At 43.5% G+C, this 70,940-nt stretch overlaps 4 protein-coding genes across 7 annotated transcripts; 3 read left to right on the top strand and 1 right to left on the bottom strand.

The window, feature by feature from the left end:
* Positions 1–29,436: 29,436 nt before the first annotated feature.
* On the bottom strand, positions 29,437–34,644 carry LOC122032138 (CTP synthase 1-like). 2 transcript variants are annotated; one of them, XM_042591398.1, is made up of 21 exons: positions 34,470–34,644; positions 33,662–33,741; positions 33,415–33,501; positions 33,257–33,307; positions 33,062–33,179; positions 32,832–32,888; positions 32,670–32,734; positions 32,478–32,561; positions 32,333–32,383; positions 32,182–32,244; positions 32,050–32,096; positions 31,886–31,955; positions 31,739–31,801; positions 30,942–31,031; positions 30,825–30,863; positions 30,531–30,758; positions 30,373–30,458; positions 30,235–30,283; positions 30,087–30,167; positions 29,918–30,011; positions 29,437–29,832 (listed from the first exon to the last, which is right to left on the bottom strand). In XM_042591398.1, exons 1-21 carry the CDS (start codon positions 34,585–34,587, stop codon positions 29,609–29,611), a joined length of 1,845 nt encoding a protein of 614 aa, XP_042447332.1. In that variant the 5' UTR covers positions 34,588–34,644; the 3' UTR covers positions 29,437–29,608. The 2 variants fall into 2 exon arrangements, with proteins under 2 accessions (XP_042447332.1, XP_042447331.1); XM_042591397.1 differs by having other exon boundaries at positions 30,531–30,863.
* Positions 34,645–52,112: 17,468 nt separating this feature from the next.
* On the top strand, positions 52,113–54,764 carry LOC122031021. Its single transcript, XM_042590069.1, has 4 exons — positions 52,113–52,310; positions 52,433–52,891; positions 53,163–54,347; positions 54,442–54,764. The coding sequence occupies exons 2-3, from the start codon at positions 52,608–52,610 to the stop codon at positions 54,034–54,036; spliced, it is 1,158 nt and encodes a 385-aa protein (XP_042446003.1). The 5' UTR covers positions 52,113–52,310; positions 52,433–52,607; the 3' UTR covers positions 54,037–54,347; positions 54,442–54,764.
* An 89-nt stretch (positions 54,765–54,853) lies between these two features.
* Positions 54,854–56,708, top strand: LOC122031022 (protein trichome birefringence-like 38). Its single transcript, XM_042590070.1, has 4 exons — positions 54,854–55,367; positions 55,459–55,630; positions 55,893–56,227; positions 56,291–56,708. Exons 1-4 carry the CDS (start codon positions 55,048–55,050, stop codon positions 56,580–56,582), a joined length of 1,119 nt encoding a protein of 372 aa, XP_042446004.1. The 5' UTR covers positions 54,854–55,047; the 3' UTR covers positions 56,583–56,708.
* A 226-nt stretch (positions 56,709–56,934) lies between these two features.
* Positions 56,935–61,019, top strand: LOC122031020 (ankyrin repeat domain-containing protein 11-like). 3 transcript variants are annotated; one of them, XM_042590067.1, is made up of 6 exons: positions 56,935–57,974; positions 58,917–59,024; positions 59,219–59,328; positions 59,551–59,922; positions 60,558–60,667; positions 60,739–61,019. In XM_042590067.1, exons 1-4 carry the CDS (start codon positions 57,053–57,055, stop codon positions 59,599–59,601), a joined length of 1,191 nt encoding a protein of 396 aa, XP_042446001.1. In that variant the 5' UTR covers positions 56,935–57,052; the 3' UTR covers positions 59,602–59,922; positions 60,558–60,667; positions 60,739–61,019. The 3 variants fall into 3 exon arrangements, with proteins under 3 accessions (XP_042446001.1, XP_042446002.1, XP_042446000.1); XM_042590068.1 differs by having other exon boundaries at positions 59,227–59,328; positions 59,551–60,667; XM_042590066.1 differs by having other exon boundaries at positions 59,551–60,667.
* Positions 61,020–70,940: the final 9,921 nt, after the last annotated feature.

Genomic DNA, 70,940 nt, shown 5'->3' with positions numbered 1-70,940 from the left:
TTCTTTTAAATTCATTTAAAACTTAGACACCTAACTTAAAAACTTAAATTTCGTTAACTTTAACTTTAAACTTAATTATGTAATTAATAAGTAGAACTTAACTATTTAAGTTTAACTTTATTTGAGAACTAAGCTTGATTTGATTAGAACCTAGGTTTAACCTTAGTAAAAATATTAAAATTACTCCAAGTCATTTTTCTTAATCAACCTTTAAAATATGAATTATTTTTATAAAAGTTTGACTTAAATTGAACCTTACTTAACCTTGTTTAATAACGAGTTTAGCTTCAAATTACCACCAACTTTAAACTAAGTCAATCCAACTTAAAAGGAACTAAATGAAAAGTTAAATTACAACTAACACCTTCATCAATTAATAAAAAATTTAGATTATAGCAAAATTTAATCAATAAATTATTAATATTGATCAATTATTGAATTAATAACAACTTATCTTACTTAACATTACACTAAAGGTTAATTTATTTCAACTTAATCTAACATTAATTACGGTTAGTCAAATTTAAATGAACAATTTTATAAAGATAATTATACAATCGTCTAAAACACTTAGGTACAAAAATATGTTACGGTTGTAAAATTTTATATTAAGGGGAAGTAATAAATAAGGAGGATTAATAAATTAAAGGGGGAGGTTTATTTTTTAATTATCTCCTGAAGTATTTTTTATTCTTCTCTTTAAAATCTCTCTAGAAAATTCTACCTCAATTTAAAAAATAAATATATATCTACTTTGAATATTTTTAGCAAATATTTTCAAATTTTATGTCAGGTTTAGGGGGAGGAATTAATTAAAAATTTTCCTTTATATAAAATATTTTAAATTTTGTTTGAAAAATGTTCTCTTAAAAATTTCTTAAACCTACTTTTGAAAACTAACTCTTATAAAACTAAGTTGTTTTTAAGAATTGGGTTTTACTTTTTATTGAAAATTGATTCTGAAAATTAGATTTAACTTAGTTTTGAAAATTGTGGAAATTAGATTTCTCAAAACTTAAGTTTACAAACTAAGCTTCTCAAAATCACTTTCCTTAATTTTGAAAATCAATTTTCAATATCAACTTGCTTAAAATTGTGAAAATTCTTTCAAAATTGTTTGTTTTAAATCACAAACTTTTTATCCTTTTTACTTAGTCTTTGAAAACTCAACTTTTCAAGTATTTTAAACCATGGTTTTGAAAATAGTACTTTTGAACTTTAAAATTTTGATTTTTGAAAATTAGATTTAATTATTTTTACTTTATCAAAATTAGTTCTACCAAACTCCTTTGAAAACTAAAAGTAAAGTTCAAAGTCAATGTTTACAAACTGAAATTTGATTTGTGTTAAAAGTCAATGTTTACAAACTCAAGTGTTAAAAATTATGAAAGTTAGATTTTTTCAAACTTAAATCACTGTCAAAACTTAAGCTTTAAATTAAATCGTTTACAAACTTAGTGTTGAAAAAATAAATTTTTCAAACTTAGTTTTGGAATTCTGGTTTTTGAAAACTTGTGTTTGAAAATGAAAACTTAACTAGCTTTCTAAAAGCTAAAAGCTAAATGCCTTAAACGAATTTTCAAAAGCTTAAACTCCCCCAAGTCAACTTGACTATTTTTTTTTTTTTTTGCTGTTAATTTTATCAATATCTTTGAATTTTTTTAACCAAACTTTTTTATTACTCTACACTATGCTTGTTTACCCCTGCTTATTTTTTTATGAATGCCAAAGGGGGAGAAGGGTTAGGTGGTTAAGTTAGCTAAACCAATTTGAAAACACGAACTGACTTTAAAACCACACAAATGCATGTTGTTTCGTACATATGCTTTCACTAACTTAACCAGGTTGTCATTCCATCAAAAAGGGGGAGATTGTTGGTGCGGGTAGCACTAACGGTCTAACCCAGGTTTTGATGAATGACAAATACGTTAAGTTAGTTGTGTTGTTGTCTGACACTTTGATCAAGTGTGCAGGAAAAGTCCAGCTAGGTCGACGACCGACCGGATAGTGGCGAGAAGTCCAAGCGGTCGACGGCCGACCGGACGCTTGGCGAGAAGTCCAGCTAGGTCGACGGGCTGACCGGATAGTGGCGAGAAGTCCAAGCGGTCGACGGGCTGACGCTTGGCGAGAAGTCCAGACGGTCGACGGGCTGACCGGACGTCCGGGGTAAGTGAGGTAAGTCACCGGAGGGGAGTGACTGAGGACGCGTTCCCCGGAAGGGGACATTAGGCGTCGATCCGGCTTAGATCCATTTCGGATATCTAAGTCGAGATCGTGACTAGATTCCGGCCTCGGAAAGACGGAATCTAAGTCATACTCTTGATGCTAATTTTTATTATTATAAAATGTGCTAACAAACTATTTTGCAATTTGCCTCGGACTAACACTGTTTTGCAGGTAGGGAACAGTGAGGGTCCGGGCGCCCGGAAGGCCGGGCGCCTGGAAGGGATCCAGGCGTCCGGAGGCAAATTTTATCCCCAGGACGACGTTGACACTTGGAGCATGCTGGTTGGGAGTGTTACGTCACACTCAGCGCCGGAAGGGATCCAGGCGCCCGGAGCAGCATATAAAAGAAGCCCCAGGCAGGAGCTTCAATAAATCAGTCTTCTGAGAACTCTGAGTCCAATCACTCTGCTGCTCTGCGCTCCAACAACGTTCACAAAGCTCCGACGACCCACTCCGGCTCTCTTTTTAATTCATTGTTTGTCGGTTAGCTTTGTTTTCTTTCTTTTCATTAGCAATATTTGTACGTAAATTGTAATTATCCGAATTGCTAGTGAATTGCCCAACGAAGGTACTCAAGGAGTACGGGCCTTCGAGTAGGAGTCGTCACAGGCTCCGAACGAAGTAAAAAATCAACCGTGTTCATTTCTTTACTTCCTTACTTTTCCGCTGCGTTTTAACTCGAGATTTTCGAATCGATATTCACCCCCCCCTCTATCGAATCCAACGGTCTTACAGCTATAACATGAAAAAACATTATAGTTGTAGTAGCTAAAAAACTATAGTTGTTATTGTTGAACCCCGTGGTAGTTTTGATGTGATCAACCAAGTTGGTTAGGTCATGTTTTGTGTTTGATCCCTATGTCTGAGTGTGCAGGAGCTTAGGAGCACAGGAAGTCGGGCGGAAGACGCAGCTAGCGAGAAGGACGACACGGGAAAGGAGCCGACGGGCTCGGTGCGTCCGAAGGACGAGAGAGCTACGGAAGAGTACACCGATGGGCGAGAAGAACATGTGCGGCGTTCGAGGGGTGTTAAGTCAGGGAAGAAGGCTACTCGAGGAAGGCCGGAAATTGAGTTCGGGTGAGCCCTATTTCAGTTGGCCGAAATCACCCAATTGCATGGAGCTACGGAAGTCAAAGCAAGGTGAAAGGATGCTGGAAATAGAGCTTATGGCGCCTCAAGCCAGTACTGGAGGCGCCTCCACCTTAGAGGCGCCTCCAAGGCAGATGGAGGCGCCTCAAGCTTGAAGGCGCCTTCAGTCTTGATGAAGGTGCCTTCAACTGGTCAAAAGTGACCGTTTGCGCTGCAGATAAAGTTTTATCCGCCCACTCGATGGAGGCGCCTTGGACCCCCCTGTTGGAGGCGTCTCGGACCCTCGAGATCAGATTTCCAGAGGCTATTTAAAAGCTCTTGGAACTAGAAATTCAACATCAATTGAGTATTCAACTCTGTAAGCAATTCCTAGCAATAGTTTTGAGCTGTTAGAGTGTAAAAGGTTTTTCCGCCTTCAGTAAAGGAGATCTTTTCTAGTGTGTTTTTCATCGCTCTGGATTAACAACCTCCTTGGTTGTAACCAGGTTAACTGTTGAGTCTCTTTTCATTTCTGTTGATTTAATTGTTATTATTTTACTATTGTATTTTTGAGTTGAAAGATCCGAGGAGGGTTATTTTTATTTTTCAGGCAATTCACCCCCTCTTGCCGGCCTTCGCTGCACCTACAATTGGTATCAGAGCCAGACTACCTCAGAAGGACTGACCGTCGACTGAAGCACAACGATCAAGACGATGGCCGGAGCGAATATTCATCCCTCGAAGTTCGACGGAGACTTCGCAACGTGGAAACATCGGATGGAGGTATCTTTCAAAACAGAATTTGACATTTGTTTAATTATGAAATATGGCTATGCAGTTCCAAAAGATAAAGAAGAAAACACGTGGAGCATGAAGGAGCAAGCCGATTTTATCGCCAACGGAAAGGCAGAATTCCACCTGCTTAGCGTGCTGCCACCACAAGAGGTAAGTCAAATCGGAAGCTACGACTTCGCAAAAGACCTCTGGGAAAAATTCTTGGAGCTTCACGAAGGTACCTCGGAAGCTAAGCTAGCGAGGCACGACATCTTCCGGACCCAATTAACAAACCTCTGGATGAACCAAGGCGAGAAGATAGCGCAACTCCAAGCAAGGATCAAAGAGTTGATCACGCAACTAACCAACCTTGGAGAAGAAGTAACGAACCGAGACTCTATCCGGCACGCGCTCAACGCCTTCCCCAGAACTCCAGAGTGGGTCTCCTTAGTAGATGTGTATTACATCTCTAAGGACTTCGAGGTAAGTACTTTATAAAGTTTGTTTTCTACATTTGAACTTCACAATCTCGGATTGCATAGCCCATTAAAGTGGAGAAAACAAGTCAGAACATTGTCTTGAAGGCAAGAACAAACGATTCTGACTCCAAAGCCTCGATCGACGAATCTGATACTGAATTAATGGTAAGATGATTTAATAAGTTTTTTAAATCTAACAATTTAGATCGCAGAAGCATGAGCGAAAAAGGAGAACGATTCGTTGCTACAACTGCAACGAAGAAGGGTACATCAAGGATGACTGCCCGAAATTAAAGAGCAAGCAGAAAGAAAAGGAAAAGGTCAAGTACAAGAAGCCTGGATCCTCCAAGCACAAGAACCTGAAGGACACTTGGTCAGATTCGTCGTCTTCCGAATCAGACATCGAAGCATTCTCGGGGTTAATGCTAATGGATAACCATCAGATTGAAGAAGAGTCAAGCTCAGAAATGAGCATAGATGAAGGGGGAGGAACATCAAAAGAGGAAAGCTGCAGTGAAAGGGGAGCCTCACCAAATCAGGTAAGTAAGGTACGTAATCTAACCCCGACTCAGTCTTTTCGCTTTATTAAGTCTCTTTCTAAAGACTTATTCAAATTAGAAAAAGAAAATACTGAATTGAAATTGAACCTAGCAAAAGCATGTCCACTAGAAATATATGATAATCTAAAATTAGAAAATGAAAAATTAAAAGTTGAAATTGAGAAATTGAAAGATAATGCATGCTTAAATAAATTTCCAAAATCAAAATTAAGAATTTATGGAAAATTGAACTGGTATATAAGAAAACATCAGGGACAACTTAGAAGAATACCTAAAGGATATGTATCCCATAAGTTTTTGACTAACCCTGTAGGAAGGAACCTTTATTGGGTTCCAAAATTTTTGCTAGTTTAAAATTTTCTTTTAGTTAAAAACTTACAATGAGAAAATTAAACATTGAGTTTCTTTATGGAAGCTTTGTCTAAGGAAGTGGTTGTTACTCCAATAACCGAGAAGGCCCAGTGTCTCGCCATGACCTGGAAGCCGAAATATCGAAATAAAAATGTTTAATTAACTTTCTGATAAAAGTATTAAAATTAGAATTAAATAATGCTTTGAAAAGTTTTTAAACATTTCCTTAGAAATTCTTTAAATTTTTTTCTAGAAAAATGTCTCTTGAAAGTTTTACTTAGAAATTTTTTTGGAAAATTCTAAAAATTAATTTTGACTTAGAAATTATTTTGAAAAATTTTAAAATTAATTTTTGACTTAGAAATTATTTTTAAAAAAAATAATTTTGACTTAGAAATTACTATGAAAAATTCTAAAAATTCATTTTTGCTTAGATTTTTTTTTTTCATTTTTTCTCTTAGTATTACCCCATTTTTGCTGTGATCAAAGGGGGAGAGAGAAGTACAAGTGTAGGGGGGAGAGAATTTTTTTAAAAAATATTTTTTTAAAAAATTCTAGTTAAATCTTTATTAAGTAGTTGCAATTTTATTTATTGTAAATTTATGCTAAAATATGTTAGTTTAGTAATTTTCTTTAAAATTACTGTTTGTCTATTTTTACCGTAACTTGAACTTGGGTTGATGCACATCAAAAAGGGGGAGATTGTTGAACCCCGTGGTAATTTTGATGTGATCAACCAAGTTGGTTAGGTCCTGTTTTCTGTTTGAACCCTGTGTCTGAGTGTGCAGGAGCGGAAGACGCAGCTAGCGAGAAGGACGGCACGGGAAAGGAGCCGACGGGCTCGGTGCGTCCGAAGGGCGAGAGAGCTGCGGAAGAGTACACCGGTGGACGAGAAGAACGTGTGCGACGTTCGAGGGACGTTAAGCCGGGGAGAAAGGTTGCTCGAGGAAGGCCATAAATTGGGTTTGGGGTGAGCCATAAGTTTTTGACTAACCCTGTAGGAAGGAACCTTTATTAGGTTCCAAAATTTTTGCTAGTTTAAAATTTTCTTTTAGCTAAAAGCTTACAGTGAGAAAATTAAACATTGAGTTTCTTTATGGAAGCTTTGTTTAAGGAAGTGGTTGTTGCTCCAATAACCAAGAAGGCCTAGTGTCTCGCCATGACCTGGAAGCCGAAATATCGAAATAAAAATGTTTAATTAACTTTCTGATAAAAGTATTAAAAATAGAATTAAATAATACTTTGAAAAGTTTTTAAACATTTCTTTAGAAATTCTTTAAATTTTTTTCTAGAAAAATGTCTCTTGAAAGTTTTACTTAGAAATTTTTTTGGAAAATTCTAAAAATTAATTTTGACTTAGAAATTATTTTGAAAAATTTTAAAATTAATTTTTGACTTAGAAATTATTTTTAAAAAAAATAATTTTGACTTAGAAATTACTATGAAAAATTCTAAAAATTCATTTTTGCTTAGATTTTTTTTTTCATTTTTTCTCTTAGTATTACCCCATTTTTGCTGTGATCAAAGGAGGAGAGAGAAGTACAAGTTTAGGGGGGGAGAGAATTTTTTTAAAAAATATTTTTTAAAAAAATTCTAGTTAAATCTTTATTAAGTAGTTGCAATTTTATTTATTGTAAATTTATGCTAAAATATGTTAGTTTAGTAATTTTCTTTAAAATTACTATTTGTCTATTTTTACCGTAACTTGAACTTGGGTTGATGCACATCAAAAAGGGGGAGATTGTTGAACCCCGTGGTAATTTTGATGTGATCAACCAAGTTGGTTAGGTCCTGTTTTCTGTTTGATCCCTGTGTCTGAGTGTGCAGGAGCTTAGGAGCGTAGGAAGTCGAGCGGAAGACGCAGCTAGCGAGAAGGACGGCACGGAAAAGGAGCCGACGGGCTCGGTGCGTCCGAAGGGCGAGAGAGTTGCGGAAGAGTACACCGGTGGACGAGAAGAACATGTGCGACGTTCGAGGGACGTTAAGCCGGGGAGAAAGGTTGCTCGAGGAAGGCCATAAATTGGGTTCGGGGTGAGCCATAAGTTTTTGACTAACCCTGTAGGAAGGAACCTTTATTGGGTTGCAAAATTTTTGCTAGTTTAAAATTTTCTTTTAGCTAAAAGCTTACAGTGAGAAAATTAAACATTGAGTTTCTTTATGGAAGCTTTGTTTAAGGAAGTGGTTGTTGCTCCAATAACCAAGAAGGCCTAGTGTCTCGCCATGACCTGGAAGCCGAAATATCGAAATAAAAATGTTTAATTAACTTTCTGATAAAAGTATTAAAAATAGAATTAAATAATACTTTGAAAAGTTTTTAAACATTTCCTTAGAAATTCTTTAAATTTTTTTCTAGAAAAATGTCTCTTGAAAGTTTTACTTAGAAATTTTTTTGGAAAATTCTAAAAATTAATTTTGACTTAGAAATTATTTTGAAAAATTTTAAAATTAATTTTTGACTTAGAAATTATTTTTTAAAAAAAATAATTTTGACTTAGAAATTACTATGAAAAATTCTAAAAATTCATTTTTACTTAGATTTTTTTTTTTTCATTTTTTCTCTTAGTATTACCCCATTTTTGCTGTGATCAAAGGGGGAGAGAGAAGTACAAGTTTAGAAGGAGAGAGAATTTTTTTAAAAAATATTTTTTTGAAAAATTCTAGTTAAATCTTTATTAAGTAGTTGTAATTTTATTTATTGTAAATTTATGCTAAAATATGTTAGTTTAGTAATTTTCTTTAAAATTACTGTTTGTCTATTTTTACCGTAACTTGAACTTGGGTTGATGCACATCAAAAAGGGGGAGATTGTTGAACCCCGTGGTAATTTTGATGTGATCAACCAAGTTGGTTAGGTCCTGTTTTCTGTTTGATCCCTGTGTCTGAGTGTGCAGGAGCTTAGGAGCGCAGGAAGTCGAGCGGAAGACGCAGCTAGCGAGAAGGACGGCACGGGAAATGAGCCGACGGGCTCGGTGCGTCCGAAGGGCGAGAGAGCTGCGGAAGAGTACACTGGTGGGCGAGAAGAACGTGCGCGACGTTCGAGGGACGTTAAGCCGGGGAGGAAGGTTGCTCGAGGAAGGCCATAAATTGGGTTCGGGGTGAGCCTTATTTCAGTTGGCCGAAATCACCCAATCGCATGCAGCTACGGAAGTCAAAGCAAGGCGAAAGGATGTTGGAAATAGAGCTTAAGGCGCCTTAAGCCAGTACTGGAGGCGCCTCCACCTTGGAGGCACCTCCATCTGCCTTAGAGGCGCCTTAAGCTTGAATGCGCCTTCAGTCTTGATGAAGGCACCTTCAACTGGTCAAAAGTGACCATTTGCGCTGCGGATAAAGTTTTATCCGCCCACTCGATGGAGGCACCTTGGACCCCTGTTGGAGGCACCTCGAACCCTCGAGATCAGATTTTTAGAGGCTATTTAAAGGCCCCTGGAACTAGGAGTTCAACATCAATTGAGTATTCAACTCTGTAAGCAATTCCTAGCAATAGTTCTGAGCTGTTAGAGTGTAAAAGACTTCTCCGCCTTCAGTAAAGGAGATTTTTTCTAGTGTGCTTTTCATCGCCCTGGATTAACAACTTCCTTGGTTGTAACCAGGTTAACTGCTGAGTCTCTTTTCATTTCTGTTGATTTAATTGTTATTATTTTACTATTGCATTTTTTAGTTGAAAGATCCAAGGAGGGTTATTTTAATTTTTTAGACAATTCACCTCCCTCTTGCCGGCCTCCGCTGCACCTACAGTTATAGTGTATAGGAGGTTAATGCAGTGATAAAGGGGTCCACCAAGTACAGGTAAAAGGAGAAAGATAGCAACTAACGTGGATGTCAAAGTCAAGGGGGTCAACGCCAGAGGACCAATACGACCCACTAAAAGGTAGCGGAGCGGAACCCTACATTTTAAGGGCTGATCGGGCATGAGTCGCTCGACTGGCCATAGGATAAGCTAAGTGAAGGTGCGTGTAGATGACCGGATCGCTATTCCGGTCGGGCAAGAACATACTATCTAGGCTCATCGTCGCAGGGAAGAGCAACCGAGCAGAGGAATATTCGATCGAACAAAGGAGTACTCGGTTGAGCAGCTATTCCGCTCGATCGATCAGCGGGAAATTGACATGTATTTGGATATACTTTTGGGAGATGGTGTCATTGATACGTGGCATGGTCTACAGGCGGATCATATGACGAACAAATCGGGGAATGTTTCCACAACAAACTGGAGAATGTGTACATGACCATGTGTCCATGACCAATTGGAAAACGTATCCACGACCAATAGGAGAACGTGCATATGCCTTGAAAAGCGCGCACATCATCCACCAGGGCATTATATAAGGGGGGCTCGTACATCAGCGTAGGTACGCATTATTCACTGTTTATGCTTGTGCTAATGTTGTTTCACCCTCTTCTTCGTGTCGATCACTGTTTCCTCCTGCAGTAGATCAACCTTCAATTGAGCCACCTGGGTCGTCAGCTCTTCAAGTTGTTCATGGGAGGCTTTGGATACGCCGCTCGGGCGCGAAGCTGCTGGACTTCGTGCTCTAAAAATACCAGCCTCTAGCACATGGCCAGACTCTTGACCCAGAACTGCAATGGCGAGGAGATTATAAGGGCTGAGTAGGCTAAAAACAGATGACTGTAAAGGCAATCTGCATACCTTAGTAGACATCTGGGTATGACTATTCGCGAGCTCCCCCCGGAGAGATGACTGTCGTGCGAGCCCTGACATCGTCTCATATTTATGCTAGCAACCCTTGAATCTGGATTTGGTTCTAGGAGGTGTGGGACGCGGTGTTGCCCGGATTGCGCCATTCATTGGTGGGCGATGGATGATGGTCGTTATCTGCCTCTGGCCACTCGGACCAAAGGGATCAGAAGTCGATCTCCCTATAGATTTTGATGTAGGGGGGGGGATGATGGACACTTGGGCTGCCAGCGAAGATGATGGTGGCATGAAGGCGATCGATGAGACACAGATGGTCCCAGACGGTAGACCAGACAGGGAAGGTGTCCTGTCGGATGATAGTGAATGGTGGAGAGCTCTGACTCCTTGCTTGGGTGGAACATGTGTGGATGTTGTTAGTTAGAGCCCTAGAGCCAATCATTTGATGATTGTATGGACTCATGTATATCATATTCTTATATATATATTAAGACATTTGGTTTTTGGTTATTATGCTTATTTGTATTAGTGCCAGATAAAGTAAGTATAGTAACGTCCTTGAGTAGAAGGTTCTTACCTATATCAATCGATTAGTTGAATCGATAGTGAGATGATATAGGGAACACTACTCTAAATCATTCCTAGTCGAGTATTAACATTCAGGGACAATGTTAATACAATAAGACTAGCATGTAGGTCAGCTCGATGACTTGATCTCACAAGTCATGGATATAGAGATATTAAGCTGACACATGGGTATGCATTAGAGAATGTATACTGAATGACCCGCCATGAGAAAGTATCATGGATCGTTATATGAGTGTCATATACTTTCTCATGTGGCTATTAGTATGACTATTAGTCCTTTGACCTGAAGTCACCATGGATCCCTACATAAGGAGTTATGTACTTTGGTTTCGTCAAACGTCACCCGTAACTGGGTGGACTATAAAGGCGATTACCGGGTATGTAACAAATTATGCAGAGGGATGTGAGTGATGTAGATGGGATCTATCCCTCCCATATGACGGGAGCGACATCAATATTCTTGATAGAGTGAGACCACTAAGTGCATGGTCATGCCCAAATGAGTCAACATTAGATGTTGAGCTCATTTGATCGAGTGAGTCTACTTGGAGTTCAAGATTTAGATTGATTAGAGGATGACACGGTCTATGCCTCATATCGATCAATCTAGATGTCTAGGATAGAAGGACAATGTCACATATTGTGAGGAGTCACAATTAGTAGTCACAAGGTGATGTTGGATCTTAACATTTCTTGTAACTTGGGTAACAATGATGTATTGCTAGATGCCGCTCATTGCTTATGTTTCTAAAAGAGTTTAGAAACATTGCCAACGTTACAAGAACCTATTGGGTCACACACAAAGAACATATGGATGGAGATTAGGTTCATATGATGAACCAATTGGATTAGGTTCATATGATGCACCAAAGATTGGATTCAAAATTACACTTATTGAGTTAGACTCAATTAGATTCAAATGTTGAATGAGTCTAATTTAAATTTGATTCATTGGGTCAATTTATATTAATGAATTAGATTCATTAAATTAAAATTGACTTGAATCAAAGGTTGGATTTAACTCAACAAGGAAGAGAATTGGTCAAGTTTGACTTGACCAAATGGAAGTTGAAACATCAAGTTTGACTTGATGTCTTGCCACATCATCATGAAGGTTGACTCATCCTACTTGGCATGACCAACCTAGCCACATCATTAGCCACATCACCACCTCATAATGGTATGCCACCTCATTGGAGGTTACACATCCAATTGGTTTTAATGTGGCCAGCCACATTAATGAGGGGCTTTATGGTGTGGCCGGCCACACATTAGATGGTGTGGAGGTTTTTGTTTTGGGTATTGATGTGGTGTCATTATTCCTTCTTCTTCCTTGGGTTCTCCTCTCCTCTTGAGTTGATGTGGTCGTGGCTATCATGGTGAGGAGAAGATGTTGAGTTGTTTCCAAGAGCACAAGGGAAAGTGAAGGTCACAAAGGAGGGTACTAAAGGAGTGTATGTGATTCTCTCTTCTATTTCTCTCTTTTCTCCTTTTTGTTCCCATCCGAGAGCTCTAGAAAAGTGCTAGCACACTTGGGGCTCTCTTCTCCATCTTTGAGTGGTAGAAGACCACTCCTTGTTCGTGTGGATATCACTAGAGGAGTGTCTACATTGACACTCTCGAGATCCAACGCTTCCTTGGACGAGCGGGACTAAACGAAGGGCACGCTTCAAGGGTAAACTCTTAACATATAGATCTAGGAGTAGATCTAAAATTATGAAACTCGTACTCGTATTTTTCGTTTGGTTTTCCTTTCACGAGATCCGTGGCTTGGGCGATTCGGGGTTTCCGCGACGCGAAAAGCGGTTTTCGCGGCCCGAAGAACCCAACAGTGGTATCAGAGCCACGTGCAAGGCTTGTACGAGTTTGTTTTTATTTTTATGAAAAATAAAACCTTCTGTGATTTTCTGTAAAAATTAGTTTTTTATGATTTTATGGGTAATTTTTCCGTAGAAGCGAAGCACAAGTGTCGGCACTTGTAGGCTTCGGCTACCGGAAAGATCTTTCAAAACCGGCTTCGTTTTGCCCCAAATCCATTTGGGACAGCGGGCTTGGGTGCCATTAGATCGCAAAGGAGCAACTCACGATGGTTAGATCGTGGGTAGGGGTACTGCCCCTAACCCCGCAAGGGGATTTGCTCCGCGATCGCACCCAAAATCGCTAAAACGAACCCGCAAGATTTTTCGAAACGGCAATGTCTCGCCCAAATCGCTTTGGGACAGCTGGTTTAGGCGCTGTTGGATCGCAAACGAACCTCGCGATGGTTAGATCGCGGGAGGGGCGCTGCCCCTCAGATCCGCTCCGCGATTGCGCCCAAACCGCTAAACGGGACCGCGTGAATTTTAAAAAATTGTAAAATTATTTTAAAATTATAGAAAATTATGAAAATATATAATTTTGAATTATATATTAATTTTTGATAGTCATGGCCCAAAAACCCAATATGATTGGATTGTGTTGTAATTCATAATACGGCCGTATGTGTTTGCGCGTGTTGTATGTTTTTATTTTTCCGCGACCTGCGCGTCGTGCCTTTCTCTTATATTCTTGTTGTAAATTAGATTTAGACTCGAATGTAACTCGAGTTTCAAATTGTAATGTACAAATTGGAGCGGTGGAGGGTCCACACGAGACGGAGTTCCGAGGCGGGCACGAGCAACACAAGGTGGTCAAAGGGAGGAGCTTGGAGAAGTTGTTGACCCTAGGTTGACCAATCGATCTTCTCATTGGCTTGAGAAGATTGTAGTAGGGCCATGACTAAATCACAAATAAATTAATTAATTGCTTGTGTATGTGATGCATATTTAATAAGTAGTTAATTAATTAGTGCCTTACGATTAGATTAGATCTAAGTCGTGCACATGATGCACCATTGCGATTAGATTAGATCTAAGTCGTGCACAAGATGCATCCTTTTTCGATTAGATTAGATCTCAATCGACTCAACTCTAAATGTCTAACCGTGCCGTGATACCTATCACTACCTCGATCACATGTATTGTTGAATCTGCCAAAGCAGAGCAATACATATTATCTTGGTAGGCTGAGGGACAATCTTGGTCCCGCCTATCAACGCATGGGAGAATACAAACTCAATTAGATTGAGTATTCCTAGTTACTCGGTTGGATCGAGTCAACTATAGGCATTATTCCAACGGTTGGAAAAGATAGGTCAAAATCACATCTATATTAACTCTCGGGCGTATTAGCCAAAGCTAACTCGAGTTTTAATATAAATACGAATATTGATTCTATAAACAAGAGTTGCATAGAGATGTAATTGGTAATCGTTACCTACCGATCATACTAAGCCTTGGGCGTATTAGCCAAAGTTAACTCAAGGGTTAGTATGATGTGGATCTTGTCCCACAAGAATTATAGAATTCAGTGGGAGCATCATTTAATTAAAGGCCTAATTAAATGATTTTAAAGAATATGATACTTATTTCTGTATTTATTTCTGTTGTAGAATTGTCATGACGTCGAATACGAACATTTTCTCCCTGCGATCTGTCCTTAAGAAGGACAAGCTCAATGAAGCAAATTTCGGTACAGGAACCCGAGAATAGTTCTCACTCAGAACGACATTCTGGAGCAGCCCATTCCGAGGCTCCTCCCGCCAATGCCCCATGATGACAAAGATGCTTACAAGAAGCATCAAGATGACGATTAGATGTGTCATGTCTAATGCTCGCGACCATGAACTCGAGCTCGTAAGCAACATGAGTTAATGGGTGCTACGATATGGTTGCACATCTTTGTCAACTATATCAAGGACAAGCAAGACATCGGAAGAGGAACTACAGGATACCGGAAGATCTTAACAAGAAGAGAAATAAGATTTCTACTTGGTATAAATGTTATAGAATTCAACCTCTCTATTTCTTCGGTGGGTATTAGATACCGGATGTGCTTCGCACATTTGTACTAGTGTACAAGCACCGAGAAATAGCAGAGCATTGACAAAGGGCGAGATAGACCTACGAGTAGGCAATGGAGCACGTGCTGTAGGGACTTATTTTCTATCTATGCCCTCTGGGCTTATACTAGAGTTAGACGATTGTTGTTATGTGCCTGCATTGACTAAGAACATTATATCAGTTTCTTGTTTGGACAAGAAAGGATTTTGGTTTATAATAAAGAACAAATGTTGTTCTATCTATTTAAACGATATGTTCTATTGTAGTGCACCTCTGATAAACGGACTCTATATTCTAGATCTAGAGAGCCCTATTTATAACGTTAGTACCAAGAGGTTCAAATCGAATGATATGAACTACACCTATCTCTGGCACTGTCGCTTAGGTCATATAAATGACAAGCGCTTATCCCAGCTCCATAAGGATGGTTTGCTAGACTCATTTGATTTTGAATCATATGAGATATGCGAGTCATGCCTACGAGGCAAGATGACCAAGACTCCTTTTAGTGGGCACAGTGAAAGAGCGACTGATTTGTTAGGACTCATACATAGTGATGTATGTGGCCATTTCAATATCGCTGCTAGAGGCGGTTATAGGTACTTCATCACATTTACTGATGACTTCAGTAGATATGGTTATGTGTATTTGATGACACATAAATCTGAATCCTTTGAAAAGTTCAAAGAATTCAAGAATGAAGTACAGAACCTGGCAAGAGTATTAAGATACTCGATCGATCGAGGTGGTGAATACTTAAGCCATGAGTTTCGTGACTACTTAGCCGAGTGTGGATTTTATCTCAACTCACTCCTCCTGGAACACCACAGTGGAATGGTGTATCCGAAAGGAGGAATCGTACCTTATTAGATATGGTACGATCTATGATGAGTCACACAGATCTTCCGACATATCTATGGGGATATGCTCTAGACACGGCAGCTTTCATTCTCAACCGAGTTCCATCCAAGGCCGTGATAAAGACACCATATAGGATATGGACTGGGAGAGATGCCCAGGTGTCTTTCATGAGGATTTGGGGTTGTGAGGCTTACGTACGACGTCAAGTCTCAGACAAATTAGGACCCAAATCCGACAAGTGCTATTTCATTGGATATCCCAAGGAAACTAAGGGATATTACTTCTACATTCCCAGTCAGCACAAGGTAGTTGTGGCAAAGACTGGGGTCTTTCTAGAAAGGGACTTTGTTTCTAGAAAGACTAGTGGGAGCGCGTTCGATCTTGAAGAAGTTCAAGATGCGAACAATAGCACTGATGCCTCGATGGAAGTTGAACTGGAACCACAAAGTGTTGTGGATGATGTTGTTCCACAAAGAGTTGAGGAACAACAACCGCCTCAAGAGAAACACCCATATAGGGGCGGTCATTACTTTTAGAGTGATTTTCAACCACTCTTGCACTTTTACCAACGGTATGAGCCTACCACCCATCGTGATGTCGACCAGATTCCGAGAAATGGCTAGAAGCCATGAGATCCGAGATGGAATCCATGTACAGCAACCAAGTATGGACTTTGGTTGATCCACCAGAAGGGGTAAAACCCATTGGGTGTAAGTGGGTCTTTAAGAGAAAGACTGACATGGATGGACTTATCTATAAGGGTCGCTTGGTAGCTAAAGGTTTCAAGAAGATTCATGGTATCGACTATGATGAAACCTTTTCTCCAAGAGCGATGTTTAAGTCCATTCGGATCATGCTTGCTATTGACCTACCATGACTATGAGATATGGCGGATGGATGTCAAACCGCTTTCGAATGGAAACCTACTGAGGATGTGTACATGACACAACCCGAGGGTTTTGTAGATCCACAGAATACTAGTAAGTCGCATAGGTCCATTTATGGACTAAAGCAAGCTTCTCGGAGCTGGAATCTTCGATTCGATGATGCGATCAAACAGTTTGGTTTCATCAAGAACGAAGATGAGCCTTGTGTCTACAAGAAGGTTGTAGGGGACATAGTTGTCTTCCTCATATTGTATGTGGATGACATACTACTCATTGGGAAGGACATTCCTATGCTTCAGTCTGTCAAGACCTGGCTAGGGAGTTGCTTCTCAATGAAGGACTTAGGTGAGGCATCCCGCATTCTAGGGATATAGATCTATAGAGATAGATCTAAGAGATTGCTTGGCCTAAGTCAGAGTACATACATTGACAAGGTACTCCTTCGGTTTGCCATGCAGAACTCCAAGAAGGGATTTCTGCCGATGTCACATGGCGTGAGTCTTTCGAAGACTCAAGGTCCCTCTTCTAGAGAGGAGAGAGACTGCATGGATCAGATCCCTTATGCCTCAGCCATAGGATCGATCATGTACGCCATGCTATGTACTCGACCTGATGTCTCGTATGCTTTGAGCATGACGAGCAGATACCAGATCCAGGTGAAAGTCACTGGATAGCGGTCAAGAATATTCTTAAGTACTTAAGAAGGACTAAAGAATATTTCTTGATATATGGAGGCAATGATGAGCTAGCTGTAAAGGGTTACAGTGATGCTAGCTTCCAGACCGACCAGGATGACTATAGATCGCAGTCGGGGTTCGTATTTTGCATTAATGGTGGCGCTGTCAGCTGGAAGAGTTCGAAGCTACAACAGAAGCCGAGTACATTGCTGCATCAGAAGCAGCAAAGGAGGCAGTTTGGATCCGCAAGTTCATCACTGAACTTGGGGTGGTTCCCAGCATTGCTGACCTCATTGCGCTCTATTGTGACAACAATGGAGCTATAGCACAGGCGAAGGAACCTCGCCACACCAGCGGACCAAGCATATACTACGGCGCTTCCATCTCATTCGAGAGATTATCGATAGAGGAGATGTGAAGATTTGCAGAGTACCTACAGAGGCTAACATCGTAGATCCCTTGACCAAGGCTTTGGCACAGAGGAAGCATGATGGTCACACTAGGTCTTTAGGCTTTAGAGCCTATACTGATTGACACTAGTGCTAGTGGGAGATTGTTAGTTAGAGCCCTAGAGCCAATCATTTGATGATTGTATGGACTCATGTATATCATATTCTTATATATATATTAAGACATTTGGTTTTTGGTTATTATACTTATTTGTATTAGTGCCAGATAAAGTAAGTATAGTAACGTCCTTGAGTAGAAGGTTCTTACCTATATCAATCGATTAGTTGAATCGATAGTGAGATGATATAGGGAACACTACTCTAAATCATTCCTAGTCGAGTATTAACATTCAGGGACAATGTTAATACAATAAGACTAGCATGTAGGTCAGCTCGATGACTTGATCTCACAAGTCATGGATATAGAGATATTAAGCTGACACATGGGTATGCATTAGAGAATATATACTGAATGACCCGCCATGAAAAAGTATCATGGATCGTTATATGAGTGCCATATACTTTCTCATGTGGCTATTAGTATGACTATTAGTCCTTTGACCTGAAGTCACCATGGATCCCTACATAAGGAGTTATGTACTTTGGTTTCGTCAAACGTTACCCGTAACTGGGTGGACTATAAAGGCGATTACCGGGTATGTAACAAATTGTGCAGAGGGATGTGAGTGATGTAGATGGGATCTATCCCTCCCATATGACGGGAGCGACATCAATATTCTTGATAGAGTGAGACAACTAAGTGCATGGCCATGCCCAAATGAGTCAACATTAGATGTTGAGCTCATTTGATCGAGTGAGTCTACTTGGAGTTCAAGATTTAGATTGATTAGAGGATGACACGGTCTATGTCTCATGTTGATCAATCTAGATGTCTAGGATAGAAGGACAATGTCACATATTGTGAGAAGTCACAATTAGTAGTCACAAGGTGATGTTGGATCTTAACATTTCTTGTAACTTGGGTAGCAATGATGTATTGCTAGATGCCGCTCATTGCTTATGTTTCTAAAAGAGTTTAGAAACATTGCCAACGTTACAAGAACCTATTGGGTCACACACAAAGAACATGTGGATGGAGATTAGGTTCATATGATGAACCAATTGGATTAGGTTCATATGATGCACCAAAGATTGGATTCAAAATTAGACTTATTGAGTTAGACTCAATTAGATTCAAATGTTGAATGAGTCTAATTTAAATTTGATTCATTGGGTCAATTTATATTAATGAATTAGATTCATTAAATTAAAATTGACTTGAATCAAAGGTTGGATTTAACTCAACAAGGAAGAGAATTGGTCAAGTTTGACTTGACCAAATGGAAGTTGAAACATCAAGTTTGACTTGATGTCTTGCCACATCATCATGAAGGTTGACTCATCCTACTTGGCATGACCAACCTAGCCACATCATTAGCCACATCACCACCTCATAATGGTATGCCACCTCATTGGAGGTTACACATCCAATTGGTTTTAATGTGGCCGACCACATTAATGAGGGGCTTTATGGTGTGGCCACACATTAGATGGTGTGGAGGTTTTTGTTTTGGGTATTGATGTGGTGTCATTATTCCTTCTTCTTCCTTGGGTTCTCCTCTCCTCTTGAGTTGTTGTGGTCGTGGCTATCATGGTGAGGAGAAGATGTTGAGTTGTTTCCAAGAGCACAAGGGAAAGTGAAGGTCACAAAGGAGGGTACTAAAGGAGTGTATGTGATTTGTCTCTTCTATTTCTCTCTTTTCTCCTTTTTGTTCCCATCCGAGAGCTCTAGAAAAGTGCTAGCACACTTGGGGCTCTCTTCTCCATCTTTGAGTGGTAGAAGACCACTCCTTGTTCGTGTGGATATCACTAGAGGAGTGTCTACATTGACACTCTCGAGATCCAACGCTTCCTTGGACGAGTGGGACTAAACGAAGGGCACGCTTCAAGGGTAAACTCTTAACATATAGATCTAGGAGTAGATCTAAAATTATGAAACTCGTACTCGTATTTTTCGTTTGGTTTTCCTTGCACGAGATCCGTGGCTTGGGCGATTTGGGATTTCCGCGACGCGAAAAGCGGTTTTCGCGGCCCGAAGAACCCAACATTTCACCCCCCCCCTTGAAGAAAGTGTTAGGACCTTGACGTCCGCTAGAGGGGGGGTGAATAGCGTCTCACCCAAAACTTTACTTCTTATAATGTTAGTGCACAGCGGAATACAAAAATAAACTAACAAATACGAAAGTTAACCTAAAACAAGAAAGAAGAAGACAACAAACCAAACACAAACCCTAACACAAGGTGTTTACGTGCTTCGGAGATAACTTGCTCCTACTCCACGGCGTGTCCGTAAGGTGGACGATCCCTCAATCCGTCGGTGGATTAGTCCCCAGCAAACTCCGGCTAACTCAACCTCCTTGTGGGTGGAGAAACCTCACCACAACTCCAACCAAGATCTCTTGGCACACAAAGATCTCTTGAGCACAAGTAGACTACTAATTAGACTTTAACCAAGTCCAATTTCGTCACCTTGGCCGGTCATACCAAGCTCCTTCTTATAGAGCTTGAAACAAATCAGAACCTGATTTGCCCGTTACCAGTCGACTGGTCCTTGCACCAGTCGACTGGTGCCAACCCAACGACTATCTCAACGGCTCTCTGCTACAGTGCATCAGTCGACTGCTACAGTACTGCTACAATAACGCCACAGTACTGCTACTGTAAACTCTAATTCTAAGATTTTACCTCGAGTACATTCACTCAGCACTTGTTCTCGCCCGACCAACCTAGACCTAGCCTTCTAGCCTCCTCCATCAGCCTTGCGTCCCTCGGATGCCTCCCCATCCTTCACGTCTTGCCTTCTGGAGCTTCCATCGGCCTTGTCATTGTTGTCGGGTCTTCCTTTGCAAAGAGGTCGCGCCTCCGGGACTTCATCCATTGCCAAGTCACACTTGGACTTACGTTGCCAAGACTACATGCTTGGACTTACACCGCCAAAACTCATCCTTGGACTTTCCTCCTTTGCCAAGATCACACTTGGACTTACATTGCCAAGACTACATGCTTGGACTTTCACCGCCAAGACTCACCCTTGGACTTTCCTTGTTGTACCTGTATCCTGCACACTCACAATGCATATCAAATACAACAATAAACCTAACTTAAACCTTTGCCCAAATATCAAAACTTAGGGCACCTAGATTGCTCCAACAGAAAGGCCACGAACTGGCTCGAGCCGAGGTTTGCATGGCGGATGTGGCGGAGAGGGAGGAGGCCTCCCCTCGGCACCTCTTGCGGTGTGACAAGGGTTTGCCGGAAGTGGCCGACTCCGAAGCCACCACGATCGGCAGCATCTGTTGGAACCCCAAGGTTGTTTTAGTGTGATCAACAAGTTAAGTTAAGTCATGTGTGTTTCTAACCTTGTGTCAAAGTGTACAGGACCTTAGGAGCACAGGTACTCGAGCGGAAGATGCAGCTAACGAGAAGGATGGCACGCGGTGTGCCCGAGGGACGAGGTGCTATTGAAGAGTACACTGGCAGACGAAAAGGAAGCGTGCGGTGGTTCCGAGGGACGAAAGCCGGAGCAGAAGATTGCTCGGGGAGCAAGAGATGTAGCTAGCGAGAAGGACAACACACGGTGCGTCTGAGGGACGAAGACTGCGGATGAGTACGCTGGCGGACAAGAAGGAAACACACAGCGATTCCGAGGGACGAGAAGCCAGAGGGAAGCCCGCTCGAGAAGATCGGAAGTTGGGTTCGGGTGAACCCTATTCCGGATGGCAGAGATCACTCAAACGAGCGGATCCGGAGTAGAAGACCCGGACCAAAGATGAGTTGAACCGGAGCCGAGAGCCCGGACCAAAAAGTCAATAATGTTGACTTTAATGGTCCGGGCACCCGGAGTCTGGTTTTGACCAGATCGAGTTTTGACTCGATCTGAACGTTGGGAGATAAAATTTATCCCCCCTAGGCGCCCGAAACCCTCCAGGCACCCCGACCAAGGCTATAAATATAACCTTGGTCCAGAAGTTTTTCAATCAGTTCAGAAATTGTAACAACGCTTATGTGCTTCCACTGTTTAGATTAGCTCTTTTCATTCTGTACCTACATTGCTGTAAAAGAGGCTTCTCCGCCTGAAGAAGATAGTAGTGCGATCATTTTCCTTGGATTAACAATCTCCCCAGTTGTAACTGTTGGTTGCTACTCGGAAAGCCTAGAGGTTCCACTGTACAAAAATTTTGTATAAAGGTCTGAACCTTTTCCTAGCTACCATGTGTTCTTTTAAATTAAATTTTGGATTGCCTGCGGAACTTAACACGTTTGATCCAAAACTTAATCTATTTGTTCTTTTAGGTTTTGACTTGGATCTCCTGCGAAACTTAACACGTTCGACCCAAGTCACCTTAAGTTATTAATTCCATTAAATATTAATTTCCATAATCGGTTCCCAGTACTGACGTGGCGAGGCACATGACCTTCTTGGATATTGGAGCAACCACCACCGACTAGACAAAACCTTTTATAGAAAGCTAATATTTAATTTCCTAAAATAACTTTAGGTTAACCGAAAAGAACAATCAAATCACAAGGAAAAGAAAAACAAAAGAACACTATATCGAAAACAAATTCGAAACTCTAGAATCATATGCCTCTTGTATTTAGTATTATTTCCAAAAATAACTAGTATGATGCGGAAAGAAAAATTACTAGTTATACCTTTAAGAAAAACCTCTTGATCTTCTACCGTATTCCTCTTCTAACCTCGGACGTTGTGTGGGCAACGATCTTCCGAGATGAGAACCACCTAGCACCTTCTTCTTCCTTACAAGTTTCGGCCATCAAAACTTCTCCTAGGATGAAGAGGTTCGGCCACCACCACCATGCTCCAAGGGATGCTAGAAACAAAGCTTTCTTTCTCTCCTTCTTCTTCTTCTTCTCTAAACTTGATCCGGCCACCATATGAGTCTCCACAAGAAGGATGAGGTTCGGCCATCAAAAAGAAGAAAGGAGGAGAGGATGGCCGGCCACACCAAGGAAGAAAAAGAGAGAGGAAAAATAATAGAGTTGTACAACATGAAGGCACCTCTACCCTCTCTTTTATAATCCTTGGCCTTGGCAAATAAGGAAATTTAAATAAAAATTTCCTTAATTCTTTTGCCATTGATAAGGAAAATTTATTTAATTAAAAATAATTTTTTTTCTCATCAACAATGTGGCCGGCCACTTTAAACCAAGCAAGGGAAATTTAATTCAATCAAGAATTAAAACTTTCCTAATTTGTTTCCGGAAATTTTATAAAAAATTTCTCTAATAATTTTCCCTTCATGATGGTCAATAAAAAGGAAATTTTATAAATTAAAATATTTCTTTTAAACATGTGGATAAAAAGAAAGTTATCTTTAAAAATTAAAATCTCTTCCAATCTACAAATAAAGAAAGATATCTAATCTTTTCTTAATCCTTGTAGAAGCTTTATAAAAGAGATATTTAATTTTTAAACTCTCTTTTAAATCATGAACATGATTAAAAGGAAAGTTTTTACCAAAATTAAAATCAACCTTTTAATCTACAAATAAGGAAAGAGATTTAACTCTTCTCTTAATCTTTTGTAGAATCTTATAAAAGGAAAGATTTAAATTTTTAAACTCTCTTTTAAATCATGTTATCCACATAAGAAAAATTTAAAAAATAAAATTCCTTTTTATTTTAATAGGGCCGGCCACCTAAGCTTGAGTTCAAGCTAGGGCCGGCCACATGAATTCACCCATGAACCAAAACATGGTCGGCCCTAGTTTGGTCTCCAAGCTAGCTTGGCCGGCCCCCTATAGGATGGGTAAGAAGGTGGGTATAGGTGGGTATAGTACTCTATAATTAAGAGGCTACGATAGGGACCGAGAGGAGGAATTGGTTTTGGTCTCCCGATAAAATTAAGCATCCCGTGTTCGCCCCGAACACACAACTTAATTTTATCAATAATAATTCATTCTACTAGAGAATTATTATTGAACTACCGCATCAATCCCAAATTACATTTTTGGGCTCCTTCTTATTATGAGTGTGTTAGTCTCCCTGTGTTTAAGATAACAAATGTCCACTAATTAAGTAAGTTACTGACAACTCACTTAATTAATATCTAGCTCCAAGAGTAGTACCACTCAACTTCATCGTCATATCGGACTAAGTCCACCTGCAGGGTTTAACATGACAATCCTTATGAGCTCCTCTTGAGGACATTCTCAACCTAGTATCTCTAGGACACAGTTTCCTTCTATAATCAACAACACACACTATAAGTGATATCATTTCCCAACTTATCGGGCTTATTGATTCATCGAACTAAATCTCACCCATTGACAAATTAAAGAAATAAATATCAAATATATGTGCTTGTTATTATATTAGGATTAAGAGCACACACTTCCATAATAACTGAGGTCTTTGTTTCTTTATAAAGTCAGTATAAAAGAAACGACCTCTAATGGTCCTACTCAATACACTCTAAGTGTACTAGTGTAATTATATAGTTAAGATAAACTAATACCTAATTACACTACGACCTTCAAATGGTTTGTTCCTTTCCATCTTGGTCGTGAGCTACTGTTTATAATTTATAAGGTACTGATAACATGATCCTCTGTGTGTGACACCACACACCATGTTATCTACAATATAAATTAATTGAACAACTACATTTATCACAAATGTAGACATTTGACCAATGTGATTCTTATTTCTAGATAAATGTTTATACCAAAAGCTAGGCTTTTAGTATACACTCTAACAGTAACCAAGTAAACATCTGGTGCCTCGTCTTTTTCTGTTTCGATTAAGTTTCGATTTATTGCTTTTCTATTTTATATGCAAGTGTTAGTTTGAAAAGTCGGGAAGGGTTATGTTTTATTTTTTATAGGGCTATTCAACCCCCCCCCCCCTTCTAGCCGGCTGCAACGGTCCTACCGCATCGAGGGTTGTTTTGGAGGGAGGTCGCCTGAAGTAGCCGCGGCTCCGCTAACCTCTGTCTGACTGCCTCCTGCCTCGCTGACCGACACAGGAGTCTCGCCCACCTCGCCGAGTGGGTCTTCAAAAGGGGTGACCGGTTGCAAGCCACGACTCTCCAACTCGGCTACGACCGCTGCGTTGATCTCTGCATCTGCAAGCCTACTCTTGCCAACCAGGTGTGCCCTTAACATGATGTAGGTTACAAAAAAGGAGGAAAAATCAGTTAGATTCAAAGATGAGGAAAAAAAGAGCACACCTAGGCTAGACGACAGACGTGTTCGGATCGGGCCGAACACATACAGGGCCACCCTCCAACAGCAGCTTGTGGATGTGATACTTCTGATCGGCTAAACTAGACGGTGCTTGGAGATAGTCTGATCGACTTCTGTATCTCCCGAGCGACGGAACCGTCATCACTTCCATCTGCCACTCGGTTGGGAAGTCGGGCCTGCTTGGGAAAATGAACAAAGAAATAATGCTCGTCCAATGCTTATTAGAGGACGACATTTTGTCGAAGAATACCAAGCCCTCTCAGGCTTGGAACAAGAAGGTCCCCGTCTTGGACAATTTAGAATAGTAGAAGTGGTGAAAAAGCCGAGGAGTCAAGGAAAGGCCATGTAGGCGGAAGAGAATTACCACCCTGCATAGCAACCTAAAGGAATTTTACACTAATTGGCATAAGGAAATATGGAAATATTTGTAGACGACGAAAAAAAAGGATGAATGGGAAATCAAAGGCTTGCACTGAATTGGTCCTTAAAGAAAGTCAAAAAGTCGGTCGACGGCTCGTGTGGTCGGTCGTAAGCGGAAGGAAAGGCAACTTGATAAGAAGAGGGAAATTGGTATGTTGATTTCAGCTTTTCTATGTTGTCCCCGTCAAACCTTGACTCGGTGGAAGTATACCAGAGTGCAGGGACGAGCACCGGAAGCTGTGAGGAACTAGCCATCGAAAGCGAGGAAATCGGGAAGAAACAATGAACGAATTCGACGAAGGAAAAGAAGAAGGAGCTTACTGAGAATGGTGGCCGGAGAAGAAGAGGAGAAGAAACGTCGCAGATGCCGCTCGAAGATGAAAACACAGGGAATGAAGTCGACGGTAAAGCGAAGTAATGTTTATAAACCTCGCGGTCAATCGCCCTGAGTCGTCTGATCAAGGGTTGTGAAAAACTAGGAGAAGATCCGGCCGTAGAGTTTGAACAAGTGTCTGTCACTTCACTAGTGATTATCCGCATGTCACATCGAGCGTGCGAAGGCAGAAAGTGGGAGACATGTCGGCAGGTTCTAGCAGGGCATTAATGAGACTTAATTAAAAGGTATGGGTGGTATGCTTGGCCAGAATGATCAGAGATTTGCTTGGTCTTCTAGAAATTGAGATGACGTCAGCCATTGTCGTTGGGCACCCAACTAAGAAAGTCTAGAGAAGTGGAAAAATTCGCCAAGTATTGGTGTCAACCAACCCGATCAACATAGATATTCGATTATGGTATAATCCAATGGTCGATCCAACACAAAACTTATGAGGTATCATCCGAGGGGCAGCTACACATCCCCAACAAAGGAATGGTTAGTCAACCTTCTGACCAGCTACCAGGCCATGGATAGTGTCCGATCGGAGGGGGTCCCTCGATACGCTACTTGTCTAATCAGTCGGACTTGCCGCCTCCTTCAACTAGACTTGAGAGGAAGGCTTGTGATGCAGTGATAAAGGGCCCACCAAGTGCGCGTAAAAGGAGGAAGATAGCAGCCGACGTGGAGGTCAAAGTCAAAGTGGTCAACGCTAGAGGACCAACAGAGCCTACTAAAAGGTGGTCGAGCGGAGCCCTACATTAAGGGCTGACTGGGCATGAGTCGCCCGATCGGCAATGGGATGAGCCAAACGAAGGCACATGTAGATGATCGGATCGTTATTATGGTCGGGTAAGAACATACTATCTAGACTCGTCATCACAGGGAAGAGCAACTGAGCAGAGGAATACTCGGCCAAGCAAAGGAATACTCAACCGAGCAGAGGAGTACTCGGCCGAGCGGCTATCCCGCTTGACCGATCGATGGGAACACTGACGTATATTTGGATCTACTTTTGAGAGATGACGTCGTCGACACGTGGCATTGTCTACAGGCATATCATACGACAAACAAATCGGAGAATGTGTCCACGACAAATTAGAGAACGTGTCTATGGGCACGTGTCCATAGCCACATGTTCATGACCAATTGGAGAACGTATTCACGGCCAATAGGAGAATGTGTCCACATCTCGAAAAATGTGCATATCACCCATTAGAGCATTATATAAAGAGGGGTCCATATATCGACACAGGTACGCATTATTCACTGTTTACGCTTGTGCTATTGTTGTTCCACCCTCTTCTTCGTGTCGGTGACTAATTTGAGTATCAGAGTGTCAACGCCGGAGACCCCTTCTCTGGCTCGAGACTGATATTTCTTGTGCAAGCATAGTCTATATTCAGTCAACGCAGTAATCACATCCCCAACTTTTTGTCTCCACGATTTTTGAACAAGATTAAAGGTAATGCATTTATCAGAGAGAACAAATGTGTGATTTTTTTAATTTTGACGGGACACTACTACGGTAAAAAAATTATTAAAAAATTTAGTAGGACACTGCTATAATAAAAATTACACACAAGCACATATATAGAGTCACACAATATATCAGCTCTCTATATATAGAGTGAGAGACGATTTTGTCATGTTGCACCTTTTATTGCACATATCATGTACGGTAAAAAATTATTAAAAAATTTGGCGGGACATTGATATAATAAAAAATGCCCACAAGCACATACAGTCACAAAACATGTCAGCTCATGATCATCAACTGTATTTTTTTTTTTTTTTTTTTCTGAGAGCTTAGAGTTTTAGAGTATAATATTTAAGCTATAGAAATTTTTAAAAAATTATAGGAGATACACACGGGATATATATATATACACAAAAACTTCCACTTTATCAAATCAGTCCAATTCAAGAAGTTTAAATCTCGGCTTAATAAATCAAGCCATGCTAAAACCAAACGGCCGGATTACTTAACCCACAAAAGGGAACTAACCTGTTTAGCTTACGCCATTTCAAATTGTACTTTTTCGAATCCTCTCCAATCCAGCTTGCCTTTCGTCGTCGATCATCTCATCGGCCATTGTTTCTTTAGCTATAGTGAGAACCTCTTCAAAGGTAGCATTGCCTTAGGATTTAGTATTTTGTCTCGGTGAAATCAATATAACGATTTAAGGATGTTTTGTCTCTTATTTAGGGTTTTAGTTGTTTACAGTTTGCAATCCTATAGGTTCAAGATTTATGATCGTGGTGAGATAAATTATTTGAAGTTTAAGTGAACAAGCTTCCTGAATATTTCTAAATTCAAAAACCCATTTTTTCAAAAGAAAAAAAATATCTAATGAAAAAATTCTCATGGACCTGGATTTGCATACGTGTCGATCGAATCTATGCTCGTGTTGCGTTGTCGGTCGTCGCTCGTCCCCACGTAGCCTTCTCTTGTCCCAACTAATTTTAAAACCAACAGCGGTGGAATCGATCTCACTATCTATAAAATACAAGACGTTCAGATGCTGCAGAAAGCCGATACGATCGACTACTCTCTTGTGAGCTCGCGAGCTACGAAAGGCATCTGGTAGGTTGGGACAGGCGACATCATGTCGGGGGCTCGAGGAGCTCAGCCGCCGGGAACGCTGACGCCGACGGCGTATGAGTCAGTGCCCGAGGAGCGCAACAGGACCCGGCTGGATCCGCGTTCCAAGGAAGACGAAGGCATGATCAGGGTCGACAAGTTGCAGGACAAGGTCGTCAGCCCTGCCGCCGACGACGTCAACCAGGCGCGGACGCAGGAGAAGAAGCCTGACACTACTAGTCATAGAGCAGACGAGCAGTGATATATGTACACTCTTGCAAGAGTAATAATAAAGTAGCTTGGAGTAGTCATCGAACTGTGATCGGATCGATCCTGATCTAGTTTAATTTATAAACTTTTTAATCGTCTAATGATGCGGTGATGATGAAGGATCTCATCCCGCTGTTATGGTGAAGGTCAAAGTAAAATAAATGGCAAGACAGTCAACGAGTGGAAGACATCGACCGATTGAGCGAAACATGCTCCGATTGGGAAGAAGGTTCAAACAATCGACGCTTAAGAAAGAACAACAAGTAGAAGTCAAGTCGAGCGGTCATCTCGTTTGGCTAGCCAGCGAGGTCTGGTATCGACAGAGTTCAACTTCGATCGAGTAACTATCCCGCTCGGCCTGATAACAAATTCGATATCAGTCGAGCACGCGGACAGTGGATTTCCGGTCAAGCGGTTATCTCGCTCGGTCCAACAACAAAGTACGTAGATAGTGGATTTTCGGCCGAGCGATTATCCCGTTCGGCCCGACAACAGACAGCACGTGGATAGTGAAATTTCGACCGAGCGATTATTTCGCTCGATCAAGCAACAGACATAGCAGGTTATCTTTCGATATCCTTTTGAGAGCTAGTGCCGCTGACAGATAGTATGGTCAGACAGAGGATCGTACAACGGAAACTTTCACTGTCACTTCAGAGATATACTCGACCTGTTAAAGTACTGAAACTTTCACTGTCACTTAAGAGATATGCTCGACCTGTTAAAGTACTGTGTCGAGACACTTTATTAATAAATCTTTTCAGGGAAAGCATTGAGATACACGCTCATCTTGGGAAACGTGCATACGTGCTACCGAAACTGGGGAGACTGAGATTGTTAAGGAGGGTCCAAGTTTCAATGAGGATATGCGATATTTTATTATTACGCTACAATTTTGTTGTTACTCCGCTTACTGCTTCTTCTTTGTCGAAAACTGACTTAAGCATCGGAGAGTTATAACTGAGGATTCCTTCCTTGGCTCGGTATGACGTCAATTGTGTTATAAGTCCGAACAAAGTTCACAGGAAATCAACATAAGTATCACATCTTTAGTATTCATCTCATCGATTTTCGGACATGATCATTCTAATTTAAACACTCACTCTTTAGACAAGAAAGAAATACTGAAATTTCCAATCCTTGCAACACACTTCTTGTCCCGATGACTGTACAAGACATTTGGAAGAATAACTAGGCTAAACAACATCACTCGTAGTTGTAGTTATTAGGCATGCAGCCGGCCATTCATTCCCATTTCCAATTCCATTACCATGGAGGAGTTTCCCACCGGGGAGGCTCTTGGCCGGTTTCTTCACCCTCCCGCCGTTTGGATAAAATCTAGGAATGATGATGCCGTTGCTCGCCGGGGAATGCGGGTCGAGATTGTTCTCCAGTTGGCCGCATGACGCTGCTACAAGTCCTGTCAAGTGATTTCGATGCTTCTTCTGCTCAGTTCTATAGCATTGGATCTTGTTATTTGTTCGAATTTGCACGTTAGGAATTACCTACGAAAACAGCAGAGGGCTTCCAGGGTCTTGACTTGAATTCTGGATGAAATTGAACGCCAAGGAAATAAGGATGTGAAGGCAGCTCGATGATCTGCATTGCCCACTCAAAGAAATTGTAGCAATCCAAGAAGAAATGTGACAATATTTTAAGGTTCCAACTAAGTACCTCCATGCGTTGGCCCGTCTCGTCTTTACCGACGAAAGCAAGACCGGCCTTTTCGAATTCCTGGACAAAACTAGGATTCACCTGAAAGAAACAGATGATCAGGGAAGAAATACTTTCAATTTTGATACTAAGAAACAGCACTAAAAACCTCGTATCTGTGTCGATGTCGCTCATCCACAAAGCTAACGTTGCCGTACCTTGAGAGACCAGATATAGTTAAAGTTTAAGAACTACTATCTATACGATAAACAAAGAACTGCATCATCAAAGAGACGTGTGTGCTTACAATTTTGCAGATTTGCAATCAGCAATCTGGAAATAAGTCCTCCTTGATCCAAGCCTCATTGTGCCTCCCATGTGAGTCTTGGAGCCCTTGATGTTCATTGAATAGATATAAGGCAGACCCAAGAAGATGACTAACTAAGAATAACAGATGTGAATTACCTCCGGCATAAAAATGACGACAGGAGTAGATGTATTTGGATCAAATTCCGTGCTATTTGCCTCCTTCAAGTTCATGACAGAACGAGCAAATTCAATGACAGCAATCTGCATGCCAAGACAAATACCAAGAAATGGAACTTTGTTTTCGCGGGCATATTTAGCAGCTAGGATCTTTCCTTGCACACCTCTGTCTCCAAATCCTCCTGGAACTAGTATGCCGTCGGCACCCTGTGATAGAAGACTGTCGAATTGAGAGAAGAATGTTCTATGAAAACAACCAAAAAAATTACTCACCTTCAGTAGCGCCCATGCCGCTTGATGAGAATCAGGTGCCTGTTCAAAACAAATCCTTTCCTGAAGAGTTCCAAGAATATTTCTAGAAAAAGTGTTTATCATGCCAAATGAATGGACCTCTAATGCAGTAGTTTCTTCAAGATCAGATGAAGGGACCCAATCTACAATGAGTTTTCTTCGACAAGCAACAGATGCATGCAAAAGAGCCTGGAGGTCCACATAGTAGAGGCGTTAAATACTGAAGCATCTAAATAAAACATTGAGTAACAGGTCCTGGCTTCCAAAACCTATTGTAGTTCATGCACATAGTGAGAAGAAAACATAACTAAAGCATCAAGCAGAAACAGAGACCAAATTAACTTGCTTCATATTGATTGTGACAGCAATGAGGGAAGTTTACTTGAACTTCCAGCAGTTCTGGGTTCTCTTTGTCATCCTAATCTAGCAATCCTGATCTCCTATGGGTGGATACAAATGGATTTTTATGAACTTGTTTGCTAAAGAATGAGGTATGAAGAAACTTACATGTAACTGCTAAAGAGTTTATTTAGAGAAAGGTAGAGAAAAGGACTACAAAAATGCTAATTCATATGCCAAATTACAAACAATTTTCTATTTTCTAGCAATCATTCGGTAGCACCAGGGATGCTGAACTAGACAAATGAGGGTGATGGATTCGCAGTCCATTCTTGCAAATTTAAATAAATCACTTCATGTGTCATGATGGCATGGACAAAAATTCAATTTACAAGCACAGGGAAATAAAGGGTAGAAAAGAGCTTCCATTCTAAGCATAATTATCATCGTAAAGTGATATAAAAGTAACTACATCATAAACCAACAAAACGTGAAGTAACGGCGTAAATCAGGTAATATGAGAATTAAGGGAATAAATTTGTAAATTATGTATTCACCTTCAATACAGATAGGTAAGAATCAGAAAGACCAGTATATTTTCCAACCATAGCAATCCTGACCTGAACATTTAATGATGGTTCAATTATTAAGGTTTTGGAATTTTTCAAGGGTAAAGCAGAATAGCATAAAGAAGAGCTTCACACAGGATCATGCAATGTATCACAAAGTTTTGCTCTACCCATCCATTCTTGCAACATCGGCTCCTGGGCACATCTGTACAAAGTAAGCACTTTTATCAGCTTACGAGCTGGAAAAAACAACTGTTGGACTAGAAAGAGATCCAAAAGCAAGTCAGTTACAGACAGACCCTCGAAGATTCAACAGTTTGAGAAGCGCTTTATGTGCTTTTTGCTCCTATAGGTGAAGTATGTTAGTGATCAATTGAAACAACATTAAAAAGTGACCGATTCCACAGTGTTGTCAAAGTAGTATATACTACCTTCAACATCAGAGGAATGTGCCAAATGTTTGCAACGTCATGAAGCGTCACTATATTTGCTACCTGAAAAAGAAAATGGTCGAACATAAACTTCAAACCTATGCACCTGCTTCGCAGAAAGAAGAACAGAGTAAGAGACTGAAAAACTTACAGGAACATGGCAAAATTGTGAAAGTTTTTCTTTAACATTCACATCCAAAGGCTGTCAATTATCCAAACAGGAGCATACACATATAAATAAAATTTTCAAATAAAAGATATGTAGCAAAGGCATCATGTGAAATTTTGGCAGTGACCTTTTCGCAGCGGCATGCTAAAATATTTGGTGTAAGCCCAAGTCCTCGTAGTCCCCTAACACTATGTTGAGTTGGCTTAGTTTTCTAGAACAAAATAAGGAAATATTTTAGAGGTTAAACAAGTTCAGTAAAAGACTAGTTATGGAAAGACTCCAACATAGAATCATATGTTATCTGGTTTATAGTCTTTACCTGCTCGCCGACAGCTTTAAGAACCGGCACAAGACTAACGTGAACCAGACAGAAATTCCCTGGTCCTGACCAAAGCATAGGCAGAAATCATATTATAGAGAAGGATCAGAATAAAAGCTCTAAAAGCAACTGCACTTTGACTGGTTTTGGCAACCTCCTTACCTACACGATAAGAAAATTGTCCCAAAGCTTCTATAAATGGCATTGATTCAATATCCCCTGCATGAACACAGAATCTCAGTGTCAATATTTCATCAAGGAATGTGCCTATGCTTGCAAATATGAACAAATTAGGAAATATTAATCATAATTCTCTCAAGCTGAGATTAGTCAAAATGATTTTTTTGATTAATCCCTTCATTCACTATAAGAAAGACATTCCGGAATGTTACCTATAGTTCCACCCAATTCTATGACGCAGACATCAGCTGGTCCTTCTTTATCGTCCACAGGTATCATTGCTACACGTTCAAGCCACTCTTGTATGGCATCTGTGATATGTGGCACAACCTTTAAAAGAGAAGAATGGTGAGTAACACAGAGGGTGCTGAAGACAAAGCATCCAGCCAGTTTAATGGTAGGCATACTTGGACTGTTTTCCCCAGATAGTCGCCCCTCCTCTCCTTGTCGATGACAAACTAACCAAGACACAGTGTGGAAGACAAAATCAATCTATTAGAAAACAATCATTATTCCAACATCACTAGATGTCTTAAGATCCTAAGCTTGATATCGTGAGTGGCACCTGATAGATTTTTCCGGTAGTTATATTGTTATCACGAGTTAATTTTATATCAAGGAAGCGTTCGTAGTTCCCTAGATCCAAGTCCACCTATTAAAAAAGGAGAACCATCAAATAAGTGAAATAAATGCAAACGACTAATCTTCCCTAAACATTGGAAGGTGAAAAATAGGTAGAAGTGAATTAGAGTCAGAAAGATATTGGCCTTTAAATTTTTACAGTGTAATAGAAAAATTCAAATGTGCTTCACCTCGCCACCATCATCTAAGACAAAGACTTCACCGTGCTCAAAAGGAGACATAGTCCCAGCATCGGTATTCAGATAAGGATCTGTGGAAGTCCACAAAGCTAAACAATAAATCATTTGGATCAAAGACAAGACATCTAGAAAACTTTGGATAGATAACGACATGAACCGAAGACTTTTCTTTTTTCGCTTTAGTTCGGAGAAAAAAACATTGTCCAAACGAAAACGAAAAGCGAAGACGAGAAATTCATGGCATTTGACTGAAGACATGAACAGAGAGTTCTTTTTGGATCACAGTGTAGACAAACATACATTATCATAGACAAAAAGAAGACAAAGGAGAATTCAGGAGCGGATGGCTGATCGGAATTCCTGACGATAAAAAACTTTCCACTTGCCCAATTTCTCGCTGCTTTTCATTCGAAGAGATAGAAAACTTATCAAACATGGGTGATGGGACGCGAAAGGAGCACTCTTAATCACTCAATCGCAAAAACGGCATCACTTCGAAAAAAAAATGCACTAAGTTACTGAAAAATCGAAAGGAAAAAAGATCCGACTTTTAACGGAGAACAAAGTAAGAAACCCCCAGCCACGCAAATCAACCTCGCGGGAAGCCAATACTTTGCCTTTCCGGAGAAGAACAAAGGGAAAATTACAAAGGGCTTTCAGCGAAGAGGGACAAGAAGCAATATCGGGCGAAAGGGGTGAGACCGGCGCCACACCACAGTTCTATGGCATTTTTCTTCGAAAAAAGCGAGTGAAAGAACAGCAGTTTGGAACGTAGAGATGAAGGAATCGAAGCAAGCACCGATTTTTATGGAGGTGACGCGGAGTCCGCACGCCTTGAGGAGGACGCCGATGCTGCTTGCGGTCACACCTTTCCCCAGCCCGCTCACCACTCCCCCTGTCACCAACACGTACTTCATCTCCTCCCCCGAACGACAACTCCAGAAGCAATGCCCTCTCGGCGACCAAGGAAGACGCTGAAGAAGATTTGAAGCGGAGAGGGATTATTTATATATATATATAAAAATATATTCAACAAAAGAGCGAGAGAAAAATAATACTAATTATTATTATTATTTTCTCTCTTTATCCACTTTCGACTAGGCCTCCTGGCCCATCTTGCCGTCCAAGGATTCGCTCCAATACTTGCAGAAAATTGTAGAAGCTGAGCCAGTCTCTATCCAAATCAGAGTGGGCCCAATACTCCATGAAAAAAAAAAATCATAGAATGGACCATTTTTATTTTTAATTATTATTAGATTATGATAGTAATTCGTTCATAATTAATTATGATTTATTTTTAAATTTATCATATCATAATTTAGATCAGGAAATAATTAAAGATTGTCCGAAAACTATTAACAATAGTCAAACAATCTGACGCCTAGCAGGAGGTGGCCAGAGGCCATCCACTCTGACTTAAATTATAATTTGGAAGACAGTAAATCTAGAGAGAGATCACAATTAATTACGATAGTATCATGACCATAATCTAACCATAATTATATAATTATATGTAGTTCATTCCCGCTCATCACTTTCCTATCACTAACGCGTACTTCATTTCATCCCCCAAATAACGACTCCAGAAGCAATGCACTCTCTCAACAACTATAGGGATATTTATATAGGGAAACAAATATACATTGTATTAAAAAGTGAATATTTAAATTTAATAAATTAATTTTTTAATCCTTAATTATATATTTTGGATAGAAAAAAAATGATAGGGATATTCTTATATTCCACATTGTAATAGTTACATAATTACTTTTATGGGTTGTAATAATTAAAATAGTATTAAAAATAGAATAATATTGTAATAATTACTCCATGTTATAGAATAATATATATATATATATATATATAACGGGTAATATAAGAATATTCATATCATTTTTCTTATCCAAAATATATAATTTAGAATTAAAAAAATAATTTATTAAATTTAAATATCTATTTTTTAATATACCATATATCTTTTCCCTATTTTTTCTCACCCCTCTAAAATGTTTAGGGAATATAATTCATTTCCTAAATTTAGAGAAGTACTATTTATAAATGGATAATTTAGGGAATAGATATGATAGCTGATGCAAAGATTATTTAGCTACTCTGTCTAAAATTTAAAATGAAATTTTTAAATAAGGTATCTATGTGGATGCTCTTACTACAATATTCTTGTAATATTGCAGTGTAGCAATCATCTAATAGTATCTATAATTATTTTTAAATAATTTTAATGTAACTTAAATAATTTTGGTTGTAAAATATCTCGTCAATTACTTAACTTCTTCAGTACAAAGAGTCGCTCTCTATCTTATCATGTGGCAAGCAAGACTGGATGCTTATCATGTGGTAAGCGAGGATTATTTGGGATGAGCAATATCACTTTTCTATTCTAATATAATGTGAAAAATTATTTATTTTATTTTAATTAAATTAAGTCTTAAACTCCAAATTCTAAATAAGTAAGTAGTTATGGAGTAATTTTTACAGTTTCAGTAGTTACTACGTTCTTTTCGCAATTCACTCCATTTTAATTTTTACCATATAAATAAAATGTTTAATTGTGTTTTTTTAAGAAATATAGAATCGGATCCAAACTAATTCTAAAAACAATAGACCATATTTTACAGAGTTCATAAAAATAATCATGAATTATCACGTGATTTTTTTATAATAACTTATCCCGTAATTAGGGAAATTAAATCATTAATTAATTTGGTAGTTGATAAGAAAATAGCGGTGATTAATGTTTCAAAATCTGGTCGATTGCCGTCAAATCTAAAATACAGTGACAATTAATGGAGCATTAAACTAATATCATCGGTCACTTCGATTCAAGTTGTTGGAAGGTTAATTGCTTAATTTTGATAATGGTTTATTTAGTTAAAAATAAAAATATTGCCACAGTTTGATATTATTGATTGCTACATGGTTCTAACCAATTCGACGGTACACTAAATTAATTAATTAATGATTTAATTTTGTTCTTTATTTTTCCAATTTAGCCTTTCAATTTGGTTAAATACATAATTTGTTAGAGTAGTTAAGTGGTTGATCTAATTAATTTGACATATGAGGAGAATACAATAAATAATTTTAGGATATTTTTAACAAAATATTCCCATAAATCACTCACTCTTTGATGTCTCAAAAATGTTCTATAAATAAAAATAAATATTTAATTTTTATTATGTGTTTTAGCTAAAATATAAATAATATTAGTGTATAGAATATGAGGTCGGATCTTTTAGATCGTAAAGTGCGGTCCAGAGGATGGATCATTTCATTCATAGATGGAAATTTATAGACTCTATTTGTTATACAAGTAAGGTCCATAAGATCTCATCTATTAACAACTCCTGATCCAAAAGCAAATTAGGGATTACGATCCAGAAAATCCTGAGTGATAAAATATAATACACGTCTAACCATTATTCACGTTCAGTAAAGGGATTCTCAACGTGGATCAACGACCTACTACTATTCCAACGTTAATAAACATATCCATTATTCACGTTGTTGACTACCTATCCATTCAATTAAGATATATTCTTAGTTTTTTCAGTAATTTGAGTATCGAGTCATACTTTAGATAAATTAATGGATGGATTTTTTTAATGGAGTGATAGAATGCCTATTTTAAGTGTTTTTTTATTTATCTAATGGTAGATAGAAAACTTATAAAGTAAATTAGATATCGGTGTATATTACAAATTTATAAAAAATATAATATCCATAGTCTTTTAAATAATTTTCACGTTGTGTATATATTTCAATAGCGTTTGAAATTCGATGGTATCTTTTAAAAGCTTTTGACTATATTTCCACTCACGTGTAGAATTTTAATTGTTAAAAATTCTTATATTTGATTTTATTAATTATGAGAAAGGGTAAAGTAATATCAACACCAATGGGTTAAATATATTATACATGCATCTTCACGTATAATCTTATCTGAGAGTGAAAAAAAAATATTGAGGTGGTTTGAATGTTGATCTCGTGAAGATTGTGATCTAACATAAAGTGACACCGAGTGAACTTATGTAGCAATGATAAGAACTGGGAGAAGGAAGTATTAGTTAATGGACTTGGGAAGGGGTTATTGGGGCAGACATTTCGACGTTCAAGTCAGAACAGTAGTCAAGCGAAATGAGCAGTAGTAACAACTAATGAATGGTGGTAGCGAGACATCGCGTACCTAGCTAACATAGAGGACCCACTTTTTATATTGCCTTTCATAATCTCCGCTTTAATAAGATGGCAAAGTTATGTCTGGTGTCAGAGTATGTTGGATGGTGGATTATGTACGACTATCTTCCTATAGGCGGAGGAAGACTTCATTGCATGCATATTTCAGAGTAATTGTATATTCCTTGACAGGTTGTCATGATTCTCTGACAATGATGTCTCCTAGAGGGAGTCCGACTGACTCTGGGTTGGCCGATTATACCCAAGGAGTCATGTTCATGTGGGGAACTGGGCCTCGGATGTCCGACCGATGTTGGGGGCAGGCAGATGTAAGCTGAGGATGCCCATGAGTGGGCAGCTGAGGGGTAATGCCCATGAGTGGGAAGTTGAGCATCGGAGGTCCGATTGACTTTGGAGCGAGGCGTATGTAAATCGAGAGTTTTGTCTTTGGAAAAGTGGGGAGCTAAGCCCCACAAGTCCAACTAGCTATAGGGCCAACCGGCTGTAAACTATGGGTTATGCCTTTTGCGTAGTGAGGAGGTAAGCCTCGTTGGTCCAATTTGTGAAGGGGCAAGCGGATGTAAGTTGGGAGTCTTGGATTTGGAAAAGTAGGGAGCTGAGTCCTGTAAGTCCAATTAGCGTTAGGGCAGGAAGGGTGTAAACTAAGAGCTTTGAATTTGGAGAAGTGAGGAGTTGAGCCCCCAAGGTTCGACCAGCCTTTGAGCCGATCGGATTTATATTGAGGATTATGTAAGGAAATAGGTTGCTAAACACGCAAACGCGCAGCGGAAAAATCTATTTCCTCCAGAAGATCCATTAGAAGGGAGAAGAAAAATAAACTAAGTTTACATAGGAACATAAGATATTATACCTTTGTAGCGTGCTCACGGACTCCCGACAGCTCGGATCACAGCACGATCTCACGTTCGCACCTCTACGGTATCCACACAAATAAGCGTTCATTTGTCTCACAAACTCACAAATGGAGATAGGTTGTGCTAGCAACCTTGAGAGTGGATTTTCGGCCAAGAGAGGAGAAGAGCAAGGAGAATAAAGATCTAAGCCAAAATGAAGAGAAAAACACTTAAGCATTTTCATCCAATGAAAATACTTAATTAGCATTAATAGCATTAATGAGCATTTACACTCCATTAAGGACCACACACGTGTAACTCCTCATTTCAAATTCAATTTCTAAAATTGAATCAAATGAATCATTGAATTTCGAAATTCAATAAATATCTCATTAATCCTCACTTAAGTCTAACTCAAGTCTCCTCACTTGAATTTAACTCAAGTCTAATTCAATAGAGTCTTACTCAATTAATCTCATACAATTCAAATTAAATTAATTACATTTCATTAATTTGAATTGATTCCTTGAGTCTAGTTTGAATTGGACTTAATCCAACAATTAGATCCAATCGAGTCTGATCCCGTCCGGAAGCTGAGTCGGACGGACCGTCGGGTGAGGTGGATGAAATGTTGATGAAGTCGTGACGTCCCGGAGGGGTGTGTGCTGAGATGGCTCCCGTGTTGACCAAGTCTTCAAAAGTCCTCTGGTCAACGCTACCTGCAGCCAGTGACCGGGTTGGCCCGGCCCCCGTACCCCGAGTCTCGAGGCGAATATATGAGTATTCGATTAAGCCATAAAATAATGAAATGCGTATAAAGAATATGAACGAAGAACGTACCCTGGCCCAGGGGGGCGCCCTCGGATGGGACGCGGGTAGAATTGTCGCGACCCGGAAGAGTAGCTGACTCTGATCAGGCTGAAGAGCTGGATCTGATGACGAGAAGCTGAACGAAGCATGGACCCGGAGGACGAGCTGCAGGTCTGGATATAATACCGGCACGTAGACCAGGATAAGACACCAGCACGCAGACCGAGACACGACACCAGCACGCAGGTCGGGATATGAGGTCGGCACGCAAGCCGAGGCACTAGGTCGGCACGCAGGCTGGGACACTAGGTCGGCACGCAGGTCGGGATATGAGGTCGGCACGCAAGCCGAGGCACTAGGTCGGCACGCAAGCCAGGACACTAGGTCGGCACGCAGGCCGGGATATGAGGTCGGCACGCAGGCCGAGACACTAGATCGGCACACAGCCCGGGACAACAACAAAAGCAGAATACAATCAAATCAGTGATGCCAAACCATAACAACGACACGAAGGCCGGGAATGCCATAGTGGCCCGCAAGTCGGAAGAACACGACGACGAGAAATCCGATCCTAAACAACGTCGGACTCTCAAAGACAGCAGCTGCGACACGAAGGCGTCGACAGTGTCGGCACGACAAAGTGTATCTGGTCGGGTCTACCTAGCGCCAGCTGCGGCACAAATCCAGCGGCGTTGGCTGAGGGGAGGAGAGAAGTTTGCTGGTGCACCGAGAGGGAGAAAGGGGGACTGCTAGGGGGCGGTTCCGGCGAGAGTATGGAGGATATCTTGCGGCAGCTCCGACGAGAATAAGGGGAGAGAGAGAGAGAGACGGCTCTAAGCCAGCTCCGGCGAGAAGCGCTTGGAGGCAGCGAGAACAGTCCAGTGGGGGCAGCTCTTTCCGGCGTGTGATGGTGGCGTGGAGAGATAAAGGTGGGCGGCTGCCGGCAACGGCAGCGATTTCGCTGCGAGGACGGTAGCGACGTCCCGCAAGAGAGCATGAGAGAGGGAGAATAGGAGGAAGCTGTCGGCGTTGTGTGGAGGAGGAAGAAGGAGGTGGCCGGAGGTCGGCGTCGGCGAGGAGAGTGAGAGAGAAGGAGCACTGGCCTTTCCGGCGGTGGCGACGTGAGGAGCAGAGGGAGGGAGGAGAAGGTGACGGCGCATGTAAGCAGGGAGAGGAGGAGAGGAGGTGTGGCGGTCGACGATGGCGTCGTCTCCGGCGAGAAGCATGAGGAGGAAGGAGGAGTCGGCAGCTTGGTGGCGGCGCACGAACGAAGAAGCAGAAGACACCCAAAACGCCGCCTCCTCTGCTATGCTACAGTGCTCCTCCTTTTATCCTCATGCCCTCACCAGCCTAAAAGTCAAAAATGCCCTCCCATCTCCACTTAATTACCCCCTTGCCATATATCTGTATCACAAGCCTCCCCCTCAAGTCTAGTCGAAGGAGGCGCAAGTCTGACAGACTAGACCCAGCCAAACAAAAAACAGAATCGCTATTAAATACAGAGTCATATCGTGGGACCACGTCGAACGAGTAGATGTGGCGATGCCAAGCAAGTGACTCAAATAGAATTTGAACGAGTGACGATAAATAACGCGAAGCGCATGCCAAGCAAGCAATCGATCAAATATTGAGGGGGATCGAGTGATGTCGGGAAGACGTTTGAGCGATACGGAACTGAATGATCGAGCGAGCAGAGCTGTGAGCGCGACCGAGAAAAATAACGACCAAGCGTCAATAAGTCGTGATCGGGCAATAAAGAGAATGATGGACGCGCGAAGTCATGAGCTCGACCGAGCGAGTGCCAACCGAGCGACAGTAATGACGACCTGACAATAAAAAAATGTCGCTCCGGAAATAGAGAATGCCTACCGAGAAGAATAAGAATAGGCGCGTGATGCCGAGTGCACAACCAAAAAAGCCTGTAAACGATAGGCCGGTCGGCGTAAAGGGAGTACCCGTGAGCTCGACCGAGCTGAGTGGTGAGTGAAGCGATGAATGTCAATCGGGCAACAGCTACGAGAAAAGCACGGATGATAAGTGCCGAGCAGAGCGGCGAGTAAAGCGAGTATGACGAGTGTCATGCAGAGCTGCGAGTGATGAGCGCCGACCGAGAGGTCGTTGAGCGTGAGAGCAGAGCTCACTTATAACTCGCACTGGGGCGAGAGTCTGGGACCCTGACCGGGAGGTGCTCTAGAGGCCTAACCAATACTCGATCTGGAGACTTGTGACCCAAAAGCAATCCGCAGGCCTCACAAAGAAGCAACCTGGAGGTCTGACCCAGCCTTGATCTGAAGGTCTGACCCAGAAACAATCTGAAGGCCTGACAAAGAAGCAGTTTGGAGGCCTGACCCAGCCTTGATCTGAAGGTCTGACCCAGAAACAATCTGAAGTCCAGACAAAGAAGCAGTTTGGAGCCCTGACCAGGAATTGATCTGAAGGTCTGACCAGGACTTGGTCTCTGGGAGACCGAATGGGCATTGGTCTGACCGCCTGATCGAGAGATCGTTAGTGATATTCTGATCTGAGACCGGGGGTAATACTCTGGTCCGGGACCGGTGGTAATAGCCCAACCCCGAACGGGGGAGGATAAGCCTTGAAGCCCATAGAAGCGAAACCTGTAGAAATATAAAGGGACAGAACCTTTATCATACCTGATCACAAAGTGATGTCAACCGACTGAGGATCCGCCTCGGTCCCTCAACTCCAAATACCCGGGGAGCAAGGGGAAACCGACCTGAAAGGTCGTTGGGCGTGAGAACAGAGCTCACTTTTAATTCTCGCATGGGAGCCGACCTGAAAGGTCGTTGGGCGTGAGAACAGAGCTCACTTAAAACTCGCACTGGGGCGAGAGTCTGGGACTACCGATCTAAAAGGTCGTTGGGCGTGAGCACAAGACTCACTTTTGATTTTCGCATGAGAGCCGACCTGAAAGGTCATTGGGCGTGAGAACAGAGCTCACTTATAACTCGCACTGGGGCGAGAGTCTGGGACTACCGACCTAAAAGGTCGTTGGGCGTGAGCACAAGGCTCACTTTTGATTCTCGCATGGGAGCCGACCTGAAAGGTCGTTGGGCGTGAGAACAGAGCTCACTTATAACTCACACTGGGGCGAGAGTCTGGGACTACTGACCTAAAGGGTCGTTGGGCGTGAGCGCAGGGCTCACTTTTAATTCTCGCATGGGAGCGGACCTAAAAGGTCGTTGGGCGTGAGAGCAGAGCTCACTTATAACTCGCACTAAGGCGAGAGTCTGGGGCATCCGACCTAAAAGGTCGTTGGGCGTGAGAACAGAGCTCACTTTTAATTCTCGCATGGGAGCCGATCTGAAAGGTCGTTGGGCGTGAGGGCAGAGCTCACTTATAACTCGCACTAAGGCGAGAGTCTGGGGCTACCGACCTGAAAGGTCGTTGGGCGTGAGCGCAGGGCTCACTTTTAATTCTCGCATGGGAGCCGACCTAAAAGGTCATTGGGCGTGAGAGCAGAGCTCACTTATAACTCACACTAAGGCGAGAGTCTGGGGCATCCGACCTAAAAGGTCGTTGGGTGTGAGAATAGAGCTCACTTTTAATTCTCGCATGGGAGCCGACCTGAATAGTCGTTGGGCGTGAGGGCAGAGCTCACTTATAACTCGCACTGGGGCGAGAGTCTGGGACTACCGACCTAAAAGGTCGTTGGGCGTGAGCACAAGGCTCACTTTTGATTCTCGCATGGGAGCCGACCTGAAAGGTCGTTGGGCGTGAGAGCAGAGCTCACTTATAACTCGCAGTAAGGCGAGAGTCTGGGGCATCCGACCTAAAAGGTCGTTGGGCGTGAGAACAGAGCTCACTTTTAATTCTCGCATGGGAGCCGACCCGAAAGGTCATTGGGCGTGAGGGCAGAGCTCATTTATAACTCGCACTAAGGCGAGAGTCTGGGGCATCCGACCTAAAAGGTCGTTGGGCGTGAGAATAGAGCTCACTTTTAATTCTCGCATGGGGGCCGACCTGAAAGGTCGTTGGGCGTGAGGGCAGAGCTCACTTATAACTCGCACTGAGGCGAGAGTCTGAGATACTCCGGTCCGAGACCGGTGGCGATGGCGTTGGTCCGAGACCAGTAATGATACTCCGATCCGAGACCGGTGGCGATGGCGCTGGTCCGAGACCAGTAATGATACTCCGGTCCGAGACCGGTGGCGATGGCGCTGGTCCGAGACCAGTAATGATACTCCGGTCCGAGATCGGTGGCGATGGCGCTGGTCCGAGACCAGTAATGATACTCCGGTCCGAGACCGGTGGCGATGGCGCTGGTCCGAGACCAGTAATGATACTTCGGTCCGAGATCAGTGACTATCGCTCAACCCCGAACGGGGGAAATATGAAATCCAATAAGCTGGTCCCCGACCAGTGTAAACCGCTCAACCCCGAACGGGGGAGGATAAGCCCTGAAGCTAGTAAAAGCGAGGCATGTAGCAGCATGAGGAAATAAAGCTTATGCCATACCTGACAGCGGTGTGATGCAAACCGACTGCGGATCTATCGCGATTCCTCAACTCCCAAATACCCGTGGAGTGAGGGGAGAAGATAAAGGGCGAGAAGCCGATATAAGGGAGCAGAGCCCAAAGCCATAGAAGGAAGCAGAGCACCGTGGGTGAAGAGAGCAACACCTGTAGATGTAAGAGGCCGCACAACAAGTGAAGGATGCAGAGCAAATAACAATAGTAGAGTGAGGTGCATATAACAGTAAGAGAATGCTGAGCCCATGGTGAAAGATGGAGAGCTTGTAGCAATAAGAGGATGCAGAGCCTCATGGTGAAGGGTGCAGAGCCTGTAGCACACATGATGGAGGAACTGGGCCCCTGGTCCCTGATCGGAGAGTAAGGTCCCTAGCCGGTAATCAAAGAGCGAGGCCCCTAGGTCCTGATCGGGAAGTGGTACTGCGAGTCTATGATCGGGGAGCTGTGTCCCACGTGTATGAGTGGGGAGCTGTGCCCCTAGAGTATGAGCGGGGAGCAGTGCCCCAAGTGTATGAGCGGGGAGCTGGGCCACTAGTGTCCAATCAGAAATTGAAGGCTCTAGTCTTTGGTCAAGGAACTAGGCTCTTACTCTTTTATCAAGGAAATATAACAGTTCCTATAATCGTAAAAAGAGAGCAGAGCTCGTAGCGTACCTGATCGGGAAGCCGTGCCAACCGGCTAAGGGTTTGTCTCGGTCCCTTAACTCCCGAATACCCGTGGAGTCAGAGAAAAAACATAATGGAAAAACTAACCTGTCAGCCAGCTGAAGCTCCACTCGATCCCTCAACTCCCGAATACCAGTGGAGTGAGGATAGAAGTGTCGGGATCCTCCGGGACTGTGATATGATAATGGCAGAGAACCTCCTGACATTGTCCCTCTTCACGTTCTGGAACAGGTTGTTGTGTTCCCACAGACGGCGTCAAATTTGATCCCGTCCGGAAGCTGAGTCGGACGGACCGTCGGGTGAGGTGGATGAAATGTTGATGAAGTCGCGACGTCCCGGAGGGGTGTGTGCTGAGATGGCTCCCGTGTTGACCAAGTCTTCAAAAGTCCTCTGGTCAACGCTACCTGCAGCCAGTGACCGGGTTGGCCCGGCCCCGGTACCCCGAGTCTCGAGGCGAATCCAACGAATATATGAGTATTCGATTAAGCCATAAAATAATGAAATGCGTATAAAGAATATGAACGAAGAACGTACCCTGGCCCAGGGGGGCGCCCTCGGATGGGACGCGGATAGAATTGTCGTGACCCGGAAGAGTAGCTGACTCTGATCAGGCTGAAGAGCTGGATCTGACGACGAGAAGCTGAACGAAGCATGGACCCGGAGGACGAGCTGCAGGTCTGGATATAATACCGGCACGTAGACCAGGATAAGACACCAGCACGCAGACCGAGACACGACACCAGAACGCATGTCGGGATATGAGGTCGGCACGCAAGCTGAGGCACTAGGTCGACACGTAAGCCGGGACACTAGGTCGGCACGCAGGTCGGGATATGAGGTCGGCACGCAAGCCGAGGCACTAGGTCGGCACGCAGGCCGGGACACTAGGTCGGCACGCAGGCCGGGATATGAGGTCGGCACGCAGGCCGAGACACTAGATCGGCACACAGCCCGGGACAACAACAAAAGCATAATACAATCAAATCAGTGATGTCAAACCATAACAACGACACGAAGGCCGGGAATGCCATAGTGGCCCGCAAGTCGGAAGAACACGACGACGAGAAATCCGATCCTAAACAACGTCGGACTCTCAAAGGCAGCAGTTGCGACACGAAGGCGTCGACAGTGTCGGCACGACAAAGAGTATCTGGTCGGGTCTGCCTAGCGCCAGCTGCGGCACAAATCCAGCGGCGTTGGCTGAGGGGAGGAGAGAAGTTTGCTGGTGCACCGAGAGGGAGAAAGGGGGACTGCTAGGGGGCGGTTCTGGCGAGAGTATGGAGGATATCTTGCGGCAGCTCCGACGAGAATAAGGGGAGAGAGAGAGAGACGGCTCTAAGCCAGCTCTGACGAGAAGCGCTTGGAGGCAGCGAGAACAGTCCAGTGGGGGCAGCTCTTTCCGGCGTGTGATGGTGGCGTGGAGAGATAAAGGGGGCGGCTGCCGGCAACGGCAGCAATTTCGCTGCGAGGACGGTAGCGACATCCCGCAAGAGAGCATGAGAGAGGGAGAATAGGAGGAAGCTGTCAGCATTGTGTGGAGGAGGAAGAAGGAGGTGGCCGGAGGTCGGCGTCGGCGAGGAGAGTGAGAGAGAAGGAGCACTGGCCTTTCCGGCGGTGGCGACGTGAGGAGCAGAGGGAGGGAGGAGAAGGTGACGGCGCATGTAAGCAGGGAGAGGAGGAGAGGAGGTGTGGCGGTCGGCGATGGCGTCGTCTCCGGCGAGAAGCATGAGGAGGAAGGAGGAGTCGGCAGTTTGGTGGCGGCGCACGAACGAAGAAGCAGAAGACACCCAAAACGCCGCCTCCTCTGCTATGCTACAGTGCTCCTCCTTTTATCCTCATGCCCTCACCAGCCTAAAAGTAAAAAATGTCCTCCCATCTCCACTTAATTACCCCCTTGCCATATATCTATATCAGAGTCTAACTCAATAAGTCCAATTCGGATAAGATTTAATCCAATGATTCATCATATGAACTCATCTCCAAATCTACTTGTTCTTTGTGTGTGACCTAATAGGTTCTCGTAACGTTGATAATGTACCCAAATCAATATTTAGATACATAAGCAATGAGTGGCATCTAGCAATACATCATTGCTACCCAAGTGACGAGAATGTCAAGATTCAACCTAACATGTCCGTGGCTATTATCTTGTATGACTTGGTCCCTCTATCCTTGATATCTAGATTGATCAATGAGGCATAGACCGTGTCATCTTCTTATCAACCTTTGTGTTTCTTGATCTCTAAGTAAACACACTCAATCAAATAAGCTCAATATCTCATATTGACTCATTTGAGTATGATTATGCTTTCTTTGTGTCCTACTAATCAAGGGACCCACAGATATCGCTTCCGTCATATGGAAGGGATATATCTCATCTACATCACTCACATCCCTCCGCATAATTCATTGCATACCCAGTGATCGACTTTATTGTCTACTTTATTACAGGTGATGTTTACCGATATCAAAGTACACAACTCCTTATGTAGGGAACTGTAGTGACTTCAGGTCCAAGGACTATTCATACCAATAGTCACATGAGAATGTTTTTGACACTCATATAACAAACCATGAAAATTCTCATGGCGGGTCATTCAGTATATATTCTCTAATATATACTCATGTGTCAACCTGATATCTCATATCCATGACTTGTGAGATCAAGTCATATGTTGACTTACATGCTAGTCTCAACGCATTAATATTGCCCTTAGCTTGTATATTAATGCTCGACTAGAAATAGTTAAGAGTAGTGTTCTTTACAATATCTCACTATCAATTCGAACCAATTGATATACTGTAGATAAAAACCTGCTACCCAAGGACATTATTATACTTATTCAATTGACACTGAACTGAAATAAATATAATAACCAACTTTGTCTTTTATTAATAATGATATATGATACAAAATAAGCCTTTTACAATCATCTCATAATTGATACTAGGGATAATACTAACAGATTCGACATTCACTAAGACAATATGTCGGATCGGACTTTATATCTGGGGTTCCTCTTGCATTCGACCGTTATACTTGAATATAGAGTTCGGTCCAGTCGAACGATATACCTAGCGTGTTCAATCGACCTTTTGGTCTGATTAGCCAAAGTATTCACCAACGACACTAGACTTATTTTACTATGACACCGATACGATATGAAAAATTAACCCCTTTTTAATTTTAAACACCATATCAATCGACTTTCTTAACCTAAAACCCAACTTCGGAGTTCCACAATACTGCCGTATGAAGTTGTATTATTTGTTAATTAATTTTTGAGAGAAAATAAACTGTGAAAAGTAAGGTGGTGTGTTTAAGGCAATAGGTGAAAATGTCATATCCTGTGAGAAAAATGTATTTAATAATATTAGGGGAAAAAAGGGGTACGCAAACACAAGTCAAGTGCCATGCTGAATGAATGAAGATCTCGTAGTTGCAAAATACAAATTATAACATCTACGGAACTGAAACGGTTATATAATGTAAATATTATTAAACAGATCAAGTCTGCCTTCAAAATTTAAATTTTAAATTGGCCTGCCAAAACTTAAAATGAGTCTAATAATATATTCGAGGATAACGGGATCATTTTACACAGGGTGTTGATGATTAAAAAAAAAAAGGTGTTATTTTGGTTTTATCTTTGTAATTTACACAATTAAAAAAATATTTATTTAACCAAATCCTTTTAAGAAAAACATTTGTTTTTTTTCCCGCCCTTTTACGGGATCGTCAAAAACATTTAATTCCGAGAAAATTCTGGATCGGATCTGGGAGTCAGTCCGTATCCAACCGCCGGGGGCCCCACGCCGTCGCGAATCGCGATGGCGCTCGTTAAACCTGCCGCCGGGCCCCACTCAACTGACGAAATGACAAGGCGTCGACCGTGCACGTCATCGCCACGTTCGATCCTCCAAATCCAAAAAAACACCAATCGAATTCGACCCTACTTTATTATTATTTTACCCATTTACAAGTGCACGTAGGTCAAATCGCAACATCTGGTCCAAAACTGCGGACGTCAGTCGATTCGTGACTCAGCTCCACGTACACGTACGCGATTTCGGCACGTGAACGGCGGTGAGAGGCCAGGGCGTACGAAATTAATGGGAGAAATTGTCCGAATCGGATCGCGGATTTATTAAAATGGTCGTCGTGAATTAAAAAGGCATTTTAGTGGATCGGGCGTTGGTCTGCGTGGGTGGTCAAGTTAGTCGTGTTGTTCGTACGGTCGTGGCGTCGGCTCGTCGCCATGCACGAGTCAATAATCGGGCGCATGTGATTTCTCTGACAGTCTCTCGTGTAGCAGACGGGGATCGCTTGTTTTACTAACTAACAACTGCTGCAAAGTCACCGATTCTTCAATTCCAGCATTGACATTTGGCCAAAATAAAAAATAAAAAAGATTGTCAGGAGAAGAAGAATAAAGTTTCTTTTTTAATATTATTAGAAATGTCGAAGAAATTAAAAATCAGGTTCAATCTTTTTGATGATTCATATTGGGCTCTCGCAGTCTGGTTCGCGGCCCAGATTGCGAGAGTTGCGAGGGCAAAGCTATACAGGACGAGGGTGTAACCGAGCGATCATCTAATTAGATTTTGGGCTGGGCCGATCGAATCCAAAGTCATACGAAATTTTAAGGAGGACGTTTGATTTTTTCCTAGGAATAAAAATCGGAATGAGAATCATTGTATTATGGAATGAGAATGAGTATGAGCATGAATATTACTCTTAAAAGTAATGTTTGGTTAGTTGTATATTTTCTATCGGAATAAATCAAAATTTCCTTTTTTACCCTTAAAAAAAAATATGAGAAAAAATTAGATATGAGAGAAAAATATGATGAAAGAGAATGATGAGAGAGAAAGTGTGAAGAGAAAAAAGTGTTATAAGAGAAAATGAGAAAAGAGAGTGTGATAGGAGAAAGCATGATGAGAGAAGATAAGAGAGAAAATATGATGTGAGAGAAAGTATGGTGGGAGAGGATGAAAAGAGAGAAAATGTAATGAGAAAAAACGAGGAGAGAGAGTGTGATGAGAGAGAAAGTATGATGAAAGAAATTGAGGAGACAGAAAATATGATGAGAGAGATTGAGGAGAGAGAAAGTATGATGAGAGAGAAAGTGTGATGAGGAAAAAAAGAACAGTGAGTGTGATGAAATAGATTGAGGAGAGAGAAAGTATTATGAGAAAGAAAGTGTGTTGAGGAAAAAAAAGGAGGGAGTGTGACAAGAGAGATTGAGGAGAGAAAAAGTGTTATGAGAGCGAACGAGTGATAAGAAAAAAAGAAAAAAGAGAGTGTGATGGGAGAGATTGAGAAGAGAGAAAGTATGATGAGAAAAAAAGATGGAAGAGAGTGCGATGGAAAAGATTGAAGAGAGAGAAAGCATGATGAGAGAGAAAATGTAACGACAAAAAAGAGGAAAGAGAGTGTGATAGGAGAGATTATGGAGAGAGAAAGTGTGTGATAAAATGATGAGAGAGAACAAGAAGAGAGAAGTGATATAAAAAAATAAATAAATATATTTTGATATTTAATATTAAGTGAGATTTTTTAGTTTTAGGTTAAGCGTATTTTTGGAATAAGGGAATATTTTGATTGATGAAAATAGGGTAATGACTCATTGAAGGGAAACATTGAAGGGAGGTACATGGGAATGAGTTATTATCCAATTTCAATGATTCATTCCCTTATTTGTATTCTTATTCCTATAATCCAAATATGAACAATGACAATCAACGATTCTCATTCTCATTTCTCACTCCTATTCCCCTAAACCAAACGCCCCCTAAGTTGAGTCAGCATCATCCAAAGCATGATCCCTTTCGTTACTCAGGACTATTACGGTTAGCAACTTTGGCTGAATAATCTAGCCAATCGAACCTATGGGTTGATCCAGCAAACTGTACACTTGGCCAAAGTGAATGCTGCGCAAAACAGAGAGGCTAAGCGAAGGATGAGTCCCTGACAACATTCTATAAATCCCACATGGTTGCTCTTGTAAGCGACAGTCGATCAAACTACATGAGGGACTTGGTCGGTTTATTAGCTAAGTATATTAAGGGGCCGCTCAATTAACTGGATTACTAACTTGATCGTCGGAATGTCTGTGCCGAGACCTCTTTCCTGGCCCGGTTGCTAACGCTTATTTTGACAGACATATCCGTTTTGAGTAACTTTTTCAAACGAGTATATACTTAGTCAACATCATAGTCACCTACCTAACAAATTATTTTCTCCGCTTTTAGATAAGATCATATAATTTTATCATTTTACTTTAATTGATAATTCAAAGTGACTATTAATTTTAATGAGATTGGACATAAACTCTATTCATCAATTTTCATTTTCATTTTGGACATATGGATCACGAGGAGGTGAACATGGAAGGGAAAAAAAATGAATAATTTGTTGGAGTCGATGTGGAATCCAATTGATGGCGTTCCCCCAAAAAGGCTTCCAAGTGGTTAGCGATGGATCTCATCTAAATCTCGGCTTTGCAATTTGTATATCCACAAAATCTTTTCCTGATCTAGTGTCTCACCGCCACCGCCACCGCCACCGCCACCGCCACGTGGTGTATGCTAGTTGATGCTGGGCCTACCAAACTTCTGAGTTTGCAAACGCCCTCGCACGCTTGATTTGATTTGATGGCCTAAAACCCACGGCGGGCTGATCTGGCGGTGGACTACGGGTATTGACGCCGTCATCTCGCGCTCTCTTTCTTTTTTCTCTCACGTTTTTTCATTCTTTTCATCGTAAATCCGAGCCTATCTCAATCACGGTCCGGATAATCCTCTCTGTCCTCGCCTAAAACTGATAGGCTGTACGTGATGCAATCAAGCGGAGTCATCAAGCGTTTTCAATTAGTGCTCCATCATGAAGACCTCCCTTCTCAGGCACGTGAAATGGGCATTTGCTTACAAGCACTTAATTACCACTAATCTCATTGATCAAAGATCATAAATATTAAATTTAGTTAATTTTATCGAAGAGTTCTAGATTGATCGTTTCAATTTTATAGAAATTTTTTATCGATCATCAAAATAAATTAAAAATTTACACGATGAACAACTCAAAATTTATCATAAATATTTAGATGACAACTTAAATATTCTAACATAATATCATAATACCAGGAACAACAACAAAAGCCACAAAGCACCTTAACTAGCTTCATAATTAAGCATAGAAGTATCAATTTTCGACGTACTTATCTCCTTGTGTTAATTAATTTGACGATCCACTATAAACTGATTCTTAATTTATTTTCTTTAATATAACGGAAGAAATACGTAAGATAAATACAATCATCTTTGTTACAGTAATTACACGAACAATCCTAGCTCCGGACTCATGTTTCACAACAACGAGAGGAATCACGAATAGTGCGAAACGCGTAGGTCAGCGAGCCGGCTAGAGTCCCATCGCAGCAGCTTCAATTCTTAATCGAATTCTCAGTGCGCCACCAGCCGACCACTCCCTTCCAGCCTCCTCCAGAATAATTCCCCCAGATCTACATCTGTTTGGCTAATTCCACCTAATTTCTCTGCACGCAAAGTCAGTGATTTGGCAGGTTGCTCGTTCTTGAATTGATTGATACCCAGATGAGATCTATGTGTATGCATATACATGTTCTTCCTTCCCGTCTTATTGTTTCTTATAGCATGCATGTGAGACTGCTTGATTGATCCATTCTCTGCCCTCTCTCTCTCTGCGCCCTTACATTTCTCTATTGGTAGCGGTTGATGCTGTCGACTACCAAATACGCATTATAGATTTGATAAAGCTGCACAAATCAGAGCATGTTTGATTCCGCTCCTCCTTCCACGACAACAAGAAGCTGCGATCTTTAACTTCCTCGTGTTCATTGCCTCGCCAGTCAAGGTTTCTCGAACTTTTCCAAGGGAGCGAGTGATGGAGGAGAGCGGCGGATTGATTGCAGAACAAGTAGCGGCGGCGGCGGCGGCGAGGACGCGGGCGGCGGTGAAGCAACTTCACTTCGGTGAGGGCGAGGAGACGAAGCTGGCGGCGGTGGCGGAGATTAAGAAGGTGGTGGCTGGGGATACACAAGAGAAGCGGCGAATGGCGGCGCTAGGAGTCATCCCGCCGATGGTGGCGATGGTGGCGGAGTTGAAGGATGAGCATCGCCGGAGGCTGGTGGTTGAAACGCTTGAGCAGTTAGCTCACGGCACATTCAAGTGAGTAGAATCCGATCCTTATTAAATTTTCCTTAGATTTTTTGTTGTTCTATGGTATAATCGAATCACAATTATGGCCTAAATTTTGCAAGATTCTCCGAGAAAAATCTCTGTTCGGCAGCTCTTCGTCCTCTCCTCAGTTCAACGTTGACCAAAATGTCGCTTGCTTTTGTTGACTTGTTGGAATGCAATCTCGCCGAACTTGCTCGTTGACCGAAGTTGGGCCAACAACGATTTTTGACTGAATTTGTTTGTTGTTTTGTTTTCTCAGGAACAAGGCACTCATCGTGGAGGCCGGATTGCTGGTCAAACTGGGAGGGCCCAAGGTCAACTCCTCTGAGCTCGAAAAGAACCAATGTTTGGCTCCCCTGCTTTCGTCCCTCTCCTCCCTCGCGAAGACCGAATTCCCAATTGACGCGAGGCAAATGCTGCCTTTTCTAATCCAAATCCTCGACTCTAATGAAACTACAAAGCAATCCAAGCTCGCTTGCGTGGCCGCGCTCTACAACCTCTCCACGAAGCTGGAGAACATCAAAGCCATCGTTTCCAGCGGCGCCGTCCACGAACTCCTCAAGTTATCCCAGAACCGAGTCATTGGCGGCGGCGGCGGCGCGGAGGGCGCTTTGTCGACGCTGAGCAACTTAATGCTGAGCGAAACAGGCAAGCGAGCCATCGCGGACGACCCGATCGCCGTAGAAGCTCTAATGGAGACGATGGCGCGGGAGGACGAGCCCAAGTGCCAAGAGCTCGCCGCCTACTTGTTGATGGTGGTGGCTCACCGGAGCAACGAGCAGAGGAGGCGGATGGCGGAGTTGGGGATAGTGCAGCTGGCCCTGGAGGTGGCGTTGTTGGGGTCTCCCCTGGCGCAGAAGAGGGCGCTCAAGATGCTGCAGTGGTTCAAGAACGAGGGCAGGGAGCGGATTCGAGGGCATTCCGGGCCACAGCCGGAGGAGTTACTGATTTCAGGGGACTCGTCGACTTGCGAGCGACAGCTGAGGGAGTGCAAGAAGGCAGTGAGGAGGATGGTGAAGCAGAGTCTGGACAGGAATATGGAGGTGATCACGAGGAGAGCTCATGCGCCGGAGGGCTTCTCTCGTTTGAAGACTCTGGCGGCCACTTCCAGTTCCAAGAGCTTGCCTTGCTGAACACGAATCGGCCCAATAACATTTGTGTGTTCTTGGGCTGGCACAGCAGATTCCTGCCTTCACCTACTCCTCCTGCTGACATGAATTGGCAGAGCAGAGGAAGTGGCGATGATTGGCGACAAGTCCATTATTAATCTTCGCCCACTTGCCAACACTCTCGATGATGTCCTTTTGTTCCTATGCCTCTTCTCCTCGTTCCTGTTTCTATCTGATCTCACTCTGGAGCAGCAGCAGCTGGTAGCCTATGCGATCCAGCAATGCGTTGACACAGGCAGAAATAAGTAGCCGAAGCAGATAGAATTAAAGAGCTGGTACTGCATCATTTTCAACTTGAAAATTTTAGCTCTTAACTTTCAACTAATTCTTAGATTGCAAGTGTGGCTAATTCAGTGCCATGCATGGCAGGTTGCGAGTCTTTGTCACGGAAGAATACGCAAACTAGGTTAGTAAGAAGCGATAGTATCATTATGGAATCATTGGTGGAAGAAAAGATTTAGAAACGAGTTGCATTATTGTATACACATGGTGTGTTCAGTATAGAATGTGACAGGAGATATGATGGTCGATGATTGAAGCATGCCATCGAATGCTCACATTGCACAGTAGAATATTAGCAGTAAGACATCTCTTGGAATCGATTGCTGCCTAATTTACATCTGTTCTGAAGAACGCATTCTTTAATTTTTCTTCTCTTTTCTTTTTCAGTAAGAAAATATATTGCATCTGCATCTGTTTTCTCAGGACTTTCTGTTTCTTTCTGGAATCGAAGGAATTTAATTTATAGTTTCTTCCTCATCACGGCGCTGAGTTATTTAATTTTCCCCTTTAATTAGTTCATAGTTGTGACGTCAAAAATATCGCAAATTACGCCATGATCGACAAAAGTAGCTGCCGAATCCACCGCCCGATTCCAATTCTCTCCCTCTTCGAGCTTTCTCATGGAGAAATGGAGCATTATAAATATAAATCTCACCTTAATCACCGCAACCACTGCGTTCCTACTCTGCTCCCATGGGGAACAGAGCTCCTTCGACCTTTCTCCTCTGCTTCGGTACTGTCCTCTCCCTTCTGCTCTCCGCCACTGCGTCTCTTCACCCCGACGGCGCCAATGGCTTTGCCGCCGCCATGACGGCGAAAGGGCGGAGGACGCGTGCCACCGGCGTGAGCTGCAACCTGTTCCAGGGCAGCTGGGTCTACGACGAGTCGTACCCGGCCTACGACTCCTCCACCTGCCCCTTCATCGACCCCGAGTTCGACTGCCAACGCTACGGCCGCCCCGACAAGGACTACCTCAAGTACCGGTGGAGCCCTGACTTCTGCAGCCTCCCAAGGTTCACCATTGTGCTCGCCGTCGCCGCCGTCTTTTTAAAGACTACTGCTCAATTGAACTCGTCTCTGACTACAATTATCCGATTGATTCAGGTTCAACGGGTTGGATTTTTTGACGAAGCACAGAGGGAAGAAGATCATGTTCGTGGGGGACTCTCTGAGCCAGAACCAGTGGCTCTCCCTGGCTTGCATGCTCCATGCCGCCGTGCCCGACGCCAAGACGAGCTTCAGAAACTCAGTCCCTCTCTCTACCATCACGTTTCAGGTGATCTCTTCTCCATGATTTTTTTTTTTTATCAAAGACAGTACGTTCACTGCCCGCATGGAGAAGCTATTGCTCAGTGGGGATGGCTAGCTAATGATGGGCGACAGCGAAGCTTGTCGTTCCTGTGCCCTTCTGCTTGTTCTTACCTGCCTAGTTGCTTTCTTCCACCCACCGATCGTGAACTTTGCTTCATGTTTACTCTCTCACTAAATCTCTTGCCAACAGAGCACATTAAATACATACGAACGAGATTAACATGCAGGAATATGGAGTGTCGGTCATGCGCTACCACACCACCTACCTGGTCGACGTCGTCAAGGAACCCGTCGGCCGCGTCCTCAAGCTCGAATCGATCCAATCCGGCTCGGCCTGGACCTCAGCGGACGTGCTCATCTTCAACACCTGGCACTGGTGGACTCACAAAGGGAAGAGCCAGCCGTGGGACTACATCGAATACGGCGGGAAGATGTACAAAGACATGGACCGGCTGGAGGCCTTCGGCAAGGGTCTGACCACCTGGGCCAGATGGGTCGACTCCAACGTCAATCCTGCCACGACCAGAGTCTTCTTCCAGGGCATCTCTCCTACCCATTACCAGTAAGTACTCCTGCAACAATTGATCGAGGAATTCAATTCTGTAATCGATTGGCTGATGATCAGGGCGAAAGAATGGGGCGGCGCCGGCTCGAAGGATTGCGATAAGCAGACGCAGCCGGTGAGCGGATCGTCGTACCCGGGCGGTCCGGAGCCGGCGCAGTCCGTGGTGAAGAGCGTGCTGAGCGGCGTGTCGAAGCCGGTGTTCTTGCTCGACGTAACTCTGCTCTCGCAGCTTCGGAAGGACGGGCACCCGTCGGCGTACAGCGGAGACCATGAAGGGATGGACTGCAGCCACTGGTGCCTCGCCGGCGTTCCGGACACCTGGAATCAGATCCTGTATGCAGCTCTGGCGTGACAGGGGCTGTGTGCATGCAGGACTGTGCTTGTTTTCACGATTCAGTAATTAATAGGCTGCTCGATCGAATTGTATCATTCTTCATCGGCTATCAGAATTTGATAGCAAATTGCGGTTTTCGTTGTTTGTCGTGCATACGATTCTGGGATTTTGTTGTATTTTTAAGAAGAAGAAGAAGAAGAAAACTGATTTGGTATGCTGTTTTTGGTAAAATAGAATTATGAATGGCAAATTTTATGATTTTCGTTAGTTTTGGGCTAATTGGGCCGACGACTTATTGTACGAGAAATTAGGTCATGGGCTGATTTGCTGATAAATGGGCCGATGGAACCAGTCCTAATCGTGTATTTGATGCTCGTGCCGATCGGTGAACTGCGGTGCTCGATCGCGGCGGCGGCGGAGGATATCTTTTGGTAAAAATTCTTCCAGTGAGTGATCCAGTCGGCGGTGTGCCTCCTGGGTGGGAAGGTATGGCTTCGACGTGCCGGCCATCGGAAGGCGATCCGATGGGAGGAGAGGACGATGAAATTCCGCCCGGGTGGGAGATGAAGGATGGGAACTCGGACCGTGATCCACCTGGAGGGGATTGCGCGTCTACGAGGGTTGGCGGAGACGAAGATGCACTGCCCGTGTTGAAAGCACGAGGAAGGCGTTCGATGGTTGACCCAGATGGCGGTGATCCTCCTCCGGGATGGGAGGCTGTGGCCCGAGCGAGTGCCCCTGATGAAAATTCTACGCCAGGATGGAATTCGCTGGGTAGGTGCTCGATGATTGGTCAAGTTCAAGATGCCGCTGCGCCACATTTGAAGCCGATGCCAAAACATTCCGGATGCTGCTCAGAAGATGATGGTCGGCCTGGGCGGAGGGAGGGGAAGGAGGTGAACGACGAAGACGAAGATGTGCCACCTGGATGGGAGCCGAAGGAAAGGGACTCGATAAGTGGGGAAGACGAAGATGTCCCGCCTGGATGGGAGCCGAAAGAAAAGGTTCTGATGAGTGATGCAGACGAGGATGTTCCACCTGGATGGGCACCGAAAGCAAGGGACTCGATGGATGTCACAGACGAGGATGTTCCACCTGGATGGGCACCGAAGGAAAGGGACACGGTGAGTGGTGCCGCAGTCGCAGAAGCTCCGCATCATCCAATGTGCTACCCAGACGACGATATTCCATTCGGGCGGGGGCCCAAGGAAAAGGATCCAGTGACTGGCCCTGACGAAGATCCCCCTGGGTGGGAGTCGGTGAAGAGGAACCCAGTCAGTGGGAGAGATGGAGATGCTCCTCTTGGGTGGAAGCCGAAGGAAATGGATTTTGTGACAATCTCGTCCGAAGAAGCTCCACCCTCGTTTGAAGTCGCCGCTGAACCTCAACCTCCACCTGTGCAATCTCCAGGTCGGTTTTCTTTTCCATTCATTTAGAGTGAATTCGAAGCATGTTCCAATATCACTTTTTATTTCTCAGTTCAATTAAAGCTGGAAACCATAATCTGCTTGTTGGAGTAGACAACAATGATAATAATTTGCTTATATGCTCCGCATATATTTTGAAATACAGCGAAGAATCCATTTATCCATTTTTCTCTTCCTTAATTTAAGTCCTATTAGTGCGTGGGTTCTGTGATAAGGTCAAATTTGATCGTGCTGTCTGAGAATTATAGTGCTGCAGAAAATCATGGAATTGCCAACGAAAGTATTGGAACTCTTGGGCACCACCCTACTTATTCCTCTTTTAAGTGGACTCCAATTCAATTGGCTAGAAAATAAGAGATGTATTGGATATTATTTTCAGGCAATTGACATCTTCCTTAGGGGAGAGCAATTCATGAGCATATCATGATTAATTAATTTAATCTTGAAGTTAATATACTTTGGCAATTCATCATGTGGTTAGAGGAATTGTTGAAAGTATTTAAGTATCTAATATCAGTGCTCAAAGTCTCCTAGAAAATGTTTGGTTCAATCATCTCCTTTTCAGCTAGTTGTCTAACTGCCAATAATTAATTATCTAGTGAATTTAAATCAACATTCATGTAGCATCAGCTTTAGTGGATACTTTTTGCGCATTAACTTGTTATTATCTTCACTTCAATTTTTGCTTAATGAGTTTTGATGGATCTTGAAACTTGTTGGTTTCTAAACTTTATTATGATTACAGATTTACCATAGAAAAAATTGCTTTATGGTAACTGTTAACCTTATGTTTTTATTTATGATATTGTTCATCCACATCATAAGCTGATGGTTATTAGGATAAAAAATGATTTCATGGAAATTGTTCACTTTTTAAATATGTTTACATTCCTGTTAACATCTGGATTTTTAATATTCAATCCAGAAATGGGTCAAATGGTATGCGGAAATTGTCGGCAATTGCTTTCTTATGCTCGAGGTGCAATCTATGTTCAATGTGCTTGCTGTCAGACAATTAATCTTGTGCTGCAAGGTATAAAACTTGCTTTTGCAATTTGAATTCAGTTGATTTCGGCATTTGTTATAGGTTCAGTATTTATTTATTGCATCGACTCAATATTTGCTCCCACCTGGAACTTGAATGATGACATCGATTGTATCATATGGAGGATTATTTTAATGAAATTTTACAATTTGACTTATTAACAGAAACTGTATTATCTGTAGCTCATCAGGTTGGCAATGTGAAGTGTGGTAAATGTTCTGTCCTATTGATGTACCCATATGGAGCTCCGTCAGTCAGATGTTCTTGTTGCCGTTGTGTGACTAAGATTGGAGTAAGTAAACCCTCAACTCAAATATCATAAACATGATGATCCTTTACATTCTAATGGAACACTTGCTAACTACAAACTTCTTTCCTCTGTGACCCTGTTATTCGTATCTTCTAAATGAATCTTTGTGATGGGGTACCCCATAAGACAACCAAATAAAAGTATCTGAGTAGCAATTATAGTATTTTGCATCTCTGAGTAAAGGACAATATTAATCTTTTGCAGGAGGACAATATTCGGCCGCCGGTTTCTGTACATCAAGGCCGACTACAGTAGGCTTGTACTCTGAACTGATATTGTGAAGTCTGATTGCACCAAGTTGTCTTCTTATGGTTTGAACCAATCTCCTGGCTCTGCAAAACCAAGATAAAGAAATTTGAATTTTCTCGCTCGGGAAGAACTATGGTTCCGCAGAGAAACGAAAGCATTTAAAAGACTCAAAACATGGTGCCTCCTCGGGCATGTGTAGTTTTGGGAAGATGAACCGAAGTTGAGATTAGATGTTGTCAAAGAGATGCATTCCTTCTTTCCCGTGAACGAAGGCATATGGCATCAGCCTCAAAGGGTATGAAAAACATGCATTCCAATCATTGCAAGGTACGAGATCTCTCGGATTTGATAGTTGCCCAAAATTGTATGCTTGATCAATCACTAACAAGCAGGCTATTTGATCGGCTGAAGCAATGATCTCAATGAACGATATTAACCCATGAGGTTTCATGAAGCCTACATGGCAATTGTTTAACAGTCCTGAATATTAGTGTAGATGAATTGCATGCCAAGACATTCAAATTTGTAATTCTACTTGTCATTCCCCCTTTGCTGTAGAGTTTCCAAAAATTAATTAACAAGAAAATTTTCAGTTTCCTCTGCCTTCCCCTTTTATTTGTTTCAATCTACTTATTGTTGCAGGTTACTTTGTTTTATAAGAGAATTACATGTTAAAAAATCAACATGATGAAAAGAATGGTATAGTTTTGAATGTTCCTGCTACATGAGACGCTGAGCGTGCCAACGTAGCTACACCGTAGTCCACTGCAGAAATGTCTGGCTCGCCTATTTTCCACATTTTTTTTAATAGCAAAATCAATCTCTCTGCCACTTAAATAAACTATTTTCAAAAGGAAAAAAAACTTAATTGTGATTATAATCCAAGTCGGTTAGATTTTCTTTGTCTTCTAGCTTCATACTATTTATACATCATCACTGATTCCCTGCTCAATCCGTTACAGGCATGAAGGGTTCTGGCGCCGTCACGGTTGCTTCAACGGTGATCACCGCCGCAGCCTCCTACTCCACCGCCACCCTCTCCGACGCCAAACCCCACGCGCCAAGTTGCCAGGTAATTTGGTGTTACGTACTGTGCTCCGTCAAATTAACACTAATCCGCACATATTGATTTGTCCGGAGCAGGAGCTGGCATCGCGGCAAGAACAGCAGCGACAACGGCCGCCGTCAGCGTCTACGAAGAAAGATTCGCTCCAATGTTTGACGGGTTGCGCTTCGTCGAGACGCTTGTCACGGCACATCGATGAGGAGGACGACGACGACGATGATGAAGGGCATGGTTTCATCGCTGTGCTGCTAACCGTGTGTAAATATTTGCTATTGATTATGAATGATTGGCACAACCACTGTGATCTTTTGTCTGTATAATTATTGACCAGTTAATCAGTTATGGCTGATATTTCATAGATCTTATTGTTTGTTCCATGTTTAGATCTTACAGATTTTTATTCTTGAGAACTGAAAGGCAGTTGGCGTGCAGTGATAAACTTGCTAAATTTAGAATTCCTTGATTAGTATATTAGTACTGTGATGCAATGTGCTGGGAACAGATTTTGCTTGTTCCACTTTGTGTGGTTGATCTTCAGCTGCCTCTGAGATGCTTTGTTGCATGTTCACCCTAGCCAACAAAAAAACCACCACCTCTCAGTAGCTCACATAACATGTCAGAAAGTTGTCAGCTGATAAAGAAATAGAACACATTACTAAGTGGTGGAGTTCTAGTTTTATGTGCAATCAGAGACGTATCCCTTGCTTGAACTTTGTTTTTATAGTTTGGCCAAAGGTCAACCAACTTTCACAACCTTTTTGCAGAAGGAAAGTATTTTGATAGTGATCCAATGACTGTTGAGGTAGTGGAGAACAGACACTCAAGCTGCATTCCTCTAAGTAGCTGACTCAGTGCAGTTGACTTCCAACTAAACTAATGGATTTCATGATTACTGTGCAGGTCAGTCGTGGCTAATGGACCATGTGAAAGGTTTGCCCTTGCCAACCATAAAAGAGACCTTGGTTGGTTCCTTGTTGAGGAGAGCAACCATGGCATTTAGACTCCAAGCCTACTTCACCATCCTTGTGCTAATTCTCCTCTTTGAGACATCTTCATGTATGATGCCTTTGATTCGAAGTCGTGAAGGTGGAACTCAACATTCCTACATGATGACCAAGGTACAGTGAGATTAGAGCATTGTAGAAGGATATTAACTCCTTTAATTTGTTCTATAGATTATTTGTCCAACTCCAAGTTATGCATGTTTCCCATTCGCATGTTTTCTGATTCAAATACTCTTGTTGCTTCTTCTTTCTCAGTATGTGCACATGAGAAGGGCTTTGCAAGAGTTCATCCTAGATTATGAGAATGGAGGACCAAACCCCAAACATGACCGAAAGAAAGGCAAGCCAGGTGGAAAGGGTCCCTAGCTTTGAGATAAATGCACAGGAGCTCATGACTGTACCTTCACAAGAACTGATAGCAGCAAGGTCTATAAAGGCTTTTCTTTTTTTTTTCCCCTTTCTTGGAGGTGATAGCAACAAGTATTCGGAAATCTAGTGTCAAAAGTGATGAAGTTAATAATCCATCATCCTGAAATCTGCTCTCTAAAGGTAGGAAGAAGCAATTAATACTTGTTGGGGCATTAAAAGATCTTTGAAAGAAATTATTCAGTAGAACAACTAAGAGAATCAGAGTTTAAATTTTTTTATCAGAAAAAGAAAGAAAAAAATAGACAGTGAACGGTAAAATATATTTCTCCCTTGGATATTTTTGCTACTTGCTAACAAAAATAACCATCCATTCCAACTCCAACTTAAAATCAAGCACTCTTTGCATGTTCCCAACTAAAAGATGAAAGTGAGAGTGCAAATTCCAGTTAGTATATGTCATACACAAATCGTGCATGATCGATCCCATCGTCAAATTTGTTTGTCTAACTACAACAGTCAAGGTAACATCGCGGTCAAGAGGCAAGAGTCAAGAAGAAGTAATGGTCCCGATCGAAGAGTACATGTCTTATTGAGCCACTATCCTCTGAATAGGGCCTAGTCTCTTCTTCTAGCATGGCTTCCAGTTTATTACTGGTTGGCTTCTTAACCAATCGAGTATCTAGGACTCAATCTCCCACTTCTCTTGGACACAGCCCCAGTCTATCCTAGGTCGGTCCAAGCGTCGGTCGGTCCAAGCGTCTATCGGTCTACTGTCAGGAGATAACATCGTCAAAGAATCGCAACTACTTGTCAAAGAATAACGGCTATTCGTCAGAGAATATTCTGATGTTCAGTCACATGCAAGAAGCGAAACTTTCCTCTACCCAATAGGAGTCCGTCGTACACTCTCTATTACCTTAAATACCCTAATATCTCATAATGGCGGAGGTTATAAGGGGCAGTATAAAAAGAGAAGTCATCTCAATTAGCCAGGTACCCTTATATATACACGCATCTACTACAATTCTATTTTTTTGTGGAACACTTCGGCCGGCCTCTTTTTTACTTGAGCGTCTGAGTGCCTGCGTCAAGGATCTCTTCCATGGTTCTCACTTTAACACCCCTGTGTGAGCTGTTTGTGGTGTGCACAGGTCCGGGTACCATCTTCCATCGTCCTCTCTCGTTCTGCTTGAAGGTTTAGAGCCTACGGTGCCTCCTCCAACCTCAGGTCAAAGTTTTTTTCTCGTCAACATTCTCATTCTCATCATCGACTCCCACCATCTAACTCAATTGTCGGACGAGATAAATATCAATGATATTGAGTTGGATGCTAAGATGATAATAATAACTTCATAATAGTACTATTGGCTGTTTGAACAAAACTTGTAATTTATTGTAATTTATTGAACTCGAAGTAGGGAGTTGGAGGAGCTTGGAGAGGTTTGTCCCTTAAAGTCACGGTGATAAGGAGGGGCCCGTCCAGCAGGGGTCAGTTGTCACGATGGAGGTCCAAGTCAAGGCGGTCAACGTTCAAGTATCATATGGCCGACTGGGAGGAGAGGGTTCCGGTCTGACTCCATCTTTGATTCAAGGAGATATGACAAACATCCAATGCTCGAGTTTGTTGTCGGACATCGAACGGAGGAGAAGACTATAGGTAGAATCTTGGCCGAGCAAGCAGAGCAGCTACCCCCGCTCGACTTGGATACCCAGCTCGACACTAGCCGCAGGCCAGGAAGCCGTTTGGACGGAGATCGCTACCTACCAAACCTGGCCTGGCACAGCCGGTCAGTCGAAGAAGCTCCGGCCGAACGGACTAGCCGGTCGGCTAGACAGCCATTAAAGACCCACTGTGATTATCTCTAGACATCCTTTTAGGAGTTAGTGCCGCTGACATCGGACATGGTCGACAAGAAGATCGTATGACGGAAGCTTCTATTATTACATCAAAGATATGCTCGGCTTGTTAAAGTATTGTGTCAGAGACACTTTACTGGTGATCCTGTCCGAACCAGAAATCAACAGACGCTGGGCACGTGGCGCTCCCTGGCTCGATGATGTAGATCTCCACCTGGTGGCGCGATGCTCCGGCTAACCTGCACAGAAGTCGAGCCGGGAAGGGGGTTCCCGGCGACGACCCTCCGACGCTCAAGTCAGGTAAACTACGATGAATAAGGTGGCTCCCAAAGTCTCAGAGTACGTACCCAGAATCCTCCGTCGGTGAAACCTGAAGTTCTTTATATAGAGCTGTGAAAGGTTTGGGTACGCGTGCCAAGGTGCATAAGTGTCCTCTGTCTTATCCTAGGTATGCGGCTGTCAGAAAGCTTACCTGTCCTTTCCTAGGTACGCGGCTGTCAGAAAGTTTACCTGACCCATATCGATACAGTCAAAGCATGCCCTCGATGGGACAGCAGAATCCCCTGTCACAAGATTTGGAGCATGGCACACACGTGAAACCTACAGGTTGTCAAAGAAAGAAATCCTCTGGCCTTTTCCCTTGCTCCAAACTTGTAGTCCGAGCGGACAGGTACCTAAACATCCGACCGGACATCCGCAGTGGTTTACTTGTGCTTTGTGGAGACTAACAGACAGGGGTGCTTTATGACTGTGGTCGGTCAAAAGGTCAGCTCGGTCCATGACCTTTTTAACTGCGTCGGAACCCCAATTTGACAGGGTGCCTCCCAACTATAAGTGCGGGCCGGACGGACCACTCCGGGTACTCGATTCCATAGGCCGGCCGGCAGTCCAATCGGACCGGCCATCTAAGGCCGTCCGTCCGGTCGGACCACACTCTCCTCTGAGTGAGCGGCTGTTCCGGTGACTTCCACTTGGCGTTGACTTTGCAGGAAGTGGGGGGGGGCCCACTCTTACTACCGGATCACTTGCCTTCCCTTCAAGTCTAGTCGAAGGAGGCGCATAGTCCGACTGACTGGACTGTGAGTCTAGCCGAACGGCTCCTCCATGCTACTACTCTCCGCCCGGTCAGCGGCAGAGATATCCTTGAATGCATCAATGATGGCTTTCGCCGGATCTCCTCGCGTTCTGCGCAAATCTTTGACATCAATGTCGACCATACCTTCATTAAATGCTCCGAATGATTGACTGCCACGTGGAGCAATGCCATCAGAGTACGGAGGCGGTTGCATGATATTTGGATGTGACCGAAGCAATTCGAAATGAACGGCTAGATGTACGCATTGATTCCCGTGACCTGGATCCGATGGTGGAGGCCGACCGGCCCTCACCCTATAAATTCTTCGTTTCCTTCTCGCCTTCACACGCCTCCGTTACCTCTACTGTTGCTCTCTGCGCTGTGGAGCTCCGGCGATCTTGTTGCTGCCTTCTGACGCTCTCCGGCGCCTCTCCTCGATTCATCTCCCCTCAGTAAGGTTTTAGATCTCTCCTCCTTCCTTTCCGGTATCTAATTCGCATTTCTTCCCCTAGCTCCAGTCTTTGAAATTCCATTCCTTCGTCTTTGGAACTTCCTTTTTTGATTTCTCCTGTCCGTATCATGGTCAGTTCCTCTCATCTCGAAGAACAATCCCTAGGCCCATGGTATACTACCATGCGATCCCGTTTCGAACAACGGGATTTTGATATATTGGCTGACAATTTCGAAATCCCCGAGGATATCGAAGTTCGCCTGGCTGGTCCTGCCGCTCGGCCACACAGACCGCCGCGCGGTGGTTTCTGTGTCTTTCGCGACCAATTTACCGCCGGTCTGTGGTTCCCCATACATCCTTTTATAGCAGACGTCTGCAATTATTTTGGCGTGCCGCTCGGAAGTTTAGTACCCAATACCTTCCGTCTCCTCTGTGGCGTTGTCGTCTTGTTTAAGATTCACAACATTCCCCTCCGACCGGAGGTCTTTTTTTATTTTTATTATCCTAAGCAAGCCGAGCCGGGCACCTTTATGTTCCAAGCCCGGCCCGGTTTGGTCTTCTTCAATAAACTACCCACTTCCAATAAACATTGGAAGGACTATTATTTCTATATCCGCATGCCCAGTCAGCCAAACTTTCCGACCCAGTGGCAAGTCAGTCTACTTCCTACTCCTGAGTTGAAGAAATTCAAGACCCGACCGGATTATCTTCACGCCGCAAATGTACTAGCCGGTCTGCGGCTCGACATCAACAAACTTCTTCATGAGGGAGTGATGTACATTTTTGGGCTGAGTCCTATACGGACCCCACTTCCGACCGGCTTCGGTAAGAATTTTGCTTGGGCACTTGCTTTAATTGCTAACTGATTTCTTCTTCTCTTCATGCAGCTGACATCGTCATGGACTCGGTGATGGCCGGCGTTCTGAAGAGGAAGGCCGCGGCGGCAAAGGAAATGAAGGCGCTGGGTATTCAGCCGGTCGGTTCTCACGAAGGAGAGAGCGGCACTCAGGCTGAATCGGCCGCTCAGGCCTCTCAACAACAGGCGACCAGCGGAGCTACCCCCTCCAGGGAACCAACGGCTCCCGAGGAAGGGTCCGTTCGGGAGGAGGAACAGCCACTGCAAAAGAGGCGCCGGGTGGAGACTCCGCTGCGCTCGGCTACCTCCGCGGTCCAACCCTCCGATCGGGCCGCCGTGGCTGCTAAAGGAAAGGAGCCTGTGCCCGAGACCATTTCGTCCGACCGGACGCCTTCTGACTGGGACGAGCTGACTGCTCCGGTTGAGGCCACTCCGGTCGACACTCTCCCCCCCGCTCGCCGTTCAGTCCAACGTTCGACCATCCATTCGCGGTTTTCTGCGCCAGCTTCTGATCCCGGTCGGGCGATCCCTGGTCACGGCCGCACAATACGGGTAACTCTTCATCTTCCAACTGAAGAGTTGCTACCAGAAGCTGACCGGCCCACCGTGCCCGAGCACACCATTACTTTGAAAGGGCCCCTTGCCGAGATGTGGGCCGACGCTCGGGCGCGCGTGGCAATGATCCCCCTCCGGAACTTAGCCAACAGCCACATGCAAGCGGCTACGGGGGTAAGTTTGTTGTTTTTTCAAGTTTTGCCTAAATATTTCAGCTCGGCTTTTAACAACTGGGTCTTCTTGCTTCAGAGATGGGTGGAAGAGATAGCAGTTTCCAGCCGCCTGGCTATGGCGGACGAGGAGATAAGACAACTGCGGGCGGCAGGCGGTCCGAGCGGCTCCCAAGGCCCTTCCTACTCCGAGCTGCAAAAAGAGCTGAAGAGGGCTCAAACTCTACTAGCTGCTGAGCAGAAGAAAACAGCTGACCAGGCCCACGCCCTAGCCGAGTCCGAGCGACAGGTCAAGTCGCTTGACACAAAGATAACTCTGGCCACCACTCGGAAGAACACAGCCATCTCCGATCTGGAGAAGAAAAATGTGGAGGCCCGGGGCCTGGAGTTGAAGATAAAGGAGCTGACGGAGCAGCTCGATCGGGAGAAGGCAGGCCGCTCGGCCGATGCGGAGAAGATTGAACGTCTGAATGAGGCCCTCACAAGCTCCCAGGCAACCTTCAAAGAATACCAGGATGCCGAGCCGAGCCGAGTCGCCGCTCTCCGACAAAGCCACATCCGATCGCCCGAGTTCTCGGAGAAAATTTGCGAGCGGATGTACTCGGCTTTCGACTTGGCCATTACGGCCACTATGACCTATCTGAAGTCGAAGGGCCTTCTTCCGGAGTCCACCAATATTCCGGCCGGTGATCAAGTGGAGCTTCTGAGCAACATTCCGAGGGACCTCTACGACTACATCGAGTAATTCTTGTAATTTCGCCGCTCGGCTGAACATGAACCTTTTTGTATTAGGCCACTCGGCCTAAGGTTTTAATTTTAATGAAATGCTTTCCTTTCGTGTACTCTATCTTTTGACACTGTTCCCTTGCTAACACTTGTACTGTCCGCTCGTCTTCTATCACATCATACCTTGGGCATTCGGGGTGCATTCTTGCCAAGTGTTTTCTCCCAGCTCTTCCGTTCGGCCGAATATCATTCTGTGCTGCTAGCCAGAATCGCTCGTTATAAGCCGATCCGAACCTTTTATACCTCGAGTCCGAGCGGAAATTAGCGTCGGTCTGACTCGGCGGAGAATACGGATAATTGCAGTGTCGACGATATTACGCTCGGATTATTTATAGACGCGGCTCGTCTCTTTTTAACGGCGGAGCTCGTCGGTTCGTCCTCTCGGATTATTTATAGACGCCGTCTCGATTTTAACACGGGCTTCCGCTCGGATATTTATAGCCGGTCGGCGCGGCTCTCGATCTTTAACGACGGAGCTCGTCGGTCTTCGGCTCAGGGATTTATAGATGCCGGCTCGTCTCCCGGTTTACCGGCCGGAGGGTTTATAGACGCCGGACCGTCTCTCGATCTTTAACGACCGAGCTCGTCGGCGCGGATATTTATAGCCGGTCGGCGCGGCTCTCGATCTTTAACGACGGAGCTCGTCGGCGCGGATATTTATAGCTGGTCGGCGCGGCTCTCGATCTTTAACGACGGAGCTCGTCGGCGCGGATATTTATAGCCGGTCGGCGCGGCTCTCGATCTTTAACGACGGAGCTCGTCGGCGCGGATATTTATAGCCGGTCGGCGCGGCTCTACGGTTTAACGTCTGGGCTAGACGACCTTTAAGGCTAATTCCTTACCAGGTCGAGCGACCTTGGCCTTCCTTTCAGCAGAGGATACCCTGTGCTTTCATCTTTCTACTTCCTGCATCGCAAGTACATAGGCGACTAAAAAGTATATAAGTTTATACTTAGCGCACCTTTCACCCAACTTGGAGAACGTATTCATGGCCGAACGGCTCAGGGTCTACTTCGTCGGGCATTTTGGCTCGAATAATTTGCCGCCGTCCGAACGGCACGGGGCCTTCGTTCCTTGAGCGTTTGGCTCGATCCATTTACCTCCGGCCGAGCGGCGCGGGGCCTTCGTTCCTCGATGATAATGCCTTATATTCGCTCTTTGGACTTTTCATTTCTGCATTTCCAGTCATCAATCGAAAAATGTACACAGGATGATTTACATAGGCACACCTTTCACCCCGCCCGGTAAGGCTGGAGGTGGTTCGCGCTCCACGGCCTGTCTAGCTGCCTACCGTCCTCATCCTCCAAATAATACGCGCCCGAGCGGAGCTTTTCGATGATTTTGAAGGGACCTGCCCACGGAGCCTCAAGCTTGCCGACGTCGCCGACCGGCTTGACTTTCTTCCAGACCAGGTCGCCTACCTGGAATGATCTGGGAATGACGCGTCGGTTGTAGTTTTGCTTCATTCGTTGACGATAGGCCATCAGCCGAACGGATGCCCTTGCACGCTCTTCGTCGACCAAATCCAGCTCCATGTTTCTCCGCTCGGCGTTGCCTTCATCATAACACTGGATCCGCGCGGACTCGACGCCGACCTCGACCGGAACGACGGCCTCACCGCCGTATACCAAATGGAACGGCGTGACTCCTGTCCCTTCTTTTGGCGTCGTTCGGATGGCCCATAAAACGCCCGGCACTTCATCCGGCCAACTTCCTCCCACGTGGTCGAGCCGAGCGCGCAGAATACGGAGAATTTCCCTTGACCGTTGCTTTGGGGGTAAGCCACAGACGTGAAGTGTTGCTCGATGCCGTAGCTTTTGCACCAATCTTCCAGCACCTTCCCTGTGAATTGCCGCCCGTTGTCGGAAACCAATCGGCGAGGGATACCGAACCTACAGATGATATGTTGCCAGATGAATTTCTTGACCATCTGCTCGGTGATCCTGGCTAGTGGCTCGGCCTCCACCCACTTGGAGAAATAATCGACCGCCACTAGCAAAAATTTCCTCTGCCCGGTCGCCATAGGAAATGGACCCACGATATCCATTCCCCATTGATCGAACGGACATGAGACGGTTGATGCCTTCATCTCCTCTGCCGGTCGGTGGGAGACATTGTGATACTTCTGGCATGAAAGGCAAGTAGATACTGTCCGGGCGGCGTCTGTTTGTAAGGTCGGCCAAAAGTATCCAGCTAGCAAAATCTTCTTGGCTAGTGATCGTCCGCCCGGATGTCCTCCACACGATCCTTGATGTACCTCTTGGAGGATGTAAGCCGAGTCTTCCGAGCTCACACACTTCAACAGCGGGCGAGAGAAAGCCTTCTTGTAGAGCTGATCGCCGATGAGTGTGAACCGACCGGCCCTCCTCCTGAGCAGCTGGGCTTCATCCCGACCGACCGATGTGGCTCCCGAGCGGAGGAACTCTATGATGGGTGTCCTCCAGTCGCTTGGAAATGTGAGGCCTTCCATTCGGTCGACGTGCGCCACCAGCAGTACTTTTTCAATTGGTTGCTGAATGGCGACCGGCGTTATAGAACTTGCTAGTTTGGCTAACTCATCGGCAGCCTGGTTCTCCGTTCGGGGAATCTTTAGAATAAGGACCTCTCGGAAAGTAGCTTTGAGTTTTTCAAAGGCTTCAGCGTAGAGCTTAAGCCGAACGCTATTGATTTCAAAGGTACCAGAAAGTTGCTGAGCGGCCAACTGTGAATCCGAATAGAGTGTCACCCGACCGGCTCCCACATGCCGTGCTATCTGTAATCCGGCTATGAGGGTCTCATACTCTGCTTCATTGTTGGTGACTTTGTAGTCCAGCCGGACGGATAGGTGCATCTTTTCTTCTTGAGGTGAGATCACCAATATTCCAATCCCACTTCCGAGTCGAGTGGAAGACCCATCCACATATATCCTCCACAGAGCTTCCGGCTCTGGCCTCTGCACTTCGGTCACAAAATCAGCCAAGGATTGCGCTTTGATTGCCGAGCGAGGCTGGTATTGGATGTCAAATTCACTTAGTTCTGTCGTCCACTTGATGAGCCGTCCGGACAGCACTCTTCCTAGTGGACTGTTTGTCCGGACGATGATGGTGTGAGCCAAGAAATATGGTCGAAGGCGCCGAGCGGCTAGAATCAAAGCAAAGGCCAACTTCTCGAGCCCGG

The sequence above is a fragment of the Zingiber officinale genome, chromosome 11A (assembly GCF_018446385.1).
Source record: "Zingiber officinale cultivar Zhangliang chromosome 11A, Zo_v1.1, whole genome shotgun sequence".
Classification (NCBI taxonomy): Eukaryota; Viridiplantae; Streptophyta; class Magnoliopsida; order Zingiberales; family Zingiberaceae; genus Zingiber; species Zingiber officinale.
Note: the sequence above shows the minus strand (reverse complement) of the source record. Positions and strands in the feature narration are given on the sequence as shown.

Excerpts from the sequence above, each read along its gene's own strand:
- LOC122031021 (XM_042590069.1), top strand. The coding sequence starts at position 52,608 with ATGGAGGAGAGCGGCGGATTGATTGCAGAACAAGTAGCGGCGGCGGCG. Across the intron at positions 52,892-53,162 it reads TTAGCTCACGGCACATTCAA|GAACAAGGCACTCATCGTGG; the intron begins GTGAGTAGAATC and ends TTGTTTTCTCAG.
- LOC122032138 (XM_042591397.1), bottom strand. The coding sequence starts at position 34,587 with ATGAAGTACGTGTTGGTGACAGGGGGAGTGGTGAGCGGGCTGGGGAAA. Across the intron at positions 32,245-32,332 it reads CACAATTTTGCCATGTTCCT|GTAGCAAATATAGTGACGCT; the intron begins GTAAGTTTTTCA and ends TTTCTTTTTCAG. Across the intron at positions 30,284-30,372 it reads GATTGCAAATCTGCAAAATT|GTACGGCAACGTTAGCTTTG; the intron begins GTAAGCACACAC and ends TGGTCTCTCAAG.
- LOC122031020 (XM_042590067.1), top strand. The coding sequence starts at position 57,053 with ATGGCTTCGACGTGCCGGCCATCGGAAGGCGATCCGATGGGAGGAGAG. Across the intron at positions 59,025-59,218 it reads AATTAATCTTGTGCTGCAAG|CTCATCAGGTTGGCAATGTG; the intron begins GTATAAAACTTG and ends TATTATCTGTAG. Across the intron at positions 59,329-59,550 it reads GTTGTGTGACTAAGATTGGA|GAGGACAATATTCGGCCGCC; the intron begins GTAAGTAAACCC and ends AATCTTTTGCAG.
- LOC122031022 (XM_042590070.1), top strand. The coding sequence starts at position 55,048 with ATGGGGAACAGAGCTCCTTCGACCTTTCTCCTCTGCTTCGGTACTGTC. Across the intron at positions 55,631-55,892 it reads TCTCTACCATCACGTTTCAG|GAATATGGAGTGTCGGTCAT; the intron begins GTGATCTCTTCT and ends ATTAACATGCAG. Across the intron at positions 56,228-56,290 it reads ATCTCTCCTACCCATTACCA|GGCGAAAGAATGGGGCGGCG; the intron begins GTAAGTACTCCT and ends GCTGATGATCAG.